Source organism: the organism of the source record quoted next, unplaced genomic scaffold (assembly GCF_019419815.1).
Source record: "Pyrus x bretschneideri cultivar Hongxiangsu unplaced genomic scaffold, Pyrus_bretschneideri_v1 Contig18, whole genome shotgun sequence".
In the NCBI taxonomy this organism is placed as follows: Eukaryota; Viridiplantae; Streptophyta; class Magnoliopsida; order Rosales; family Rosaceae; genus Pyrus; species Pyrus x bretschneideri.
The window spans coordinates 5620964-5693052 of NW_025999479.1; the positions used below are offsets into that span (position 1 = coordinate 5620964).

Genomic DNA, 72089 nt, shown 5'->3' on the forward strand with positions numbered 1-72089 from the left:
TTCCCCCAGTAACAAAGCCGAAAACGGCATACAATTGGAAGGTGGTGGTGTGTACAACCGAGCCGTAACTTTACACACCTTCCTAGCATATCGCGAAACGCGGGTGGAAGACATGGTTGCAGATCCGGATATTTGTGAAAACAATGGAGAACAGAAGCGATAGTTAGAAAATGGCTGGATCAGAGTCATGGAAGTGGAAAAACTGGAGAGAGAAGAAGAAAAATGAAGGTTGGAATTGGGGCTTTCTGATGAGGCCGATGAATGGTTAGATCAGAGGCAATGGGGGGTGAATTACCAAGAAATATGAAACATGGAAAAAAAAAAAAAACCAGGTACACATAAGAGAGAACAGAAGCAAAAGAAAAATTAAAAGGAATGCCACCGACCCTGGCCACTACTTGGGCGAGGGCTAAGCGAGTTGACAAAATTGGAAGCATTCACACACCGGTGAGAAAACCTCTCACTCAGAGAGAAGGTCTCCAACAACATAGGGAAGTCCAATCCTTTAGTAACCTAAACTAGGAAAATGGAGCTAAAATGTGCAAGAAATATGCATATGTTCTTGATCTCACTAAAATGATCAAATAACTTGTGGATTATTGGTAAAATTAAAAGACGTGAAACTTGAGCTCAAGATTTCAATGGGCTATAAAAAGCTAGTAAACTCACTAGCACCAAAGGTTAGTGGAGAATGTATGACACACTAAATATATACTCTGTATTTTTATTAAACTTCTAAATAAAAAATGACTTAAGCGTTAAAAATGTTTTCTTACAATTACTCATTCTCCCTCATTGGTGGCAAGTGGAGATACTGTCATACTTCTCAACAAGGTTGCAAGATCATTGTTAGAGGACTCGAAAATGTTTGCTCCACAGTTGGCACCATTTGTGAGTAACTGAACAAAAAGACACTTTTGGAATTCATTGTGATCATTAGAAAAAAAAAAAAAAACTAATGACCAATGTTTTACGTTTTTGTTTTGTTTTTTGTTTTTTTTTTTTCAATCTACTGAAGCCTTGAAGTAGCCTCAAGACTATATTGATTGTATCGTTACGTGTGCTGCAGAGCCATATGAGCACGCTTTCAAATTCGAGAAGCTCCGGTGCCAAAACCCAGAGATAAAGGAGTTGTCAAGGATAGTTCTACTTAGTATGAGCTTTGAAATGACGAGCACATGTTTATGGTCAACAAGGAAAGAGCTGTAGATTACTTGAATTCTTTGGACAAAGTTATACTTTTTTACTCATTTGTTAATTAATCTCATTATATTAGTATAATTAAGAAATGAGCAGCATATAATTACAATAATGTGTCATGAATTTTTGATTTGTAGGTTTTTGTAAATGATTAATTCTTTGGATGGTCAGGTAATATATAGTGTCAATTGATGATTGAGCATAAAGCGCACACTGAGATGCCAGTTGGTTAAGATAAATGTTTGTTTGCATGTTTTAAGCATTAGGTACCAAAAAGACAACTTTGTCTACGAATCACAATAGGTTCTTGATTGAAGATGTTAAACACTGCTGGAGTGAGTTTGGTGTGTCGAACATCGAAGGTGTTTGCTACGCCAAGTACATTGACCTCTCAAGGGAGAAGGAGACCATCAAGTTTGGGGCTGGTAATACATATATCATTTCAACTTCTAGTCTTTGTCCTTTAATTGATCTTGTGAGTTCAACTATCGATTGAATCTATTAGGAGTAAAGCACCAGATTAGTACCTAGCTTGTTAGATAAGTTTGTATGCAATATGTGTTAGTTATGTAAGTTACTTTGTAAGTATAGTGGGCATATTGTTATTTGTGTATAAATACTCCACATGTATATTCTTCAAGAGTTAATGAAATACAATCTTCAGAATCTTTCTCTATCTCTCTAACTTTCCCTTTCTCTCTCTCTAATTGATTCTCTCATATCTGGAGTCAATCAATCTGGCAATATTCTTGGTGCAGTCCATCACCATCTGGAGGCTATTCATCTGGCAGTTCCATTCCATGCCAATTGTGCAACCAATATGGACATCTTACTCCACAATGCAGTCATCTTTCTCAATTTGCTTCATCACTGTCATATGGTAATAAATCTCCTGCTCATTCACATATGGCTATGTCTGCAATGATTGCATCTCCTCCTAGCTATTGGTTCACAGATAGTGGTTCCTCGCATCATGTCACTCCTGATGTTGTTTCTCTCAATTATGATATTCCTTACAATGGCACTAAGCAACTTTTTGTTGGAGATGGCAAAGGTTTATGCATCTCTCACACTGGACATGCCTTAATTCATACTTCTAATGCCACTTTTCTACTTAATGATGTTTTACTTGTTCCTAAAACATCTCATAACTTGTTGTCTGTATACAAGTTTGTTCATGATAATTGGTGCTTTCTAACTTTTGATCCTTTTGGATTCTATATAAAGGATCTAAGAACTGGGAGGATGCTTTTCCAGGGCCTCAGTGAAGGTGGTTTGTATCTCTTCTACTCGAACGCTTCTAATGGTGTCTCTGGAATAGCTGTATCACCTCGTGCTTTGATGGTTGCAAATGCTGATATTCACATTTGGCACAGAAGGCTTAGCCATCCTTCTAATGGAATTTTACATAGTGTTCTAAATAAAAGCCATTTACCTATCATTGGTTCTATCAATAAGCTTTCTGTTTATCTAGCTTGTCAAATAGGAAAGGTGCATCTAGACTTCCATTTTCTACTTTACCTTGTACTTCCACTAGGTCATTTTCACTTGATTCATGTTGATGTTTGGGGTCCTTCTTCCACTCCTTCTTGTTCTGGTTACAAATATTATCTCATATTAGTGGATGATTTTACTAAATACTCTTGGCTATATCTATTGTCTCTAAAGTCTGATGTTTGCTCATTTCTCAAGCACTTTATTTTAAAGGTTCAAACATTTATTGAGTTCAAAATCCAATGTCTAAGATCAGATTCAGGGGGTGAATTTCTTGGTCATGCTCTTCAGAATTTTCTTAATGAACAAGGCATCATTCACCAACTTAGTTATCCTTATACACCCGAACAAAATGGGTGTGTAGAACGAAAGCACAAACATGTTGTTCAGATGGGTAGAACCTTGCTTTCTCAGAGTGGTGTACCACCAAAATTTTGGGTTGAAGTCTTCCAAACTGCCGTCTATCTCATTAATAGACTCTCATCTCAGGCTTCTTCAATTAGTCCTTGGGAAAGGTGATTTCATGCTAAGCCTCAGTATCACATCTTGAAGACATTTGGTTATGCTTGCTACCCATGGTTACAACCCTATTCTACAAGTAAATTGGACTCCAAAAGCAAACTATGTATTTTTCTAGGTTACAATTTGAATCATAGTGGTTACAGGTGCTATGATCCCCTCACCAATAGATTGTATGTGTCCAGACGTGTAGTCTTTGATGAGTCCCTTTTTCCTTTTCTCACCAACAATTTTTCCTCACCTTCACAGCCATCATTCTCTTCTCTTATAAGTACTCCACCTCCTATTTCACGGACCATACCTATTTCTCTACCTTTATCTCAACTTGAGTCTTCACAACCTGCACCTACTTTGGAGTCTTCTCCCATATCAATTGTTCATGATGTCCTTCAATCCCCATCACCCTCTCCTACCTCCATTCTATTAACACTCATCCTATGATTACTAGAGCCAAAGCTGGTATTCATAAACCCAAAGTGTTCACAGGCACTAAACATCAACTTCCTTCATCTATTGATCCTAATTACAACCTTGTAGGATGCAAGTGGGTTTTTAAAGTCAAACATAGACCTAATGCTTCTATAGAACGATATAAAGCAAAACTTGTTGCTAAGGGTTTTCATCAAAAGAAAGGGCTAAACTTCTCAGAAACATTTAGTCCAGTTGCCAAGCCTACTACTATCAGGATTCTTCTTTCCATTACTGTGAATTATGATTAGTTTGTGCATCAACTAGATGTAAGTAATGCGTTTCTACATGGCCATTTGAAGGAAAATGTGTATATGAGCCAACCTTCTGGCTTTGTGGATCCCTTCTAGGCCTCATCATATGTGTAAACTTAGAAAAAGTCTTTATGGTCTTAAACAGGCACCTTGAGCCTGGTATGAATCTTTTTATATTGCCATTCTCTCTTTGGAATTTTGTCCTTCCAACTTTGATATAAGTCTTTTCATCAAGACGGATTCTACCATCACATTTATTCTAGTATATGTTGACGATATAATCATCACTTGACAGTTCCTCTTCTATTTGTTAGCTTATTATGTCACAATTACAAGCAATATTTCCTGTGAAAGATCTGGGGGATAGTCATTATTTTTTGGGCATTGAGGTTCAAATGTTATCTAAGGGCCTATTTCTACATCAATCCAAGTATGTATTGGATTTACTTAAAATGACAGATATGTTTAGTGTCAAGCCCTGCACTACTCCTGTTAGTTCTTCTAAATTGGATCACTCAGGCACCTTATTATTTGATCCTACTTTCTACAGATCCACAGTGGGTGCTCTTCAATACCTTACTTGGACTAGGCTTAATCATGTCTTTTCTGTCAACCAAGTTTGTTAGTACATGTAATCCCCTCGGACTATTCATTTACAAGCTGTCAAACGGATCCTAAGGTATCTCATAGGCACAGTTGATTCAGGGATATGGTTCACTAAAGGTCCTTTACATCTCATTGTTTGGTCTGATGCTGATTGGGCAAGTTGCCCTGTTGATAGACGATCTACCAGTGGGTATTGTGTTTTCTTAGGTCCTAATCTTGTCTCATGGAGTGCTAAGAAATAGAATACAGTTGCACGGTCCTCAACTGAAGCAAAATATCACTCTTTGGCCAACACTATTGCAGAACTCACTTGGGTTTACAAAGTTCTTCAGGACATTTCGTTTCCTCTTCTTAGAACTCCCCTTATATTTTGTGATAACAAAAGTGCCATAGCCTTAGCCTTTAATCCTATGTTCCATGCCCAGACTAAACACGTGGAAAAAATTATCATTTTATTCGAGAAAAAGTACTTCTTGGTCACATTGGTATTCAACATGTTGCCTCTCTACTTCAAATTGCAGATATTTTTACTAAGTCACTACCTGCTAACAGATTTGCTGCATTATCTCACAAGCTCTCAGTTCGTTCCCCTTCCTTTAGCTTGAGGGGGTGTGTTAGGAGTAAAGCACCAGATTAGTACCTAGCTTGTTAGATAAGTTTGTATGCAATATGTGTTAGTTATGTAAGTTACTTGGTCAATAAGTATTGTGGGCATATTGTTATTTGTGTATAAACACTCCACATGTATATTCTTTCAGAGTTAATGAAATATAATCTTCAGAATCTCTCTCTCTAACTTTCCCTTTCTCTCTCTAATTGATTCTCTCATATCCGTCACACTTTCTACATAATCTACCCTCATTGGTAGTGATGGAAAACTTCGTGTTTGAAGAGCGTACCCAAGTGGTGGATTATTCAGACAAATCTCGTACAGGTAATGAGAGAGCCTGGAAATCATTTCCCATTTCCTTTCACAACTTGACTGATGCATGCATGCAATCTAACTTCATTTTGTGGATGCAAAGAACACTCGTGTAACCTACCCCATGGGATACATTCCCAATGCAATGATCCTACGTGTTGGCCCACACCCTAAGAATGTCATATATTTTGGGATCCGGACGTCTTTCATTTTTCCTCTCCTCCAGTCCCCTCTTAACTCAACGCTCACGATTAAACCACATCAACATCTTATGTTGACTTCTTTATAAAGAGAGAAAGACAAAGAAAAAAGTAAGAGTGGAGGGAGAAAATTCTACCTGTGCGGCTATAAGCAAGTTGAACCTTGACCATGTACTTCATCATTGGCTACACTACCATTTCAAAATTTTAAGCGTAAATTACACAAAACTACCTAAACTATGGATCGAACCACAATCTCATACCTCATTTTTTTAAAATTACAATGTCATAGCCTCATCTTACGAATTTGTTGCAATGTCAGACCTCCGTCAATTTGTCTGTTAATTTTTCTATTAAATGATTATGTGGCTTGGAGTGTGACCCACTCTTTGGCCCAACTAGATTAAAATATTAATAAATTAAAGATAAATTGTTTAAATATTTTTATAAAAAAAAATATATAGGACCCACCCCTATAATTCTCTCTTTTTCTCCTCTGTCTCCTGATCCGTTCCAATGGCGTCTTTCTCCTCGTCCATCTCCACCTCACGCCTACGAAGCTTCTCCTTTTCCCCCCAAATTCCTGCCTGCTAAACCCACCCCCTATAAACCCATAAGCCTTATCCATCTTCCCTAATCCAAAACCTCAAAACCACAAATCCCTCCCTGTTGACACCAAGATCCCAACTTTACTCTCCGAACACTCCCTCTATGTCACCATGCCACCCTCCGGCGTCCAATTTTGCTCAACAATGTCAAGATAACTTCCAGGTTGCCCATTTACGACGATGGGTTCCTCATCATTTTTGGAATTGATAACAGACCTCAATTTTTATCCCTTCATCGTCATCATCCTCGTCGCCCTCATCGGCGGCATCTTCTACCTCTACTTCGACCCCTCTGCATTCCGGCTTTCTACCTTCTCTATTCTAGATCCCCAAATTCGACCTGTCCCTAGGCCCGATGGACCCGCTGCAAAAAAAAAAAAAATATGGGTTTTTTTCGTCCAAAATTTAGTTATTTTTTCTGGGGGGAGAGGAGAATGGTGAAATTTGGAGGATGAAGGTGAATTTTTTCTGCAGAAAAAGAAGAGTGGTGAATTTTTTTTTTTTTTTCTTAGCCGATTTGAATTTATGAGAAAAAGACGAAATAGATTGTGAAATTTGGAGGATGAAGGTGAAGAATGGAGGAAGAAAGAATCTTAGGAAATCATATGTGAGAGAAAGATAAGAGAGAGAGAAAGAGGAGAGAGAAAGAGAGAGGAGGAAGAGATCAGATATGAGAGAGGGGGGAGAGAAGGGGTGAGTCCCACATGTTTTTACAAAAATATTTAAATAATTTTATCTTTAATTTATTAATATTTTTATCTAGTTGGGATAGGGAGTGCATCCTGCTCCAAGACACTGTCAACATTTAACAGAAAAATTAACAGACAAACTGACGGAGGTCTAACATTGCAACAAATTCGTAAGACGAAGATATTGTAATTTTTAAAACATGAGATTTGAGATTGTGGTTCAACCTATGACTGAGGTAGTTTTGTGCACTTTACCCATTTTTAATTACTTCTTAATTATTGGTTTAAGGTAATTATGTTGATAATTTTATGTAGTATTAAATAATTTAAGGTTGCTGAAACTGAAGAAGGTATTGAAGAGCCATAAGGGGGAACCTAAATTTTGAGCCCAAATCATCTCCAAAGAATGCATTTTGGGGTGGGAGAAATAGGATTTTTGGGTGAGTATTTGGGTCTGTAACTCCCCCAGGATAGATAAGGATAATAAGTGGGCTAAGGGCCCTAGCTTGGCAGTAGCATCATGCGAGGAGCAGAGAAGTGGTTGTCTATAAAGAACTTTGGAGAAGAACATAATATGTCAACAAAAAAGATTGATCATTTATAAAAATACCATACTTTGGAGGGGTGGTCGTCTATAAAGCACTTTGGAGAGTTGGTCTTTGTAAAGCACTTTGTAAAGGTGGTCTATCACGTGCCAAAGGGTCTTTTCCATCCAACTGTGATCTCGAATTAACTTCGAATGAGTTTGAGGCCCTCGGTGCCATTTTTGTAGGGCTGGTTCGGTATGGGATACTGAACCAAAACTAGTATCCCAAATCCCAAACCAAAATTTTCCGGGACGGGAATTTGAAGACTAATCCCAAACCAAATTTTCAGGAATCCCAAAATATTTTTGGGATTTCGGGACAAATCGGGAATCCCAAATTGAAATATGAATGTTCTTCAAATTTATTCTACTATCAAACTATTTAAATTCAACATTCCACATGCATGCAACAAAAATAAATTAAGTAACAAGCCCAAAAAATATACATCTGATGGAGCTAAATATACATCTGATAGAGCTAAACGCCTTCATTTAGACTTGTGCAGCTACATGTAATGGTTAAGCTCTGCAACTAGGGCTGCAATCTAGACTTGTGGTAATTTAGACTTGTGAAGTCATCTATTTTGGTTTATTATTGTGTCAAGTCATCTATTTCTTGAGGACCAATATCGGTACAAGTTAAAAGACAAAGAATAACATGAAAACAAGTTTGCCACTAATTGACTTGATCATGCAGACTAAGCCTTAAGGAAAAAAGTAGATTACCTTCCACTTTCAGACAAAGGTTTCTTTGAGCTTTCTAACTCAACTCTTGATTTCAAAACGTATCTCCCTAAAGCTTGATAATTAGCAATCTGATGTCAAAATTGAATGAGAAGATATAATATCACTTAATGTTATTCGAATAATAGCATCAAGGATTTTCGTCACTTACCTTCTTAATAATAGGCTCAATTTTCTTCATAGATTTAGGATATGAATCTGCAATAGCTTTCTCTAAATCCTATTAAAAAGCAAGATTAAGAGAGAGATAAGTAGCAGGAGAAGAAAACAAGACATTGTATGAATTTATAACACAGTTGGATACTGTAGAATTCCAGCTACATGTAATATTTTCCATATTACTCAAGAGCTCTGCTTCTTCTTCTTCCTCCTCTTCCTCTCTCTCTCTCTCTCTCTCTCTCTGGTATATCAGTTTAAGATTACACTTTTGACACGGGTAACGACTCAAGATATGTAACCCCACATCGTATGTAAGTTAGATTTCCATACGTACACAAAGATATTCTGGTTTTCATGTTTTTATATGGTTTTTTTGCATAAATTCTGAAAATTGTTTCGATGGTTTTTTCCCTTTATATTTGTTAATTATCTAGCAGTAGAATTATAGGGCATATCTGCAATGGAGGAATGAAGAAAAATCATATGGATGGCAACACTAGTGCAATTCTTAGGGTTTCCGGTCCTAATTCCTTACCACTGCATCTTATCATCCAAAAAGATCGCCCAACCTAATGGCAAACATAAATATAGAAATTAAATTAGGACTGGAATCATGAACATCCAATCCAAAACATGAACAAATTTCACAAACCCTAAATTAAATTTCAAATCCTAAATTAATTCCCAAATTTACCTGATTTGGGGGAGAATCGGTGCACAGTGCACTGGATGAAGAAGACTCTCAGAGAAGAGAGGGCTCGGTGGCTGAGGGAAGGAGGGTGCGGTGGTGGGCTGGTGACTGGGACTGGTCGGAGTTAAGCTTCAAATTCGAGACAGAAAGGAGAGAGCTCAGTGGCTAAGGGAGGGAGGGTGCGTGACTTCAATTGAAATGAATAGAGAGAACTCAAAGAAGGCTAAAACCCTAACAATGAATGGACATCACATATCAATTTGAAACAATCCAATGGTTGAAATTAACTCAAACTATAGTTAAAAAAATAATATATATGTATAAATATATATGTATATATAAATATAATTAATAATTAATAATATATATTTTCAGTTTGGTATAAGATTCCCAAAATATTGAGAAGCCAATCCTGAATCCCGTACCCAAATTTTGGGATCGGCTCGGCATAGCATCTCGAAAATTTCAGAATTTCAGTTTGGGATTGGGATTTTTTCGGTTCGGTTCTGGAATTTTTTCCACCCCTACTTTGTTCCATTCGAATTTGAAAATTTCTAAAAAAAAAATAAAACAAAAATTGGAGTGTTTAGAAATTTCGAGAATTTTAGAAGTATTTGAAACTTATTCCGATGACAAAAAAATTCCTATTCTGAAATTTATTTAATAAAATTATGTATTTTGTTAATTAATTTTTTTATTTATGTATTTTGTTTATTTTGGATACATTTTGTTCATTATTTTTAGGGTTAATCTCAATTTACTACCATAAAGTTTCTTGGTTCTCAACATTTGGTACATGAAGTTTTTTTCATCCCAAAGTGATACATAAAGTTATAATTTTGGGACACTTTCATACATTTGTTAAGGTTGATGTTAAGTTTACTGTTAACTAATGACGTGGCATCCACGTGGACAATGACTGGAAACCACGTGGATATTAAAAAATAAAAAATAAAAAAAATAAATTAGGGCTTATCGAGTAAATTGGACTCTCCGTTTCACAATAACTGGTCCAACCCAAAGGCGTACAAATTAGGGCTTGCAGATTCTCTCTTCGAGAATTCTGATCGCATTGTATCCATTTGTCTTCAATCGAACTTGTTTTTCGATACCTAGGGCTTGAAGGTAGAGGAATCGGAATCACACTTCTAGAGACTTCGCACATATTATTCTAGATTTCAGAGGCCTCACGATTTTTGATCGGCGTTCTGGTTGAAAGGAATTTTAAGTGAGTAGTTTCGTTCTGATTTTTTAGTTTAAGGAGATTTGGGATTGGAATTTCATAATGCAGAATGAAATTTATGCATCAGGAGTGTGGATTCAGCATTGGAATGGCCAATTTCAAAATTAGGGCACAAATGCAATGCTAAATCCATGGAATCGAACAGAGCCTATATGGGTTTTGGTTGTAATTGTTTGATTTGACGAAAATTGCAGATTTTGAGCTGTTGTTTCAGTTCAACATAATACCAATTGGGGTTTATTTATTTATTTTTTTTTTATTTTTTGATTTTATGATATTTCAGGTACTTTGCATTTGTAACTGTTCAATTCGAAAGGGAAATGCAGGGATATGATAGAGATGTAAGCAAATTTTCAATCTTCATTTATCTGTTTTTTATTGGATGTAAATTTTTGATATTGATAATCTATTATTTTTTGGAGAAAATTAGTTTGACAACTTTTTGGGATAGGATTATGGTCAGTCATGTGACAAATATGAGGATTACGAGGACAATGAGGATGGTGAAGAGTATGAAGAGGAAGAGGAAGATCCAAAGCCTACCATGGAGGCATTGGCATACCTTGAGTTGAGACAACACTTGACAGAACAATTACGAAAGAAGAAAAGTGGTTCTTCTTTGGCCGTCAAATTTACCCAAAATGGAATTCTAGTTCGGTCTCAGAGTTGCAGGGCTTATCGGGGCTGTCAGAGGCCATTGGAAATGGATGAATTGGATAGGGGGATTGGGGAGATTAGGGTTTATAGTTTGAATTAGGACGAAGCAGTGCACTGTGTGTCAGTGCACTGGGAGGGGGAGAGAGAGAGAAATGGAGTGGGTGGAGTCAAAGAGGGAGGGGGAAGGGTTAGTGTAGAGGAGAGAAAGGCGTCATAAGGGGTGAGGGAGAAGACACCCAAATTTTTTTTATTATTATTATTATTTAAAATTTTTTTAGTTTTTATTATTTTTTTTAATATCCATGTGGCGTCCAGTCATCATTCATGTGGATGCCACGTCATCAGTTAACGACAAATTTAACAGCAACCTTAAAGGATGTATGAAAGTGTCCAACAATGATAACTTTATGTACCACTCTGGGATGAAAAAAACTTCATGTACCAAATGTTGAAAACCAAGAAACTTTTGGGTAGTAAACTGAGATAAACCCTTATTTTTATAACAATCACACAATTATATATTAAAAAAATAGGCCCTTTAAGGGAAGGATTCTCATTTTTTTTTCGAAAAAATAGAGATTAGTTATGGGACCCATTTTACATTGAACTGCAACGATCCGAACCCTCTAATTTGCAAGTCTTGATTCATAAATTATCTATGCAAAAATTTAATTCAATATGAAAATATTTGTCCATTTAGTTGTCACGATGAAATTTCAATGTTTTTTTTTATAGTGTTCGTCAATTTTTTTTAAACTCCATTAGATGCGTCAAATATTTTCAATTTGGTTAATATTTTGTAAAGATGATTTATGAGATGAACTTCAAAAATAGACGGTTCAGATTGGTAAAGTTTGATGTGGTGTGGGGCCCACAACTAATTCCTGTCTTTTTTAAAAAAAAATGGAGATCCCTTCCCTTAAAGAATCTGCTAAAAAAAATAGCATATATATATTTGTTTGACCAAACGATATTATCTAGATTAGGGGGTGTGAAAATGAAAGATTTGTCTCAACTTAATTGATAGGATATCGAGAAAGGGAGAATCGATCATCGTAAGGAGGGTCAGGGTTAGGGTTTCTTGAGAGAAGAATAATGGCGGAATGGTATGCTAGGGTTTTGGTGGTGTTTTGGTCTGATCACGAGTGCAATCTGTATATTTTCTTTGCTGGGCATCGTGCGGACGGTGGGTTTCGGCTGTTATGGAGCGAGGTGGCAGACAGATTATGAAGGCTTTGACATGGAAATTGGGATCGAGTTTCTCCTTGACAAAGAATGAGAAGTGTGGGCTGAAAATTGAGAAGAATGATGCGGATGGGGCATTGTTGGGGTTTCACTACAGCCTTACGGCGGAAGTTTTTTCGAATAAGGCAATGAACGAGAATGGGTTTATTAACCAATTCACCAGTTTGTGGAGAGAAAATGAGGGTGTCTCGATTAGGGCTTTGGGTGGTAATCGATTTATGGCACGGTTTGTGGGGCGTAAGGATATGAGTAGAGTTCTTGATGCTGATAAACCATGGTTGTTCAAAGATGATTTAGCCCTACTTGCTGATGGGGCTAGGCATGGGTGTTGGGCTGAGGCTCTGTCTATTGTTACTATGTGGGTGCAACTACACAACGTACCATCGATGAACATGACGGAAGCAGTAGCTGTGCCAATAAGAGGGTTGATTGGCCGAGTGATCACAGTGGACAAGGATGATGGTAGGGATTGCATTGGTCGATTTTTACGTGTGAAAATCGACTTTGACGTCTGAGAATCTCTGATGAGGGGAGCTAATGTGGAGTTCCCAGATTATGGGGATATATAGATTGATTTTCGTTAAGAGGGGCTACCTAATTATTGTCTCATATGTGGAAAACTAGGGCATGTTACAAGATGTTGTAAGGATGAAATGCTTGGTGAGAGTGCTACGAGAGAGGAGACGGAGGCAATGTATGCATTTAGGGGTTTGGATGCGGAATATGATTTGCGGGGAATTGGCTTAGGGGAAGAGGACAACAGGTGAGATTGGGGTCTGGGGATATGCATAGGGGATCGAGGGGATGAAGTGGGTCCACTTATTCCTCCACTTGGAGAAGACAACCTAAAGGCGATGTTGATCAAATTAACCATTGAGATAAAGCGGTTGAGGAGAATGACTGGTAGAGGTTGGCACGTGCACAGGCTTTTGACGCTGGCCTTATTGGTCTGGGAGGAGTGGTTGCGCCGGAGGCTGGAACGATTACTTTGCTGGATCATCCTGATGAGAGAGTGGTTGTGGTTAGCTATGCATTTGATCTTAATGTTCCCGTTATGGTGGAACATGGGGGACTCACGGGTTCTTACCCGGTGACGGAAGGGGAGGAAGCAAACTTTAAGTGTAGGTCTTGTGTCCTAAGACTTCGATCCTTTTGATTTGTTACCCATCATTGAGGCGGTTACGAAAGAGGAACCAAGTGGAGTCGTGACGAGGTAGTTGAAAGTGCAGATTTATATGAGAATGGTTCGTGTCGGTTGAAGAAATACGCAAGGTTTGGAGTTGACTAAGTGGAGGTCACCTACGAAGGGTCTCCGAGATCGCAATGAATCTTTTATGCTGGAACTGTCAGGGTATTGGGGGAGACCTGACAGTTGACAATCTTTTGGAGCAGAATAGGCTCCATTCCCCCAAAGTAGTGGCTCTAATGGAAATGAAGAATCCTAGTAGACGATATCGGTATTTAAAAAGAAGGTTGAGTATGGCGTGCGTGCATGTTATTGAACCTAGGGGTAGTGTGGGAGGTATGTGCGTATTTTGGAGAGATGCAAAGGATGTTGTGTTGATAAAGTATGGTGAGTTTTTTATTGAAGTGTTGATTGATGATATGGCTAACCATTGCAAATGGTGACTTGTAGTTGTTTATGCCAGTACTGATGATCATAAGAGGGCACAACAATTGGGTGTCTTATCTTAACGTATTTCTAATTATACGGAGCCATTTCTAGTGATGGGATATTTTAATGATTTATTGTCGGACTCGGAAAAGGATGGTGGTAATAGGAAGACGGCTACTAGTATGCGTACATTCCGGAATTTTGTTACAACCACGTGCTTATTGGATTTAGGGTTCGAGGGTTATCCTTTCACGTGGCGTAATAGACGGGAAGAGGGTTTCATTCAGGAGCGCATTGATCCGGCTCTTGCTACAAATGATTGGGTGAGATGTTATCCAAATGCAGTGGTTAAACATTTAGTACTTGAGGGTTTTGACCATGCAATGTTGTTGCTTTCAACGGAGACGAGACAACTGAAGGATTATTTTGGAAAAACATGTTCATTTAAGCAACATCAATAGCATGCAATTAACAATTAAAGGCGGAATCATGCTTGTATGCACTTAAAACAAAACATTTACCCATGAAATTCAAAGCCTAGTAGATAGGTGAACCAAGACTCAACTCAAAACAAAGTGAGTTGAGAAATCAATACCTTTGTAGATTCCTCTTTGCATAAGCAAAGGCTAATCACCCAAAGAGAGGGCCTTCATTCCTTGCATCTTAGATCCATGGATTTGGATGGATGAAAAGGTTTCTCCAAGTTCCCAAAATTGAGAACCTCTAATGATTCATCACCAAGGCATAATGAAGAAGAAATGAGTGACCTTGGAGGAGTTTGATTGCTAGATGATCCCTCCAAGGTTGGCCGAAATTTTAGAGAGAAAGGAGAGCTTGTGTTCTCATCCTTTCCCCCAAAAATAACCCTCGGTAAATTTTAGGCTATAAAGTCCTTTATATAGTCCCTTCAAATAAGTGACCTAATGGACCAAAAGCCCTATTCTTTTACACATGGCCGGCCTATAGGTTTATTAGGCTTTCAAGCCCTTTGTTTTATTCAAGTTGTCATACAACTTGAGTTAATGGGCTTGACATTCAAATCCCATTGGGCCTTGCGGCCCAAAACTAACCCGAGGTCTTTAACGAACTTATTCGTTTGATTAATTAACATATTAATTAATCCTAGCCTTAGATAAATAATTAAACCATTTAATTATTCTTACTCATCTCCGTTGTTTCTTCAAACTCTACCTTACTCGGTGAACGATCCATTAGGTTCCTTTTAGCGAGGCAGTGGGCGATTAAAAAATCTTTCTAATCGATTGTGAATTGAAACTTACTTTCAATTCTCCCGTTAGTGATAATACACTTTTAGGGCTTCCACAAACCATGGTTAACGCCTAGCAGCATGTCATGGTTACCCAAGCTAATTAGAAGAGGTGGAGAACCTATTCAGTTTAGGATTACAAATGCAATACGGTCTTTCTCTAATACAATACTCTTGACCACATTGTTTGGTTTGATAGTTTATTCATGTCTACTATCCAATGTGAATCCTGTACTTATATGATTACCTTGAATGTGATCTAGAACGCATTCCAACATCTCATTCATACTCTGGCCAGAGATTCTAAATCATATCATAGAGTATTCTCCCTCAAACAGTTTGAAGGTTAGAGATCCCTTGTTGCGCATTCACTTGCCTCCATGGCTAAGTGGCTTAACCCCAACGATGCCATGGACACCCTCATGATGGAGTGACTTTGACATAATCAAAGATTAAGGACCTAACCACAAGACAACTGTGATGTCTCAGGTCAAAAGACTAATTTGCATTATCCCAACCATGAGTTCTCATGTGACATGAATATGAAAACTCTTCGTTGATCGTGTTCAGTGAACTCATTCTCTATTGAGCACCTACGTACTTGTCTTGATGTCACACACACCAATGACTCGAGACTAGTCACTCTCCCTGAGAGAAGACATAGCACGTACTGATCTTAACGGACTGTTAATGCCCAATTGACAATCCTATGATCAGGAACGTTTAGGATGTGTCAACGAAAGAATGGTCTCATGAATCTAACTTCTTTAGATCGCATTCTTCCAATCACATATTCCTTGGACTTATCGTTTAAGCATATAACATTTATATGAGACGGCTCAAACAATAATGTTTGCCCTTAATATTAAACTAGATTAGTTTAACATGTGAAATGTCCATAAAGTATCATCATATGATTGGTTTTAGGGCACATTTCCAACAACAACCTCGGTGGAAAAAGCAATTTATGTATAATCCACGGTGGAATCAGGATGACTAGTGCATTGAGGTGGTGAGGAATGGGTGGGCCATAGATCACGATGGGTCTCCAGGCCATATGTTGATGCATAAGTTGAAACAGGTCAAGTATTGACGCATTGGGTGGCGGAAATGTGCAGGATGAAATGAGCACAAGGCGATTGTTCGATTAAAAGAGGCGCTTAGACATACGTATCAACAACCAAATTTTGACGGACCTCGGATTAGGGAAATGGAAGTAGAGTTAAAAAAGAGCATTTTAGAATGAAGAAATTTATTGGAGGATGAAGTCTAGGATGCAGTGGTTGCGAGAAGGAGATAAAAATACTAGATTTTTTCATGCCCAGACTATGAAAAGGAGGATAAAGAATGCAATCCGTGGGTTAGAAGAGGAAGATGGCACACGGTTCACTGATCGACATCGTATCCAGGACGTTGTTGTTCAGTATTTTCATAACTTATTTACTACGAATACTGTTGGTATTGAAAAGTTTACTAACTCAATACCAAAATATGTGGGTGATAAGTTTACAAACTCTATCACACCTCTCACTTTCACTCTCAATAAAATTGGACAAAAAATTGAGAAATGAGGGAAGCTACAAGCTTTGGCAAACAAGGCACTTTGATATTAAAAACAGATTGCAAATACACTTCTAGAATTGAATGACAAATCAGATGGGATTAATACACTAAAGCCTTACGAGAGGCTTCCTTAAATACAACACAACCTACACCTTTACACCATCAATTGACAGCACACAGACAGCAGCATATCTGCTGTCTTTAACACATGGGAACGTGAAAATGAAGAGACCAAATGTATTCCACGTTGTCCACATTCGGCTAGCACACAGCAACTGTCTTTCCAGCTGCAAATAACACAGATTCGACTAGCACATGGCAGCACACTGCTGTCTTCCTGCTAGCACATCACATGGCAGCACACTTGCTGTCTTTCATCACCATTCGGCTGAATAATGAAGGAGCAATGATGATTATATTTTGCTGGAAACAATCTGTAAAGAAAGGTTAGCATCACATGGACAGATCACTTGACTTTTAATTTGAATTTCCAACATGCCTCCTCAAATTAAAACGCCTTCATGCCTAGCATTTCACGTAACAGCCGGAATGATTCAACTGGTAATGGCTTAGTGAAGATGTCTGCCACTTGTTCCTTCGTGTGACAATAGACAAGCTCAATTGTCTTTTGCTTCACATGGTCCCTTAGAAAATGGAACCTGGTATCAATGTGCTTGCTCCTTCCATGTTGAACAGGATTCTTTGCAAGCTTGATTGCAGACATGTTATCCACATGAATCACAGTCGATTCCATTTGTGGATGACACACTGACTTCAATAGATTTCTTAACCAAATTGCTTCACATACTATTGAGGCTACAGCAACATACTCGGCTTCACATGATGACAAAGCAACAATTAATTGCTTCTTTGAAGTCCATGAGAAAGCTGTTGATCCTAGAAAAAACACATAGCCAGTTGTGCTTTTCCTTTCATCTTGGTCACCTCCCCAATCACTATCTGAATAACCAAATAATTTTGCATTTTCACCAAAATTATAAAACAGACCATAGGTTAGAGTACCTTTTATGTACCTCAAAATTCTCTTAGCAGCCAGCTAATGAGACTCCCTTGGTGTTTCCATGTATCGACTCATGAGTCCAACACCATAAACTATATCAGGTCTTGTGATTGTAAGGTACCTTAGACTTCCAACCAAGCTTTTGTACACGGTTGAGTTTACAAACTCACCTTCTCCTTCCTTGGACAGCTTCAATCCAGTTGCAACTGGAGTGTTGACAATATTGCACTTATCCATATTGAATTTCTCCAATATATCTCTCCTGTACTTTTGTTGAGAGATGTAGATACCGTCACTTTCTTGCTTCACCTCTATGCCAAGAAAGTATGACATTAATCCATTGTCAGTCATCTCGAATTCACTGAACATGGATTGCTTGAACTCACAGAACATTGCTTCATTATTTCCTGTAAACAACAAGTCATCTACATAGAGACAAATAATTAAGAACTCCCATTTTGCACCATTCTTCATGTAAACTGAATGCTCGTATGGACATTTCTGAAATCCATTTTGGTGAAGGTAGTTATCAATCCTTGAGTTCCAAGCTCGTGGTGCTTGCTTGAGGCCATACAAAGCCTTCTTCAAACGATACACCTTTTCTTCTTCTCCTTGTACTTGGAAGCCTTCCGGTTGTTCCACGTACACTTCTTCCTCAAGAACTCCATTAAGGAAGGTTGACTTGACATCTAGTTGATAAATTTTCCATTTATGATGAGCGGCAAGAGAGATTAGCAATCTTACCGTGTCAAGTCTTGCAACTGGAGCATAGACTTCATCATAGTCCACTCCATACTTCTGTTTGTAGCCCTTTGCTACAAGCCTTGATTTGTACCGATCTACACTCCCATCTGCAGTGCATTTTATCTTGTACACCCACTTGACACCAATAGCCTTCTGATTTGGTGGAAGCTTTGTCAACTTCCAAGTGTCATTCTTCTCGATAGCATGGATTTCTTCCTCCATGGCTATTCTCCAACGATCTTCTTCCACAGCTTCATTGAATGAGAGAGGCTCGTGGTCTGCATACAAGCAGAAAAGGTTGGTTTCTTCTTCTTCTTCTTGTCCATATATCTCGGTGAGACTTCTTAGCCTTACTGGAGTTGAGGAGCCGCTTTCTTCACTAGATGTTGGACCACTCCTTGCAGTTCTGTGCAATGGAGTTGTTGTGGTTGTTTGAGCAGGTTGTTGCTCAACAGGTGGTACAACTTCTGGTTCTTCAAAATCAGTGGAAACGATCTTCTCTTTACTGACTTCTTTGTTGTTCCACTTCCATGCCTCTTCCTCACTGAAGATGACATCTCTACTAACCACTAATTTGCCAGTTAGTGGGTTGTAGAACTTGTATGCCTTGGACTCTTCACTATATCCCACAAACACACACTTTTCACCTCGATCATCGAGCTTTCTCCTCTTGGCTTCTGGAACCTGAGCATATGCAACACACCCAAAAACTCTTAGGTGTGCAACATTCGGCTTGTACCCACTCCAAGCCTCTTGTGGTGTCATCCTCTTGACACTCTTTGTTGGACATCGATTCAACAAATAAATCGAACAAGCTACAGCTTCTGCCCACAATTCTTTTGGCAAATTCTACTCCTTAAGCATGGACCTTGTCATGTCAAGGATGGTTCGATTCTTTCTTTCGGCTATCCCATTTTGCTGTGGTGTATAGGCAGCAGTCAGTTGATGCCTAATTCCTTGCTCCTTGCAGTATGCTTGGAAAGCATTGGAGGTGTACTCTCCACCTCTATCTGATCTCACAGCCACAAGCTTGTGGTTGCTTTCAGCCTCTGTGAGTGCCTTGAACTCCTTGAAGATTTTTAGGGCAGCCGACTTCTCCTTGAGAAAATAAACCCAAGACTTCCTACTAAAATCATCAATGAAAGTAATAAAATACCTATTACCTCCATAAGACATGGGATCCAATGGACCACATATATCTGTGTGCACCAACTGCAGTGGTGCCCTTGCTCTCCATGTATCACCAACAGGGAATGATAGTCGTGCTTGCTTGCCAAGCACACAACCTTCACATACTTGGCGTGTGGCTTCAATCTGGGGTAGACCACGAACCATTCCTTCATTTGACAACAACTTTAGGCCATTGAAATGAAGATGGCCATACCGAAGATGCCATTTCCATGACCCATCTTCCATTACACCGATGTTGCAATTCCCAATCTTTGTGTTCAACTTCAACGGGAACATTCGGTTTTTTGACATTTGAACACGTGCAATAAGCTTTCTTCTTGCATTCTTGAGAGTGAGAAACATATCCTCCATATGTATAACATACCCTTTCTGGAGCAGTTGACCAATGCTCAAAATGTTGCTCTTCATACCTGGTATGTAGTAGGTATCGGAGATGTATTCTTCTTTACCATCCTTCTGGATGATTTTGATCTTTCCTTTGCCTTCAACTGGCAACTTTGAGGAGTCACCAAGACTCACAGATCCATAAGGCCCATCTTTGAGTTCGGCAAAAAACTCTTTATTTCCACACATGTGGTTGCTTGCACCAGAGTCTAAATACCAGACATCTTGTTGGCTACTGATATCATGGTGTGCTAGTAAGACTGTAAGTTCTTCACCAGCATTTCCACTTGATTCTGCGATGTTGACATGCTCACCATTTTTATATGAACATTCATTTGCATAATGTCCATACTGCTTGCAACTGTGACACTGGATATGCGCCTTTCCTCGAGTAGATCTCCACTCCTGAGACTGACCTAGATTTTGTGCATAGCCTCGACCTCTTCCTCGGGCTCGTCCTCGGCTACGGTTGGATGAACTCCCACGACGTGAGTTCCACTGCCCACGACCTTTATTTGGTTTGTCAATATTCAACTTTGACTCCAAAGCTTGCTCTAGCGTTGTGGGGCTTGCATTCTTCTGAATGCGTTACTCGTGAACTATGAGGGATCCTAGTAGCTCCTCTGCGCTCATCGCCTCCAAATCCTTGGATTCCTCAATGGCAGTCACCACATGCTCAAACTTAGATGTGAGTGACCGGAGTATCTTCTCCACAACTCGTACTTCATCGAGTCTCTCGTCATTTCTCCTCATCTGATTTACTATCACAATGAGCCTTGAGTGATAGTCGGAGATGCTCTCTCCTTCATTCATGTGAGCAGTTTCAAAATCTGCTCGAAGTGACTGTAATCTCACTTTCTTGACCCGATCTACTCCTTTGTAGATTGTACTGAGTGTGTCTCATACTTGCTTGCTCGTTGTTGCTTCTGCAACCTTCTCGAACGTTGAATCTTCTAATCCTTGATAAAGAAGATACAACGCCTTCTGGTCCTTCTTTCGTAAATCCTTGAGAGTGTTCCTTTGATCTGCAGTATATGTGGCTTCTTGCTCGGTAGTGGGTACAACATACCCATTACTGACAACTTCCCATAGCTCTTATGATCCAAACAATGCTTTGAATTGGATGCACCATCTTTCATAATTTTCTTTCTTCAATGTGGGAACTTGGAGCTGCACTAAGTTGGATGCCATAACTGCTGCACCTGCCAGAATGGTATTCTGGCTCTGATACCAATTGTTGGTATTGAAAAGTTTACTAACTCAATACCAAAATATGTGGGTGATAAGTTTACAAACTCTATCACACCTCTCACTTTCACTCTCAATAAAATTGGACAAAAAATTGAGAAATGAGGGAAGCTACAAGCTTTGGCAAACAAGGCACTTTGATATTAAAAACAGATTGCAAATACACTTCTAGAATTGAATGAAAAATCAGATGGGATTAATACACTAAAGCCTTACGAGAGGCTTCCTTAAATACAACACAACCTACACCTTTACACCATCAATTGACAGCACACAGACAGCAGCATATCTGTTGTCTTTAACACATGGGAACGTGAAAATGAAGAGACCAAATGTATTCCAGGTTGTCTACATTCGGCTAGCACACAGCAGCTGTCTTTCCAGCTGCAAATAACACAGATTCGACTAGCACATGGCAGCACACTGCTGTCTTCCTGCTAGCACATCACATGGCAGCACACTTGCTGTCTTTCATTACCATTCGGCTGAATAATGAAGGAGCAATGATGATTATATTTTGCTGGAAACAATCTGTAAAGAAAGGTTAGCATCACATGGACAGATCACATGACTTTTAATTTGAATTTCCAACAAATACAACCACGGGTTTTCAAGAGATCATTGATTGTGTGCCATGTAGGGTTGATCAGTTAGATAATAATTCTTTGACTGCTCTGATGACTGATATGGAAATTGAGAATGCATCACATCAGATGCATCCAACTAAATCACCTGGTCCGGATGGGTTTAATGTAGGTTTTTTCCAATTTCATTGGGAGACGGTGGGTGGTGTGGTCTTAGGTATGGTTAAATCTTTCTTTCAATCTGGACGGTTGCTACGGGAGTTAAACCATACAAATATTGTCCTTATTCCAAAAGGGGATAAACCAAGGAAAATAACACAGTTTCGGCCGATCTCTTTGTGTAATGTGGTGTATAAGATCATTTCCAAGGTTCTGACAAACCGGCTAAAGAAAGTTGTGTGAACACGAAAAATTCCTCACTGAAATTTCGATGTCTACAAGTTGTTTCAAAAGTTATTAGCCCAAATCAGTCAGCGTTTGTTGTGGGGCGACAAATTTCGGATAATATTTTGGTGGTTCATGAATTGTTACATTCTATGAAGCAAGGGAATGATGAAGGTCTCAATTTTATAGCATTAAAATTGGACATGGCTAAAGCTTATGATCGTGTTGAATGGTCTTTTTTGAATGGTATGATGCATAAATTGGGGTTTGATGATATCTTCTATCAGTGGGTCATGAAGTGTGTGTAGACTGTCTCTTACAATGTGATTATCAACGGTGATGGAGGCTTTACATGGTAATGATTTACTTCACAAATATGCTGATGGTTCTGGGCAATGTGTTAATTTGGAGAAGAGCTCGGCATTTTTTAGCTCAAGTTGTCCGCAAACAATGTGGATTCGTTTGTCGGCAATTTTGGGGATTAAGTACCTAGATAATTTTGGGTAGTATTTGGGTATTGAAGCTGATTTTGGGGGTTCAAAGAAGAAAGTGTTCGAAGATATACGGAATAAGTTGGTCGATAGAATTAATGGTTGGGCGGAACAGTTCCCATCGATGGCTGGGAAAGAGATACTCCTTAAAAGTGTTGCTACTGCGTTGCCTAACTACACAATGTCTTGCTTCCAGCTTCCCATTCAATTGGCTAAGGAGATTGAGCAGGTGATTGCTCGATTTTGGTGGAGGGATCCAAAAATGCAGAAGGGAGTTCACTAGTTGGCTTGGAATAAAATGTCGAAAAGAAAGGCTTCTGGTGGTCTTGGGTTTAAAGAAATTATTTCGTTCAACTTAGCTATGCTAGCAAAGGTTGGATGGAGGATTATTTGTAATCTGACCTCTCTTCTGGCTATAATTCTTCGAGTAAAATATTATCCCAATTCGTCTTTTTTGTAGGCTCCAATGGGTATTGGCACTTCATGGGGATGGAAAGGCATATTGCAGGGATGAAAAGTCTTGAAAAGGGGGATCCGGTGGAGGGTGGGAGATGGACGGAGTATTCGTATTCTAAAGGATCCATGGTTGCCTACATTGCGCACGTTCCTACCCATTTCACGGTTGGAATACATGCCATTGGTGGTGGGGGATTTGGTGGGGGGGGGGGGGGGGGGGGGGAGGGCGTGTGGGGCGGGGCTTGGGTGGGGTTGTGGAATTGGTCCATGGTTGAACTTTGTTTTAATGAAGAGGAAGCACATATCATTCTAAGTATGCCAGTTAGTAAGTTTGGGTGTCCTGATCGATTGATTTGGCATTATACGCGGAATGGGAATTACTCTGTTTAGTCTGGTTATATGGTGGCTCAGGAAATGAATAAAAATGGAGAGCTGGGGAGGAAGGGTGGGGGATAAACAAGTAAGGATCATGTTATTGATCCTATTTGGAGGATATATGGCGGTTGAATGTTCCTCCTAAGATTCGTCACTTTATTTGGAAGGGGTGTAAAAATGTTCTTGCTGTGAGATCTAATTTACAACGACGGGGTGTCCATTTGGCGAATGAATGTCCACATTGTGGGGAGGATATTGAGACACAGGTTCATATATTTTTCAAATGTCCTTTTTCTCGTGTGTTTTGGTTTGGGTCTCCTTTGCAGTTGGATGTGATGTTAGTGGACGGGGATGATTTCTTGGCATGCTGAAAATGGATGTTGGCAAAATATGGTGCGGTGGAGGAGGGTGATAGGTTGATGAGGTGGGTGATATGCGGTTTATGGAGGATTTGGAAGTGTAGGAATATTATGGTTTTTGAGAAATCTACGGTGAAGCCGAGTATGGCGCTGGAGTTGTTGAAAAAGCAATGAGGGGAGATTGATGAGTGTGATTAGGATAAAGAGCTGTCTACCTGCAGCAGAAAACAAGGGGGGACGCTGCCTGCTTGTAGCGAACAAGGAAGGGATGAGGGGGATCATGATCAGTGGAAAAAGCCTCATTTTCAAACCATTAAACTTAAATGTGATGGCTTGGCTTAATCAAATGCGTAAGGGAAGTTTTGGTTGGGTGGCTAGAGATTTTGCGGGGGCGTTTAAAGCAGCTGGGGGTGTGGGGAATGTTTACTGTGAATCAAGTTTGATGGCGAAAGCGGAGGCGGTGCGAGCTGCTTTGGTTGGCATGCTTGGAGAGGGGATTTGGGTGTGTTCAAATTGAAACAGATTCAAAGGTTCTAGTGGACATGCTCACTGGTGGTATATAATTGGCGGCTAATGTGGAGGGTATTTTATGGGATATTTATCATCTCAAACAACAATTAAGTTGAGTTTCTTTTTACCCCGCATGTTTGCAATAGGGCTGCACATTTAGTGGCGGCTTATGTTATGCGAGTGGGGGATGTCATCTATGAGATTACCTTGAACCGGAGTGGTTATTTAATACTCTGGCTTATGATGTAAACATTTCAATTCGTCTCTAATAAAGTTCTACTCTTTGGAAAAAAAAAAAAAAGATTAAAGGGGTGTGGGAGTGGGATAAGTATCACATTGGGTTAGTAATAATGTGATTTTTTAAATTGGCATTTAGTGAGAGTCGAGCCTAAGACCTGTTATTTAAAAGTGAAGAGGAATACCACTAGACTATAGTTCTAAGTGACAAAAGATTAGCATATTAGTATACCACAAAATAAATAGATCTTTACATAAGTAACATATCAAATATTAAGAAAGATCAACAAATTGCATGTACAAAAAAATTTAAAAATATTCAAAAACTTGTAAAATATATAAATTTTCAAAGTTATTCCAATTTAAAAAATATCAAATATTCTCATCTGTCTGATAATCTAAACTATCTATTAATAAAACTATTTTTGTCAACCAAAATACAATGAAAATACTATTTAGTCTTCTATCACGCAAAACAATTGATGGACAATAATGTAACTTCAAATATCTAAATTTTAATTTTTTTTTTATTGAATCCTCATCTACAGGTGATGTTAAGATATATCTAATATTTATAAATAAATAAATAAAAGCCCTCCTATTCCCACCACATTATCTCTCTCCCTTCCTTCTTTTCATTTTAAAAACAAAAATAAAAAAGTATTCATACACAAAGTGTGTAAGCATATGCTAGTTACATATTTAAAAAAAAAACTCTCATTGTTAACCAAAACACTATTGAATTACCATTCTAAACCTCTAATCAAAACTGAATTTTGTCGAGCCAAACCTCTAAATTAATTTTACACAACCAAAATTTTTCTGTTTTTTAAAGTCTCACCTACATATTATTTTAACATATCTTTAATTAAAAAATTAAATAAAAAAAACCTGTCTCCCTCTCCTCCCCACTCCCACATCATCTCTGTTTCTCTCTCATTCCATTTTAAAAACAAAAATTAAAAATATTCACACGGTGTGTGGGCATGTGTTAGTCAAATTCTATGGCCACACATATTTTCTTGCAAAACAGTAGATTTTGCCAAAGACAAAAAACTTGACTTGAAAATATAAAATTGAGAAGGAAAAAATGAAAATAAATGAAAGAAAAAAAAAAAAAAAAAAAAAAAAGGGGTGAAATTGGGTAACCATTTGGAAGGAACTAGAATGATCGATATAGCATCTAAATTTCCATTTTCGAATAATATATACTTACTGATGAAATGTATTTAACCAAAAATGCGACTCTCCCTTTACAGTAACCGGTCGAACCCCCCATAGCTATACAAATTAGGGCTTTGCAGGTTCTCTCTTCTGGAATTCTGATCGCATCTTATCCATTTGTCCTCCATTGAACTTGGTTTTCGATATTTAGGGCTTGAAGCAGAGGAATCGGAATCGCACTTTTAGCGGCTTCGCACAGATCATCTTCGATTTCAGAGTTCTCAAGATTTGCGATCGGCGTTTTGGTTGAAGGGAATTTCAGGTGAGTAGTTTGGTTCTTATTTTTCAGTTTATAGAAATTTGGGATTCGAATAGTTTACGGAATGAAATTTATGCATTCAGACTGTGGAATCGGCATTTGATTGGCCAATTTGAAAATTAGGGCACAAATGCAATGCCAAATCCATGGAATCGAGCTGAGCCTAGAGGGGTTTTGTTTGTAATTGTTTGATTTGAGGAAAATTGCAGATTTTGCGCAGTTCTTTCAGTCCAGGATAATAAAAATTAGGGATTTTTTTTTGGTGTGATTTTATCTATTCGTAATTGTTCAGCATAATCAAAATTAGGGTTTTTTTGTGTGTGGTGATTTTCAGGTACGTAATTGTTTATTTCGAAAGGGAAATGCGCGGATATGATAGAGATGTAAGCAAATACCCAATCTTCATCGGTCTACTTATTATTTGTATGTAAATTTTTTATCTTGATACTCTAATATTTTTTTTGTAGAAATTAGTTTGACAATTTTTCGACTGTTGTTTTTGCATAGGAATATGGTCAGTCAGGCAATGAATATGAGGACTATGAGGATGAAGAGGATGGTGAAGAGTCTGAAGAGGAAGATCCAAAGCCTACCAAGGAAGCATTGAAATACCTTGAGTTTAGAGAACGCATCAAAGAACAAGTACGAAAGAAGCTGAAGAAGGAGGAAACTGGTTCTTCTTTGGCCAACTCCAGTGATAAAAAGAAGAAGCTCCCCAATGACAAGTGAGTAACTACTGTATAACTGCCATTTTTTCTTCGTGGAAAATCCATGCTCAGTGTAAGATAAAGGACGCGGTTCTGTTTGTTTCTAGTACTATGTTCAATACTTCCTTATTGTAAGTAACCAATGTCTATTTTATGAACACTATTTGGCCTTATTATCTGAAGTTGTAGGGAAGCAGTAACTGATGCAACTAAAATAGTTTTGTAATGTATTGATGGGCTTACATTCTACCAGAACCTGTAACGATATGTGTTTTATAGCTGCAATTTCTAGGACAGGCCATTTTTTTTCCCAGGGATATCACACCTTGAAAGTAATGTAGAGACAATGAGGATACATTCTGAAGAGTTGCTACCCTTGCTTTATTTGCAGTTCCTTGTATTCTTTTTTTGTGACGAGGTTGTCAGGCAGATGATTTATTTCATAGTTTTTCTGTGGACATTATACTGCTAACTGGTAAGCTGAAGTTTTAAAATTAATTTTAAATTGTTTCCCTGCTTATTCTGCAGTTTTGGATCTTTCTTTGGCCCATCTCAACCAGTTATTGCTGAGAGAGTGATTCAAGAAAGAAAGTCGTTAGAAATCCAGCACCTGACGTCTAGCGCAACCAACTCTGTCCATGTGTGTATTATTACTCCCCCTTTTTGATAGAGCTCATAAGATTCATAACATTACTTGCTCACATTGACTTTTTGGCTAGCTGTCATATACATTTGGTCTACGCTTTACACATATATGAGCCCAGTTATGCTGTCCCAATCCCAAAATAATTATGAGATAGTTTTGGCCCTGTAATCTTTGTGTTTGTTGTATCTTGTTATTTGTGGAAAGTTGGGGGAACTTTTAGTTTGTTCAAAGACATGGATTTGACATGTATTTATTCAGCTTTGCATGTGGTGTAATTTACAACATTGTGCTCGAACCATTTTGGAGTTGCTTCTACTTTCCTCCTCTTTTCCTTGGTTCTACTTTTAAATTTGATGAAAGGGTTACTGATGACTCGCTTCTTGGTGAGGGTCAGGGATCCTGTTTCCAGATACACTATATGGGTTTATATCTTAAAACTTTGTGACTTATTTGGCATGCCTGATTTGTTCTTGCTGCTTATCTTGTTTAATCTTCAACCTTGCTTGTAGCTGCTCCTTTTTATGCACCACAAAAATATTTTCTTGGAACTCTATTTTATGATCATGCAAATGTTTACAAATATTTTATACATGCCTAAAATCTTGATGCAGATAAATATTTTGTTGCTTTTTTTTTTTTTTTTTTAAACACAAAAACATGTCTATAAGTTTGTTCATGCAATATTACTGTTTATGCATTGAGAAATTTGAAGCATTCTTCCTGTGTTGTAGTGCATTAGTTTGATGATCTCACTTGCCTCTGCAGAAAAAGAAGAGCTCTGGTTCAACCTCTGCTGGATCGAAATCTGGATCATATGATCAGAATCCCAAAGTCATTAATGAGGTACTTGGAGCAAATTGTTTTTGTTGGTGTTTTACCTCTGAATTAGTCTTCTAGCTGCCTTATTTTGTGCTAATGGAATTTCTGGAAGGTGCAGGCTAAGACTAAAGTACAAAAGATTAAGGATACGAGAGATTACTCTTTTTTATATTCTGACAATGCAGAGCCCCCTGCTTCTGCAAAGGATCGCCCCCCTCAAAATGCCTCTGTTCCAAATTCTGGTGTGTTGCTATCTACTACCTCTTATCTGGGTCTTAATTTATGGGTCATTGAACATTCTATTTTCATTGAGGAACTTATACAGGTTTTTTGCTGATGTTAAAGGGGTGCGGTCTAGTCAAATGGCGACAAGTAGTAAATTGCCTTCAGCAAATAATGGTAGACATGTACCTTCGGCAAATAATGGTAGACATGTGCCTTCGGCAAATAATGGTAGACATGTGCCTTCGGCAAATAATGGTAGAGATGTACCTGGCCGTCGTGATGAAAGGAAACCAGTATCTATGAACGGACAGATGCATTCTAAAGTGGGGCCCAATAAGTTGAGTTCTTCCAGTAGACGACCTGATGCAACATCAATGGGCTCTAGAAAACAGCTTGGTAGTAACAGTGGAAATGGCCCTGGCCGGCCTCTAGAGACAAAAAGATTGCCGTCTAAGATGCCTGCTTCAACGACTGAGAGGAAAGCTTCTACACCAGGTCTGAAGAATCCCATGTCTGGTGTGCCCAGACCACCTCCTTCGAAGTTGCAGTCATCCATTCCAAGGCAGCAGTTGCAACAAAAAAAAGAAGTACGAGAACCTAATAAGCCCAAAGTGTTACTGAAAGAGTCATCAGGATTGTCAAGACCTCAGGTATAAATCCCACCATCTGCTACATATTTTCTTTCCTTTGAATGGTAATTTTCCAGAGACCTACTTCTCTATTTTTTCTGTAAGTGCATAATATATGTTTCCTTTCATGGAATTTAGCACGTAAACAAGCCACAAATGCAAAGGCAAATCTCATCACATTCTGTGTCTCAAGAGCGTCCTCCCAAAAAGAAGCCTATGAGACGGCACCCTGATGATGATGACCCGGATCTGGATTTTAGAAGTGAGATCAGAAAATTATTTCGGTGAGTAAATTTTTTTTTTTTTAATTCATTTTCTTTTAATTTTTACATGGTTCTATTGAGGTTGATTTCAAAATTGAGTCTTGCTGAAATGACATTAGTTTGCTGGATGCAGTTTAGCTCTTTTTGATGAATTCATGATTAACGATGTACAAGCTAAATGCCCACCAAAAATGTTTGTTTATATTTCATTTGTTACGTTGAATATATTCAAAATTGAAGCTTGAGGGTTTTTAGCTTGGTGACATGCCTGACGCTAAGAAATTGGAAATTATGGATTGAATTTGTAATATCAGTGATTGAAAGTTGCCTGGTGTTGGCCATTACAAGAATTATCATCTTTGTTTGGAGTTTTGGTGGTTAACTGTGATTTATTGTACTAATTATTAATCTGCAAATTATAATGATCAATCTGAAATGCTTGCAGTCAACCAGAAAGATATGCTAGTGACGACGATGATAGTGATATGGAGGCAAACTTTGAGGATATTATGAGGGAGGAGAGACGAAGGTAAGTAGGGTGTTTCCCTTAATTTCATGATACTTAATTTTCCATTTTCATTTCCGTAAAATATCATATGCATTATGTGGTTCCTTAACACTAATTGTACTTGTCATTTAGTACTAGGTCTAGTGGTATTTTTCTTCACTTGTAAGTAAGAAGTTTTAGGTTCGATTCTCGTCAAAGGTGAACTTGAATCACATTATTGCTAGTCCATTGTGAGGTTAAGCCCACCCTCTCTTCCTTGGTGTAGATAATATCGTTTGTTAAAAAAAAAAAAAAAAAAACTCTAATTGTACTTTTGTCAAATATACAATGTACATGGTCGTGTATGAGCCTTTCTGTTTTGTTGCGATGTTGCAGTGCACTAATCGCAAGAAAGGAGGACGAAGAGGAGGCTAGGAAGATAGAAGAAGAAGAAAGGAGGGAACGGATAGCGAAATTAAATCGCAAGCGTAAGCTCGGTCATTAGAGTGACTGTAGGAAGGGAAGTGGAATTCTTTTCGCCTCACTTGAAAAAAAAAAAAGTGAATGAGAAAAATTCTTTGGTCAATTCAAGTCTCACCGCCGTTGAATTTTGCTCGTTCTGAAGTGAAATTGATGTTATGCGACTAAATTATGCTGAAGCTATAGGGGATTTTTCGTTGCTCATTCAAATGTATTTCTTAGAATGTAGAATATGTTGTGATATCAATTCAACCACACGTGGGATTGCGTAAATTCTTCGTAGGTTTGATTTACTTTTTATATTAGTGATTTTATTTTATTAGGATTTGTATTACTTTGAGAGTAAGTGTTTTTATCTCATAGTTTTTTTATAAATAAAGGTACGGGTGCAAAGGAGAATACATATCTATGAAATTCCATACTTCTCTCTCTATGCAACTTGTAGAAAAAATAGGTCATAATATGTTATCAACACGCTCTTGATGTTGTTATAAGAAATTTTACAACAAAACAATTTGCTAGATCGCAATCCAAGATCTAAAATAGTCTCGTCAATATTTTTTCAGCATGATTGAGCAAACTATTCACCATTAAGCATGAACTGTAATTTTCGATTAGCGAATTATATATTTTACGCAATTAATTGCTCGCAATTATATTATTATTACTGTATAAGCGGTGAACTGTAATTTTCGATTAGCGAATTATATATTTTACGCAATTAATTGCTCGCAATTATATTATTATTACTGTATAAGCGGTGAATTGTATATGTGTGAATAAGAAACGAAAAAGCAGAAAAAATTGTGAAAATCGTGTTACAGTCAGCACACGCCGAGTTGAGCTACCGCTCCACAACCATAGGCCTGAAGTCGTGTCAGTTAAGTCGCCTCGTGTAGAGCCGTTGAGATTGTTCTAAACCATAGGTCCGAAAACGACGTCGTTTTCTGGAGTCTCCTTCGTCCAGACGTCAGGCTGCCCCCTGGTTTGGCTTGCAGCGCACCTCGCTGCTGCCACTCATCAGAAACTGGTGAAACCATTCTCCCTTGACAATCATCAAGCGTCTTGTGGTTGTCTTCGACGACTGGAAGTCGTCCCGGCAAGATACCTCGAGGTTTCCTACGAAATCTCACTGCAGTTTGAGTGTTTTCTCATTCCTCAATGGTTTGGAATCCCGTCCTGTTGAAACCCCGACCAAGTTTGATCGGAAACCACCGCACCACTGTGCTGCTCTTTGTTTTCTCGACGGAAACACACATTTATTGGGACTTCGCTTTCACTTTTCCTTTCTTAACCCAATAATTGGGCCTGGGTTTTGTTAATCCATTGAATTTAATCTAATTTATTTACAATTGCTTTATACATATATTGCCTTCTGTATATGCGTTTGTTTGCATGAATTAGGAACCCGAGATGAATAACCTGGTTGGCAAAGCTAAAAAAATTGTTTGTTTTCCTGAAGTGGGTTTAAGACATGAACTCCACCTCATTACAAAGAGTCTTAGGGCTACCAAGAAAGCAGGGATAACCCGGTTAGCACAGCTAAAAAAGTCACTACCATGATCTTCATCTAAAGACATATGCATGACGCGATGCAGACTGAGTATCTCGGTGAGAAGGATCCAATAGCTTTATGGCTCGTTCTAGAAGAGCATTTTGATCATCAAAAAGATATATTTTTTCCTAAATCAAGACACAACTGGCAGCATTTATGCTTCCAAGACTTTAAATCTGTGAATAAATACAATTATGAAGTTTTTCGAATGACATAACTCCTCAAGTTCTTAAAGAGGACTTGACATAACAAGATCTCTTGAAGAAGACTTATTCAACCTTCTATGCCACCAATATTGTCTGCAGCAACAATATAAGGCATAATGTCTTACTCCTTGCTGAGAAACAAAACCAACTGTTGATGAAGAATCATCAAGCTAGACTTACTAACTCAAGCGCCATGCTCGAAACACATGGCAACACATCTCGAGGCCCACAAGGACGCAACAAGCATCGAGGCCTTGGGAAGGGTTCCAACCCCAAGCCCCAGGCCGAAGGTTGACATAACAAAAGTCAACCCAAGGGAGGAAATTCGGCCACAAAACGCGATTCAATGGCTCCAAAGGCTTCAAACTTCAAGAATAAAAGCAAAGCACGTGCTACTATATAAGCAAATATATGTCACTGTTGTGGTTTAAAGGACTATTGGTTTGTAGTTCATCGAGCTCGACTTGTTGCAGAGTATCATTCAAGTCATAAAGCCATGGAGACTAACTTTGTTCAAGTGGATAATCCCGAATATACCACTTTGGATATTTCTGACTTTCAAGAGGCATTTGAATTGATGGAAGATTAGAACTTTTAGATATGGCCAACATGTGGATGAGTTCCCCTAATGGTTGAACTCCCCTTGATTTTTTTTTTTTTTTTTTTATTTTTGTTTGTTTTGTTTAACTTTCCGAACAATTTTCTATGTATTTGGATTATTTGTTGGTGTTTTGTTTTGTATTATTTTGGATAATTACTATATGGATATTTCTCGAATGATTAATTGAATGAGTGGAACTCGAAATTTAAATTTCCTTATACATGTGGCCAATTCAATTAATTTATTTCTAGGTAAGTGATTGTGGGGTAGTTAGTTGTCTAGTAGATAGTACAACCACGCACACCATCTCACACAAGTGTCACTATTTTACTAACTTCATACCTAAAAGTTCACCTCTGACAACCCTTTCAAGCCCATCCATGTATAATGTTGTTCGATGGTCTGAATTAACCATTAAAGAGGCACTTTACTCACCTCTTTCCAAAAGAATGCTTTTGAGCTTTAAAGATATTCAGGATAATAATTATCACGCTGAAACCACTGAAAATAATGGAGGTGAATTCCTTTGCATCACTTCATATGAATATGCCAAGAAGCATATATATGAGAAGATGGAGCACATTTGGAATGAGTTGTATGTCACAACCATTCATGCCTCTGAGGGCCAGTCACATAGGCTTGCATTGGAAAACATGCTTTGGCATGATCATTTTGGACATCTAGGAACCATGATGATGTGTCCGTATCCTCAATGCTACACACTGGCGTCCGCTTAGGCAAAGTAAGCACATCATCCCTGGCAATGCCTATTGCAAAGCTTGTTCTTTGGGTAAGTTTATTACTTGCCCATCTTTAGACAAAGTTCGAAAGGACCCTAACTTTTCTTCAGTGGATTTAAGGGGACATTTGTGGACCTATCCAACCACCATGTGGACCATTTCGTTACTTTTTTATGTTGGTTAATGCATCGACATGATGATCACATGTTTATCTACTGCCTACACTGCATTTGCAGAACTTCTGGCACAAATTATTAAGCTTAGAGCTCACCACCATGATTATTTGATTAAGTCGATTTGACTGGATAATGCTGGAGTGTTTACGTCGTAAATTTTCGATGATTACTGCATGTTAGTTGGAATTGAAGTTGAACCTCATGTATCCTATGTTCACATCCAAAATGGCTTATCAGAAGCGTTCATAAAGCACTTTCAATTCATCGCTCAATTTTTGGTCATGCACACTAAGCTTCCGGAATCTACTTAGGGCTATGCAATTTTGCACGGAGCTATCTTGGTTCATCTAAGACCTATTACTGCATAACCTTATTCACTGGAACCGTTTGTTAATGGTATCTGCCTGACATCTCGCACTTACTTGTATTTGGGTGCATAGTTTATGAGCTAATAGCGTCGCCACTGCACACCAAAATAGGTCATCAGAGAAGAATGGAAATCTATGTCAGTTATGATTACCATCAATTATTCACTATTTAGAGCCCTTGATAGATCTCTTCACCCCATATTTTGCGAATTGTCACTTCGATGAGACAATCTTCCCGTCATTAGGGGGAGATAAGAACATTAAAGTTCCTGAAGAACACCATGAATTGTCTCAGAGTAACCCTACTATGTCTCATTTAGATCCCTGCATTACCCAGTCTAAAATTGAAGTACAACATATTTTAGATCTACAGAGCGTTTCTTAGAGCATGCCAAATGCTTTTAATAATCTAGCAAAAGTGACTAGATCACATATACCAGCTGCAAATGAAATGAGTCTGGAAAGATAGATGTATATCATGTACATTGAAACATCGCCCTTGAAGGATGAGCTGTCACTGAAGGATGGTTGACCTCATATCCTAGTATACTATGGCTAGCCAATCATCTGCTTCGACCCCATAACCCCAAAAGAGGAAGCACACAACCCAAACTAATGAAACTAGTGTAAATAAGACCATCGCCTGCTCAACCATTCAACACATGAGGTTATTTTAGATTATAGTGTTCTAGAAAAGATGAATCCGCCTCTCGAGAATCGTGGGATTTCAATCCATTATGCTAGCTTGGATGAGTTTTCAATTTTAATGAGATGATAGTCGATGATATATTTGATACACAGTAGCTACATATATAATGTTGAGCAATGACATTGAACCATGTTCGGTTGATGAATATTGACATAGAAAAACTTGGTCAAACTGGAAACACAAGGTGTTTGGAACATAGTTCCTACACCTCTACATGTGAAGCAAGTTGGCTACAAGTGGGTTTTCATAAGAAGCGTAATAAGAAGAATGAAATAGTGCGATATAAGATACACCTTGTGGGGTACGGCTTCTTTCAACGCCCTAGGATTGATTATGAGGAGACATATTCTCCTGTAATGGACGTTATAACATTTTACTACTTTATCAGTTTGGTAGTTTCCAAAAAACTAAATATGCAGTTATTTGGTCCTGAAACAATAGTTTGGGTCGAGATGGGTTAACCCAAGGACCATGGTTCTCTACGTAGTAAATATCCTTCAGGCTAATGGGCTTTTAGCCTATGAAGATCAGTTTAACCGAGTCCTCGTGATGGTAGGACCATGAAAATATTAAGTATGGGGGTTGGTTGGTTGAGTCCTATACGAACTGAAATTGCCAAGGATCAAAATAAGCCTTGGATAAATATGAATTATCCCAGGGATCAGAATGCCTACGTGATCAAATAAAGATGGATGAATCTCATAATAGAACTAGATTCAGAGTCCTAGTTAGAGTCAAAGAGGCCGAGGCTAGATGTAAGATGAAGTTTCTGCTGAGAGGGGATAAAAGGAATGTTTAGGCAAATGCCGAGCAAACACAGTCTTATGAGGACTTTACCTTGACATGCTTATTTATCAAGGAAGCCTTACCTATAAATAGAAGAGGCTCTGCAACATTGAAGCCTCTTTTAACTCAACAAACAACTCAAATGCTCTACGCGAAACCCTTATCACGTTTTTGAGACAAACATTAACTATCCTAATCAATCCTGACAACGCATCTTCTGTTTGAACTAACAACATTGTATCGATAACCGACGACATCTTCAGTTTGAACTAACATCACTGGAGCCGTGGAATCAAGTGTTCAATGAGCATTTATAATTTAAATTAACAACACTGCTTCTGGTTGGTTGTGTTGTGATATACGACTCAAAATTAGAATGATGCAGAAATTAGGTTTGTGTTAACTATTGCGTTTGGTGTCCTATTTGGGTTTGGATTTGACTTCTGGGTTGGATTCCTTGCTTGGTGGAGAGATTTTGTGAATTACCTATTTGATTAGGATTTAGGTTTACATCCAATTAGGATTAGGATTCTCGTTGTAACCTATGTCATATACACTATAAATAGGACCTTAGGATTAGTTTATTTTGTGGGCCAACATCATTAGGAGTAATGAGTGTGTGGCAAATTCATGGCTTATTAGTTTGGAAATTTGGTCAGAGTCAATTTGAGAGTTAGAAAGCAATTTGAGAGAGGCTACTCCATTTGTTTTGGGTTCTTTACATGTTTGGTTTAGGGTTTATAATTTGTGGAATTTGGGTTGTGAGAGTTAAACACTATGTTGTAATCTCCATTTGTTTAGTGAAATCCTTGATGTTCTTCACCCGTGAATGTAGGCTACGCCGAACCATGTTAATCTCTTATGTTTTTATTTGAGATATTTGTTTCTTCACTTTTGATTATGACTTTCATATTTGGTACTTTGTTAAAATTCGCTTCCACTTACGCATAAAAGTACAATAGGTTGCCTATCTATCTAAGTCTCAATCGGTGAATAGTTTATAACTTTTTCATTGAAAGAGGTTACTTCATTAGCTTCCCAATGAGTTGAAGTCTTTTATGATTGGTTACTCTCAAGTGCATTTGCACTTCAGAATTCTGACAGCTAACCACATTCACCATAAAAATGCTAATCTCCACTGAATACTTGTATCCCTACAGCTGATACTGATTCAGCACATCTATATTCTCACGAATATAGTCGAGGTAACTAAACTAGTGTAGGATATCCTGAACTTTTCAGTAATCTAGGCAACATTCTCTTCAGGTTCTAGAACCCAAGGCCAAGGCATGTTCCTTTCTCGGCCATAATCGTTCAAGTTCTGAAGTCAACAGCGCATTCAACATTACTATCACCACATGTATTCTACTCGGTCACGAGTTGGCATGCCTGCATTCACAAGAATGACGTAGTTGGTTCATAATTACTCAGCCTACGCCCCACATAGGCTTTGTCATTTTTAGGAACAAAATTTTGGCACTTCTAGTAGGACCAGTGATAGGATAACTATAACTATGTTAAGAAAAAAAAAACAATGATAAGGAAATCATCTAAAAATCAGGCATCTGTAAATTAGATATTTGCAAATCAGGTAATTGTGCCTACTGGCGTAGAATTGGCACATGACCATCATGTTTTCACTGCACCAAACACCATAACACGCCAAGAGGTAGAAATAACTCTCGGTAGCCAGAAGTTATCGGTGATGTCTAGAGAACTTAATGTTTAGGCCCAATAATTTAGGTGATTCCCATTTTGAATGGCCGATAAAGGTTATCTACATTTGAAGGTCTTTGAGCTGGCCTAAAATGTAAATAACAATGCTCAGCCATCTCGACGAGTGTTGGTATGATTGCCTCTGTCCTTCATTTGTTAGATTTATGCTTTAGCCTATAGACTTTTTGAAGAAAATAGTGCTTAGAGATAAGGGAGTTTAAGATTACAAGCTGGGAGGTAACCTCTTAGTCTCAAATGTCGGTCTCAACATGTTACAAATGAGGTATTGGCTCCTCGGCCATGATTGGTTCGTCAGAACAACTAGGAGAGGGACAACATCAATTTTGTGCTTCTTTTTGTCTTGCAACAAAGGGAATTTTGGGACGAGCATCTTCCCTATCCGACCTGGCCTAGTTCAGCCCGATCCGACCCGTCCCATTTCCTTTTTAAGCGGGTCATGTCCGATCATTCCAAATTTGGGCCCAGCCTAGCTCGGCCGTGCCCACCCCTAGTTCACACCCTTGTGTGTTCTACTTGCATCTCAAAGATGTTTAGTTTTCACTTGATGCAAGTTCTCATTTTCTCCTTAGACAATGGGTTTTGCCTACTTTGGATTTTTACCACAACGAGGTTTTGTGAGTTTTACCTTGAATGCATTCCTTTGGTTTGTTTTGATACTTGTACTCACACAATGTGCTGACTAGACGAGATGACTTCATCAACTACTTCTATATCATCCATGAAATCTGATGTGACAACTACTTGAGTATTTACACACTCAAGATGGGGTGTTATAATATAAATTATAGCACATGTATGATTGTATAAATCCTGGGTACATTTGGTTTACTTTTTATGCTAGTGATTCTTTCCTATTAGGGTTTGTACTACTTGGAGAGTAAGTTTCTCTCCTTATGGTTTACTATAAATAAAGGAAAATGCAAAGGGAAATACATATCCTGAAATTCCTCAATTCTCTCTCTTCTTTGACGTACCCTTCAGAGAAAATAGGTCACAATAGAAGATATTTTTCAAGAGCTGGAAAGTAGAGATGAGATTCGTTTTGTGGTTTTATTATTGGTTTTGCAAAAAAACCTACTAATAAACAAAATGAAACTCAAGCTACCACGAGAAATGCTTCCAGATGTATAAGATTCAGTTTCACATAAAATTTTGTTGGGTTTAAATTTTAGAGTTACACTTGAGTTATTTAGAATCCATATGTTGTTGTGAACATAGACCCACTCGCCTCCTTTTGCTTCACAATCGTATCTCGAGCTAAAGTGGAAGCTTCAATTTAAACTTTAGAATAGTTGAACTTAATTCGTTGCATCAAAAGTTTGACAGACTGCTGTTATTTTTTGGGAAGTTGCAAAAAGTGACCCATTTTATTAATCTTAGAATTGAAATAGAACAAACCGACCATGCACACCATGCATAAAAGTGAAATGACGAAAATACCCACATATAAAATGTGCAAACTCACAGGTGATGATGTCATTTTTCTGATTTTGAAGAGAGAGCTGTGAGCTCTAGGTTTTTGGGTTGGCTCAGATCTGTGAGTATACCATGTGCATATCGTGTGCATGTGACTAGAAAGATATGATTTTTAATAGGATTTCCAGAATCTAGGTTTAGGTCAAAGATTTGTAAACTACAAATCTTTATGGGATTCCATAATCTAGGCCCCTATATATCCCCAACACCGTTAATTGTACGGTACACGTCTACAACAAAACTGATACACGTTCCAAATAACCCTAATTTCTCACATTAAAAACAAAAATCCCAAATTAAAAAATTGAAAGCTTCAATTTTTGCCGCAACACTCAAATTGCAGAAAATGACTCATTGCATCAATAAGACAAGTACTAAGAAACTCGAATTTTAGAAAATGACCCAATGCATCTATAGGACAAGTCCTAAGAAAAATAATAAGAGAGGAGAGAGAGAGAGAGAGAGAGAGAGAGATGAGAGATGTGACTGTGGAGGGCGCCCTTTTAAAAACCCAACTACCATCCTACCATCACCTTCATGGAGGAAGCCCATGTGCTCGGCTTCCAACGTTAACACAAAGGAGCTGCATGCCCAGCTCGGTCAGTATCAAATAATATTGAAGCCCATAAAGATATTTGTGGGTGTAGAAGTACTGGATGTTTCTCTCTCTACAAAATGAGAAATGAGGGTTAGAATTTTTGGGTAACCCATTTAAATGGGAGGGCAATTAGGTCTTTCAAGGTGTAGGAAAAACCCTATTTATGTCCAATTGTTGTGCATGTCGTGTGCATATTTGGTTTGTCCTATTTCAATCAGAAGATTAAGAAAATATGTTATTTTTAGCAATTTCTTTATTTTTTTAATAAAAAATTTGACGGGTGAAATATTTGAGTTTACTGGTTGGAATTGTTGGATAGGATACTCACTTTTTCGGAAGGGAGAAGATTCTCTTCTTCTTCTTGAGTTTACTAGTCTCAAATGTTTAACTAGAAAGTTGATGAAAACGCAAATATTTATCAAAAGTTCGGGCAACTAAGTTTCCTTTTAAACCATCGGATAGAATTTCAGGGTCTAGTTTTTGTCAAAGAGTAGCGTTAGATAAATTATTTTTTCAAACCACATTTTATAAATAATATGATGTGGTTGTTGAGATTGGTCTTCTTTTATAAACATCATGTGATTTACAAAATTTGATTTAAAAGATAATCTTCTTAGCATATTCCTTTTCAGAAATCTGTCATGACGTTCTATTTTTCTTATATTACTCCATAGTCTGACCGATGTATCGATATAACCTTAACACTATGTTTGGGTGAAGAAATTTAAGATTACTAGGGAATTTAAAAATGACGGAAATTGAAATGATGAGATTTTATTTTCTAGAATTTGTAAATTTTCTTGTTTGGTTAACCTAAATGAACAATGGAATTGAATACAGAATTTGTTATTTTTAAACTCTCAATCATAGAAATTGAGAAATGACACCTATTTACATGGAATTTGAACTTGGGATTTGGAGGTCCCAAATTCCAAGTTTTTTTTCTATGCGGAAATTCTAAATTTCTATGCTTATGTATCCAAACAAGAGAATTGGTGCCTGTTAATTTATAAATTCTGACTTTTACCAAAATTCCATGTTTATTTCCCTCATCCAAACATAGTGTAATTGTACGTAATTTACAAACTGCAATACTACTAGTAGTGGTGGACACGGTTTGGTTTACTCTTAAAACCGGAACCGAAATTGAAGTTTATTAGCGGGTTGGTTTGATTTGATTTTTATTAAAATTATTTATAAAACCGTTATTTTTAACGGTTCCGATTTTACCGGTTCCCGGTACAAACCCAATTGTTATATTATTTTTTCTCAAATCCTTCTAGTTCAACATAAACCCATATATTTTAACCACAGAAAAAAAAAAAAAGCCACAAATGTAACCAAATTTACAAGATTTGTTGTAGATTTGTAACATGCAAAACAATAGAGTGGCGGATTAAGAAGATATGAAAAAGAAAAAGCACAACCAGTGGAGTAATTAGGATTTTCAAATAATGGGTCATAATATTAAAAAAAATTTATCGAGCCATTTCGTCAAGTATCTGGTAGGCACCTGCCAATTCCTATCAATATATACAGAAAGTTTATGCCAACATACGTCAATAACTACTATTATTTATAGAAGCTTGTCGAGGTTGAATGCAAGATACTATGAAGTAATGTTAAAGACTGTAAAGGACTTTTCAACTAAAGTATTTCATACAATAAGAGAGAAAAGGAAGACAAATATTGTAGAAGAAACTAGAAGAAGTAGGAGAAGGATATTGTAATTTAGTGAGCCTTATATACAAATAAATATACATAGAGTTTTTGAAGCTGTTGGAATCAAGAAAATCAATCGACCCCATGTTGGCTCTGCCATTGAGCAGAACAGAGAGAATAAAGAGAATGAAAAATGACATGTGCAAAGGAAGAGAAACAGAGAGGCTTAAAGTAGATCAAAGTAATCAATGAGATTACAAAGGAAACGAGACCACTGTAATAAAGCAAAAGTGAAATGCCTTCATATAATTCTCAATCCACTAGTGTAAGAAAATGTGTGGAATTGACAGTGGCACTGCCCCATTCCATTATTGCTGTCTGGAATGTTCGTACATCTCCAGGACTAAAGTTGGCCACAATTATGGAACCACCGCATAAACTGAGTGAACTGACACTCAATAACCAAACTCCAGAGATTCAGAGCTGAACTGGCCAAACCCATAATCTTCCAGAAATTAAGTGCTTGAATGGAGAAAATACAGAGATCATCAGGCTGCAAAGTTCACTTCTTGGTCTCCACATTAATCCCGTGCTTCATTTCTCCAAGCATTTACATCGCAAAGGAGTCAAAGTCACTCTCGTCACTACCCTTTTTGCCGGACAAGGATCGTCTGCCCTCTTATTTTCGGTACTCTCCTATTTTATGTGAGTCATGATTAAGTCACGTCAACATTTTATATTGTTTTTTTTTTATAGAGATAACAAGATAAAAATGAATAGTAATATAAAATGTTGACGTGGTTTAATCCGTAACTACACAAACAGGAGGGCACCAGAAGTGGGAGGGCAGACACTCCTTGTCCCTTTTCGCCTACAACAAATTAATGCACAAATCGTCATCATCGGAGTCTAGTTTCTTTGCCTTGGAGACCATTTCTGATGGTTATGATCAAGGCGGGAGTGCCCACACACAAAGTGTAGAGGCCTATCTGGATCGCTTTTGGCAAGTTGGTTCACAAACCCTAACCTGCTCGAGAGGCTTTCAACTACAGACTGCCCAGTTGATTGTATTGTCTATGATTCGTTCATGCCTTGGCCTTTGGATGTTGCCAAAAAATTGGAATAGTTGGGGCTGTTTTCTTCACTCACTCTTGTGCTGTTGGGAACATTTACTACCGTGTCCACAGAGGACTGCTCAAACTTCCTCTCAGTGATCAGTCTCAAATTTTGGTTCCTGGGTTGCCGCCACTAGAGCCTTGGGACATGCCATCATTTTTCTATGATATTGGGTCTTACCCGGCTGTCAATAACATGGTTGTGAGTCAGTTCTCCAATGTTGATAAAGCTGATTGGGTGCTCCGCAACACGTTTTTCGAGTTGGAAGAACAAGTAAGTTTATACATGCATGGGTAAACTGTGTTTTAGTCCTTTCCTTTTCCTTTGATCTGATATCTTTGAAAAACTCATTTTCCCTTTCCTTTTCCTTTTCATTTTTCTTTTCCTTTTCCTTTCATGAAAGCTCCCTATTATAAATAGTAAAGAGGGCTGGTAATAATCTTCTTATTTGACTTTTTAAAGTCTTTCTTATCTTGCAATATTATATGATAATTCGAACGGTTTATTTTCCAGGTTGCCTTAAAAGACCATCTTTACAAAAAATTAACTAAATCTAAAATCATTTGGTCATCCGGTTATTCAATAAATGAACGATGTTTCTTACTAAAACACTAAACATGGACAACTTTAATCGAATGGTTAAACGGTTTTTTATTTGGTTAATTTTTAGCTTAGTGTGGATCTTTAAAAGGTGGTCTAGAAAGTAAATTACTCGCATCATCAAACAACGTTGCAAGATGAGAAAAATCAAAAAGGTAAAACCAGAAGATAGTGAGAAGGTTGATAATATATCTTAAATAGTATACAAACAATACTGAAAGAGAGTGAATATTCAAATATAAGACCTCAATAGTGAGTACAATGTAAATGCTTTAACACACGAATTACAAGAGCTTTGCCTAGGTTACCGTTGTAGATAACATTAGTGATTCACATTATGATAGGTGGAGTATATATGTTTATTAGATTAATTATTAATTATTTCATTAGGATCAGATAGTAATTCAAGTCAGCACTTGTCAGTCAATGATTATTTATTTCATTAGGATCAGATAGTAATCCAACTCAGCACTTGTCACTCAATAATTATTAATTATTTCATTAGTGATTCACATTATGATAGGTGGAGTATATATGTTTATTAGATTAATTATTAATTATTTCATTAGGATCAGATAGTAATTCCAAAAGTACCAAGCTAAAAGGAGCTTGGTTGAAATACAGAGAAAAGAAAATTTGTTCCACCCATAAGTATTAGCTAGAATAACTAGATCGAAATGTAGAAAATTCTAAGGGTAATGCTTGTGTTTCCTTCATGGAAAATCCACTTGTCCTCTTATTTTTTATTACCGAATATTTACTGTTTGAACATTATAATCAAAATCATTCATTCTCTTTATCATCTAAAGATTATACATGCAAAAGACCATTCGATCCAGAGATCTTTTAGTTATCCATATGTGTTAAACTAATCAACAGTTTTGATAACAAGTAGCATACTTGATAAACCGTCCATTTGTTTTATGCATATGAATGACTAAAAGATTTCCAAATTAAATCATTTTTTGCATACATGATCATTAGACGATGATAAAAGAATGAACATTTCCGATTATAATTTTTGAATGGTAAATATTCTTTAATCGTTTATATCTTAATATATTTCACAATCAATTAAACTTTATATATATATATATATGTGTGTGTGTGTGTGTGTGTGTGTGTGTGTTAAAGATGACTATGAATAATTGGTAGAAATTTGGATCTGTATTTACCTTGTTAACACAAATCTCAAGACAAATATTATTCATTGTATTGAAAATAATGAAAGCAAAATAATTAGGGTTAATTGCGCTAACATCTCTTAAGATTTATTGAGTTTTTACAAAACTCTTTCACGTTTGAGACATTACACAAACACTCTTTCAGGTTTTAATCCCTTTCGTATAACCCCTTAAGTCAAAATTTTGCTTATAAATTTACTAATTCACCCTTATTAATTACTTGAAACTAATAAAAAAAACTTTATAATTATAGAAAAAATTTATCAATCATTTAACACTTAAAGAAGGATACGAAGAAGACTATGTGGACAAAAAACAAATTAAGAAAAGAAATTTTAATTATTACTTTAAAATAATATTTTGTTAAAAAAAGAAGGTGTTCATCTTCTTTTTCCCGTCCCACCCCATCTTCTCCTTTCTCCATCACCACCATCCATTCAAACTTTGAACAAACCAAAAAAAGGATCTCTCCATCTCTAACCATGTGTAAAATAAGTATAATTTTACACAAACAAAATCGAGATTAGCAATAATAATTTAGAAAAAAATTAGTCCCTCATATGTGGGTGACACATCGGCATTCCTGGTAATGGGTAATGTCTCTTAAAACCACTCCAAACTTCTTGCTTCTTCCAAACAAAAAACTCTAATGAACCAATCCAATTCCCACAGTGCGATAGAAATGGAACACGATTGAATAGATTGTCGTCTATTTCTCAGTAAAATATTATTTTCAAAGTAATAATTAAATTCTTCGAAGAGGAAGATCATCTCTTTCTTATTCCTCAGTTGCAAATTTTCAACACCCAAATTCTGGTCCATGGTTTTTTTTTTTTCTGCCGCCGATAACTCAATTTGCTTTTTTTTTTTTTTTTTTTTTTCGCTCAATTTGCTGGAGTTTTTGGTCCATTGGGATCAGGCAATCCCAAATCCTCTTTCTAAACCCTAATAATGAAAAAAAAAAAAAACATTATCTCCTCCAGAATTAAGTTGCATTGTTCACTGCTTTGTCATCATCTTTATTTTAAAGAAGCATTATTTTCAAAGTAATAGTTAATTTTTTTTCTTAATCTATGTTCGTCCAATGGTCTTCTTCTTGTCTTTTTTTAAGTGTTTAATGATTTTTAAATTTTTATATAATTATAAGCAAAATTTTGACTGAAGGGGTTATATAAAATAGAATTAAAACTGAGGGGTATGTTTGTATAATGTCTCAAATGTGAGGGGATTTGGTGAAAACTCGATAAACCTCATGAGGTCTTACTGACAGTAGAATTTGTAATTTACTTTGAAAAACTTATAGACAACTGATATAGATTACTAAAATGTGAAGCTGGAAACATCCTTCTGACTTGTAGAAATAAAATGTGTTTACAAAATTCTCCGGATATAAGAGGAACTTAGAGAAATACTTAAACTGAGAAAGTAAACTTGGAATTAACCTGCTGACTTAGGCTTCAGAGCCTTCCTTTTATAAACTAGAGAAAGAGGCATGAAAGATTGCCAAAAGACTGTAGGAGCACGGGCTGGATGACTGTTTAACCATATGTGCACAGTGATCGTTAGAGTTCCATTGTTCACATCACATGCAAAGTGATTATTGGTACGTCGACACTGTGGATGAATAGTGTCTTGTTGGTGTACTGTTAAGCTTGCATGCGAGTGATCATTGACACAACGGCGAACTGTTCATGAATAGTTTTTTGTCGAATTTACTGTTAAAATTTTGTCTTGGATGAATCGTGAGCTGGTGAATGATGGCACTTGTTTTTTAGTGGCTTAACCTAAATGTTTCACATGGCTTTGATCATGCAAATGGATATTGCGCATCTTAGTAGTCTGCCCACCTAGTGCTTTGATTGTTTGGTTTTGATTTTATTAAAAGCTAAGATAATGCATTCGAAGACTCAGACTTAGAGTCATCATCGCCTTCTATTTTTTACTGACTGAGCTACTTCAACAAGCAACTATTGAGCTAAATCTTCAAGTTGTGCTGCTTCGTCTTTTCAGGCAGATGACTTTGATGACTTGGTAATTCCTTTGAGTGAGGAGGATGGTGAGATATTTGAAAGTGACTGTGTTGGGATTACTACTTGTAGCTAAATCGGAAATTTAGCGAGAACTTAATCAATGATTATTTGTTGGTTGAATTTATCCTACCATTTAACTGACCTTACTACTGTAAACTTCTCTGTTGTTGACTTCATAACCCCATATCAAAATCCATGGAACTTTATACTTAGCCATGAAAATTATAAGCAAAGGGATCTTGATATTGATTTTGCCTCTATTATAGCTTGACTGAAAATGGCTGACTTTCTGCATTAGCGTCTCTGGAAGAAGACTAGTTGGTGAACCATGAATGAACCACCATTTAGGAAACCAAGTTGAAAATATTCGTTTGAATTTTTTGCCAAAATTGATGAACCACAAGTGATTGATATCCTCTGTTTCATGGAGGAAGATGTTGGACCAAACATCAATATAATCATAATAATTATATTGGATGTTTGGCAATTGAGTATGAAGTGGTTTATACTTATACACAAGGATTCCTCATTCTAACTCTGTGATGATTTTTCCGATATAGAGTGAATGAAAAGGATTTTATCCTCGTTTGTATAGCTTGTGATTACTTTGATGGTTATTGATTATGTTTCAGATAGAATACTCTTGTAAAGCCCTATAGTTTTGAATGAATCTTTGGGTTGGTAATGGAGTTTGGAGGAAACTAATGTTTGGTTAGTTTTTTAGGTAATGGTTCTTACTGAGGTTAGACGAGATACTTGAAAGATCTTCACTGGGAGATTTTCTTGTATATGAAGATTTTTGGGCATAATTTACCTACTGGGATGATGAAGCTTTTACTAGAGTTGTAAAAGGATCATACTGGTTTACTAAAGCTGACTAGTAATTTGGTCTGGAACTTCTTAAGGTGGAAATTTAGGGAGTGAACCTATTTACTTTGGTACTCGCTGAATAAGAAACAAGGTTTGATTCTTGTTTTACTGGTTGGATGAACTTTATCTAGGTTAAGTGAGGCTGAGAGTCTCCTTTGATCAGTTTTTTCCTTGTACATTCTTTTCCTATAGAAATTCTCTGGCTAAGAAAACAGGAATGCAATTTTGACTTCCTTTCAAATTTTCGATTTTGAAATAAAAAATGCTTAATATGGCTTGCCATCTTGCAAAAATCTGTTTTGATGCAATGTTTTAAACATCTTTTTCTAACACATACTTTGCGCTTTTGCAATCGACTCTTACTAAAAGAAATTGGTTTAATAAATCATCTTGGAATTTGGATATGCATAATAGTACTATTAAAAGCACAAAGCATGTTTTAGAAAAAGATATTCAAAACAATGCATCAAGACAAATTTTTGCAAGGTGGCGAGACATATTAAGCATTTTTTTTTATATTTTGAAATCGAATATTTAAAAGGAAGTCAAATTGCATTCCTAATTTCTTAACTAGAGAATTTAAGCAGGGAAATCATGTTAGGGAAAAACCTAATTAGAAGAGGCTCCCAGCTTCACTCAACCTAGTAAAACAAGAATCAAACATTGTTCCTTATTCACCTAGTACCACAGTAAATAGTTTCACTCCCTTATGTTCCACCTTAGGAAGTTTCAGACCAAATTATCAGTCAGCTTTAGTCAGCCAATATCATCCTTTTACAACTCCAGTAAAAGAGTCATCATCCCAACCAATAAATTATGCCCAAACATCTCCATATATATATATATATATAAATCTCCCAGTAAATATCTTTTTAGTATCCCGTCCAATCTCAATAAAGAACCATCACCTGAAAAACTAGCCTAACATTGGTTTCCTCCAAACTTCTATTACCAACCCAAAGATTCATTAAGAACTCTAGGGTTTTACAAGAATATTCAATTTGAAACAAAAGCAATAACCCTCAAACCAATCATAAGCCAAACATACTAGAATAAAATCCTTTATCATTCACTCTATATCGAAAAAATCATCACACAGTCAGAATGGAGGATCCCCATGTATAAGTATAAACCACTTCATACTCAATTAACAACATCAAATATAATTCTTATGATTACATTGATACTTGGTCCAACATCTTCCTCCATCAAACAGAGGATTTCAATCACTCATGGTTCTTCATATTTGGACAAAAAATTCAAGCTAATATTCCTAGCTTGGTTTCCTAAATGGTGGTCGATTCATGGTCCAACAGCTAGTACCCTTCCAAAGATGCCAACGCAGAAAGTCAACCATTTTTAATCAAGTTATAACAGAGACAAAATTGATATCAAGCTCCCTCTACTTTAATTTTCAAGGCCAAGTATAAATTTCCATGGATTTTGCAATAGGGCATGAAATCAATGATAGAGAAGTTTACAAGGTAAGGTCAATTAAATGGTGGGATAAATTCAACCAACAAAGAATCATTGATAAAGTTCTCTCTGAATTTCCCATTTAGCCATAAATAGTAATCTTAACATAGTCACCTTCAAATATCTCTCCATCATCCTCACTCAAAGGAATTACTAAGTCTTCAAAGTCATCTACCTCAAATAAAGCAGCACAGCTTGAAGATTTAGCTTAATAGTTGTCTGCTAAAGCAGCTCAGTTACAGTAAAAATACAAGACGATGATGACTCTAACTTTGAGTCTTTGAATACAACATCTCAACATCCAATAAAATCAGAACCAAACAGTCAAAGCACCAGGTGGGTAAACTACCAATATGCGTAAGATCCATTTGCAAGACCAAAGACATGTGAAACATTCTGTAAAAGCCACTGAAAAACAAGTGGCCATCATACACTTAGCAAAGTAAATCATTTACCAGCTCACTATTCACCCAAGACAAAATTGCAAATAGCAAAATTCGACAAAGTACTAACCACGAGCAGTTTCACTGTTGTGTCAGTGATCACTTGCATGCAAGCTTAATAATACACCAACAAGTCACTATTCAACCATAGTGTCGACGTACCAATAATCACTCTGCATATGATGTGAATAGTAGGACCTTGACGATCATTGTGCACACATGGTTCAATAGTCATCCAACACGTGCTCCTAAGTCTTTTGGCTATCATCCATGCCTCTTTCTCCAGTCTATAAAAGGAAGGCTCCGAAGCCTAAGTCAGCAAGTTAATTCCAAGTTTATTTTCTCAATTTAGGTATTTCTCTTAAACTCCCAATTCTCTTAAACTATGGTAATAGTTTTGAACCATCTCCTCTCCTTTTAATAATAACTAAATTTAAAAACTAATAATTTAGTGAATACAGGACATTCAAAGAAAACAAAGATATGGTAATAAAACAAAGTGATTGTCACTTTAATTAAGATGTGCATTAGTCAATGCCAACGTGCTTGTGTAAGGCAATGCGTGGAAGTGACAGAGGTATAGTTCTTAGCTAACAAGTAGTAGTAAAGCATATACAATCTAACACCCTTCAACCAATCTCAAGATCCAGATCTAATTTGGCCAAAACCAATCTTCCAAACAGGTCATGAATGGAGGAAAGACAGAGAGACCCAAAAGCTCACTGTTTGGTCTTCCCCTATCCTAACCTACAAGGCCACATTAATCCCATGCTCTAATTCTAAGCTTTTACATCATAAGGGAGTCAAAGTCACACTCGTCACTACGCTTTTTGTAACATCCCACATCGCCCAGGGGAGTGGATCCTGTAAGCCTTATATGTATATTCTCATCTCTACCTAGCATAAGGCCTTTTGGGAGCTCATTGGCTTCGGATTTCGTAGGAACTTCGAAGTTAAGCGAGTTCACGCGAGAGCAATTCTAGGATGGGTGACCCACTGGGAAGTTCTCGTGTGAGTTTCTAGAAACAAAATCGTGAGGGTGTGGTAGGGGCCCAAAACGAACAATATCGTGCTATGGTGGAGTCGAGCCCGGGATGTGGTGGGGGCCTGGATTGGGATATGACACTTTTCGCCTACAACATAATACTACACAAACCATCTAGTAGCTATTATGACCAAGGTGGCATTGAAGAAGCTGAAAGTGTAGGGGCCTACTTGGAGGGCTTTTGTATGATTTATCTTATGGGATAAATAAATATCAAAGGATATTCCACCCACATAAGGATATTAACTTCCAAATTATCTATGTGATAATTAGATGAAAATCAAGAGATAGTCATATTAGAATATATTTGGGATTTTTATGGGCTTTTCGGTTTTTGTATGCTTTTCCCAACCACTATATAAGGAGGCTTTGAGGAAGAGAGAAAACACAAGAAGCACAAGCTTTTCCACAGTTCAAATATTCTAGCTAGGTCTTTAGGGCTATCACTTTCGGCCCTAGGTCTTCGGAGGTGAAAACTAAGGGGCAACTTAACATACCGTAGCTAACCCGACGACTTATGAGGTTCTAGACGTGCACGAAGGGTCAAAGCAGCTATTCGTGTTTGTAGGGGCATGTCAAGATTCAAGCTTATGTATAAAAGGTACAAACGTCCTTCTGAATTCATTAATAGTCTTTCAACAGCTTTAAGCAAGTTGATTCACAAACTTTGGCCAAATTCCTTGACAAGCTTTCAAGCTCAGGCTGCCCAGTTGATTGTGTTGTTTATGATGTATTCATTCCTATTGGCCTTTAGACGTTGCCAAAAAGTTTGGAATAGCTGGGGCTATTTTCTTCACTAAGTCTTATGCTGCTGACAACATTTACTACCATTCTCACGAAGGATTCCTTAAGCTCTCTCTTGTAGAATATGATCAGTCTAAGATTTTGGTTCCTACATAGGGTTGCCACCACTTGAACCTTGGGATATGCAGTCCATGTTATATGATTTGGGATCTTACCTTGCTGTCTATGATATAGTTGTGAGTCAGTTCTCCAATGTTGACAAAGCTAATTGGGTCTTATGCAACTCATTTTATGAGTTGGAAGAACAAGTACATTTGGAAGATGTTTTAATCGTTAATTAGTTTCATTCCTTTGGTAATGATATGCTTTTAGTGTTAATTAAAGCTTTGATTTAAGTTTCAAAACTGATGATATATATGGTTTTAGTATATAGTGTTAGAAAGTAAATAACTCTTTAAGCAGGGTTAGTCTAGTTGTGAGAGTATGGAGATGGATAAAGGTAGGTTAGGTCCAAGATTCGAAACTCTCTATTAATTGTAACTGAAAATAATAATTATGTAGTTCTTTTATCATATTAGTGGACCCCCAGTGCGTGACAAGTGAAACTTACATAGTTTACTTCACCTTGTATATTTGACATATGAGTGCATATTACGTAATTTTATGTTGCACGTCACATTATGCAATTCACTCATCTCATGCATATGGTTTATAAAAGAAATTAGAGGAGCAAATTTTGATGGTTTAATAATTATTTTTCTTTTGTTAAGTGGTGGATTAGATCGCCAAGTTTTTACCATTGAGAACCATTGGACAAAATATACCATCCTACTACTTGGATAAGCGACTTGAAAACAACAAAGAATATGGTGTCAACCTTTTTAAGTCCAACAATGATGTATGTATGAAATGGCTAGATGAACAGTTAAAAGGATTCGTCGCATATATGGCTTTTGGCAGTGCATAATAACTCGAAGCTGAGCAAATGGAGGAATTGGCATGGGGGTTGAGGAGGAGCAAAAGCAAATTCTCATGGGTGGTTAGGGAATCAAAAGCAGCTAAGCTCCAAAAGGGTTTGCAAATGAGACGTTTAGTGGTTTCATGGTGTCGCCAACTGGAGGTTTTGGCTCATGAAGTTGTCGAATGTTTCGTTATGCATTGTGGATGGAACTCAACAGTGGAGGCTTTGAGTTTGGGGGTTCCGATAGTGGCGTTGCTGCAATGGACTAATCAAAGCACCAATGCCATGTACATTATGGATGTGTGGAAAATTGGGATAAAGGCTGTGGCAGATGAAAAGGGGGTAGTAAGGCAGGAGGTAGTAGAACATTGTATAAGAGAAATAATCGCAGGAGAGAGAGGGAGATAAATAAAGAGGAAAACGCTTGAGTGGAAAGAATTGGTTAGAAAAGCAGTGGATGAAGGTGGAAGTTCTAGCAAAATTGTTGATGAGTTCATTAAAAATGTTGTTCAACAAAGGAAAATTGTTTTAGCTGAGATATAAAATGAGGTTTTGTAATAAAGCCTAATTTGGTTTATGTTCTATAGGCGTCGCAACTTTTTATTTATCAATTTATGGTGAGGTTTATTAGAAGGGTGATTGTCACGTCTCAACCTGCGAATAAAAACTATTCACGAGTTAGGGTGTGAGTCATATATTAGCTTTAGAAATAAATTCTACAACCAAGATATGGTGGAAAATAAAATAAAATTACAACAATTACACCATGTATCATATAACAAAATCTAACATAAAATTTATCGAATACGCAACGAAATAACTATAGTGCACAAATTAATTCAAAACTAAAAGTGTCATATCTTGATCCAAGCTCCACCACATCCCGGGCTTGACTCTGCCATAACACAATATTGTCCACTTTGGGCCCTAACCACGCCCTCATGGTTTTGTTTCTGGGAACTCACGAGCAACTTCGCAATGGGTCACCCATCCTACGATTGCTCCAGCCCAATCTCGCTGAACTTCGGAGTTTTTATGGAATCTGAAGCCAGTGAACTCCCAAAAGGCCTCGTGCTAGGTAGAGATGGGAATATAAATATAAGGCACAGAGGATCCACTCCCTTGGGCGATGTGGGATGTTACAATTCACCCCCCTTATAGCCTGACGTCCTCGTCGGCACACTTCTGGCCAGGGATTGGCTCACGAGCAACTTCCCAATGGGTCACCCCATGGGATTGCTCTAGCCCAATCTCACTTAACTTTAGAGTTCTTATGGAATCCAAAGCTAGTGAACTCCCAAAATGCCTCGTGCTAGGTAGAGATGAGAATATACATATAAGGCATAAACAATCCACTCCCCTGGGCGATATGGGATGTTACAATCCACCCCCCTTTATGGGCCCGACGTCATTGTCAACACACTTCCGGCCAGAGATTGGATCTGATACCAAATTGTCACATCCCGACCCGGGCTCCACCACATCTCGGGCTCGACTCTGCCGTAGCACGATATTGTCCACTTTAGGCCCCGACCACGCCTTCATGGTTTTGTTTCTGGGAACTCATAAGCAACTTCCCAATGGGTCACCCATCATGGGATTGCTCCAGCCTAATCTCACTTAACTTCAAAGTTTCTAGGGAATCCGAAGCCAGTGAGCTCCAAAATGCCTCGTGCTAAGTAGAGATGGGAATATACATATAAGACATAGAAGATCCACTCCCCTGGGCGATGTGGGGTGTTACAAAAAGTACCAACAAAATAATAATTAAATTGTAACAATTCTTTCAAATGAATGAAATAGAGCAAATGAGATGGATGAATGTACTCACTCCCTTCTAACCCTGCTAACACATACCTAAGGCATCCAAGCATGCACATCCCATACCATGCTTATACCACTTGGCTCCAAATACCTTAAAATATGAGATAACTCCCGTTCATCCCTTAAGCCCAATTTTTAGAATTAAATTCTCAATTTCCACTTTATTTATGTCGGCACTTCCCCCAACATCCAATTGTATATTCAAGTCCTTCCCACGATGCCTGACATATACAAGGTTCATTATTTTATTTTTAAGGCATTCTCTAGCCCTTGAATATCTTCACAACTCAAACACTTTACACAAGTGAGCACTTGACACAACACAACTCAACTCTCTTTCTTGCTTTGCATGCTTATGTATATGCCATGTAACATGGATATCAATAATCACATGCTCTAAAATATCTGCAACAGTAATCAAATTGTTAGTAGCCAAAATTGTATTATATTATCAATAATATAGTATTGATAACACACAACAATCTAATTGAGAAATATTACTTTACCATTTTACTCCATCTTTCTCTAGGTGATATTGATGCATAACCCCATTTGAGTTCCATAGAGCAATTATGTTGGGTAAGCTCTCATGCATTTTATGGGATTTGTCTGCCTTATTTTATGGCATTCTCAAGGGAAGTAAATGGAGATTTTTGATGGTTTGGTGGGAGTGATTCTCATGACAACAATCTCAAAATATAAATGCATAAACAACACAAGATTTAAGTGGTTCACCAAATCGACTACACCCACTAGGGCTTGCTTTCATTGTATTTCACTATATATGAGAGACTTACAAATACAATGAAAGATGGCTTAAAGCCTTAACAATATGTAAAAGAAAGATAAGAGGTAATATGAAGGGGAAAATGGCTTTTTGTTGGAGTTGTTCTTTTTCTTTTTTCTTCTTCTTCCTCTCTCCTTTCTCCATGTCCTCCGTTGGTTCTTGCTCCTTCCTTTATAAAGATTGCATGACATCCTCCTCTCCAAAAAAATCTACCAAGTGTGCCAATCAGGCCTGGCCCAGGCCCAGTGCCACAGGGGTAGGTGTCCAGGGCCCCAAAATGAAGGGGGCACCAAAATAAAATAAAAAAAAAAATGTTTATAGCCCAAATAGGGGCTGGAGGGCAAGAGCCCAAGAGGCAACAAAAGGCCCAGCCGCAGATTATTAAAAAAAAAAAAAAAAATACACAACAAACATAACAGGGACCACTTGATCCCAATTGACCCTAATACTTCCAACCTTTCCCGATTCCCCACACCTCCTTTGTTCCCTACTTCCCCCACTTCCCTGTTGTCGTCTCCTGACTCTCCCTTTTCTTTCTCTCAATTCATTGGCTGTTGCAAGCTTTATTGTTTTGGTGTTTCCTCTTGAGTTGGCAACTCAAGTCAATTCTCAACTGCAAGTGCAAGCTGCTGCACGCAGCTAGATAGGCAGGGCCGCAGGGCAATCCTCCACACTCCTCAGCTTAGCGCCAAGTCATTTGAGTTAAGGTAAACTAATTTTTAAAATTTGAATTATCAATTTATAATTTAATATAAAATTTTGCAATGCAAGTGACATAGAATTATATGATAAATTGATAATTGATGTATAGAATTGTTGTTGTTGATGAATTGAATTCTTGACTAATTGAATTATTTGATTTCATTTTAAACCCAATTTTTATAATATGTTAGACTATGTGTTAGTGTTTTTATAATATATTAATATATAATGTGTTGGAATGATAATTTTGATAGGAAATTTTTGTTATATCATGTGTAAGTAATTTTTGCAAAAAAATTATCGAAGCCATGTCTTTTAGGAAACAACTCTTTGGTAATATGAAAAGGAAAAAAAAGGCAAAGGATAACGAAATTGCCGAAAGTTTAAGAGGATCTCTTAATAAATTTTTCTCTACAAAGAATGAGTCAGTTGAAAATTTGAGAGAAAATGATGTTGGTGAAGAACCACAAAATGTTGTTGGGGAGTCTCATGATCATGAAAATGGTAGTGATTTAGAAGAAAATGTTGGTGATGTGGATTTAAATGTTGATGATGTCATATTGGTGTAGAGAAAAATATTGAATCTTCTGAACCTATTTTCCATTTAAACATTTATGATTCAAGAGTTTGGGATGGTCTTAATGCAGAAATGAGAGACTTACTTGTAGAAAAGGGGCCAATTTGAGAAACTAATCTCACTTATCCTAAGGACAAACTCTCTAGAAAATTTTCCTCACACTACTATGATCGAAAATTACCAACGGGTGAAATTTATGATAGAAATTGGCTCGTGTACTCAAAAGAGTTGGATAAAGTCTTTTGCTTTTGTTGTAAATTGTTTTAAACAATTATCTCAAAAAGTGAGTTAGCAAAAGATGGAATTAGTGATTGGAGACATCTTGGTGTGAAGATTGACCAACATGAAAAGAGTAAAGAGCATCTCACTAATTCGAGAACTTGGGTTGAGTTGAAAAGTAGATTGACAACAAATCAGACAATTGATAAAGAATTTCAAATGCAAATCAAGAAAAAGACAAATCACTGGAAACAAGTAATGCTTAGAATTATTGCCTGTTGTGAAATGTCTTGCCATACGTAATTTAGCATTTTGTGGAACAAATGAAAGACCTTATGAAGACTCTAATGGCAACTTCTTAGGTTTACTTGAAATGATTGTGGAGTTTGATCCAATAATGCAAAAGCATTTTCGACTCATTGAGAATAAAGAGATTCATCACCACTATTTGAGCCATAAAATCCAAAATGAGTTGATAGCTACTTTAGCTTCAAAAGTCAAAACCACAATCATTAAAAAAGTAAAAGAAGCCAAATTTTTTTTCTGTCATTCTTGATTGTACTCCTGATGCAAGTCATGTGGAACAAATGACTTTAATTTTGAGATATGTTGACTTGTCAAGTAGGTCAATAAATATAAGGGAGTATTTCATGGAGTTTTTAAGTGTGGAAGATACATCAGGACAAAGACTTTTTAATGAGTTGCAAGATGTCCTAAAGTCTTTTGATTTTGATATTGATAATGTGAGAGGACAAAGTTATAATAATGGATCTAACAAGAGAGGGAAACACCAAGGTGTCCAGAAAAGATTGCTAGACATAAATCCCAGAGCCTTTTACATGTCATGTGGTTCTCTTTGTCTTAATTTAATAGTTTGTGATATGGCAAGTTCATGTCTTAAAGCAAAATCTTTTTTAGGAGCATGTCAATGCATATATGCGGTGTTTTCCAACTTTACAAAGCGTTGAAATATTTTGCTTGAACATATTGATGGTTTAACTTTGAAGTCATTGTCAACTACTCGATGGGAAAATCACATTGAAAGTGTTAAAGCAATTAAATCCCAAGTAGCCTAAGTTAGAAATGCTTTGTTTACATTGGTGGAAATTACTGAGAATCCCCAATGTAGGGATGCAGAATGTTTAGCATCAGGAGAACTTTCCAGTTTTGATTTTGTATTAAGTTTGGTTATTTGGTATGACATTTTGTTGAAGATTAACATGGTGATAAAAAAATTACAATCTGAAGACATGTGTCTTGATGTTGCTATAAAGGCATTGGAAGCACTTGTTACTTTTTTTGAAAACTACAAAGAAATTGGTTTTGCTTCTGCCATGCGTGATGCTAAAGAAATTGCACTTGATTTGGAAATTGACCCTGTTTTTCAAACTAAACGTCATAGACCTAGAAAAAGACATCATGATGAAGTTAATGGTAATGAGAGGGAACAACAGTATGCTGAAGAATCATTTAGAAAAAATTATTTTCTTGTTATAGTGGATATTGCTCTTTCTCAACTGAAACATAGGTTTGAACAGTTAAAGGCTTTTGAATCTATTTTTGGCTTCTTGTTTGATGCACCAAAGTTAATTTTATTGGATGATCAACAACTAAAAGAAAATTGTATGAATCTTGAAGCACATTTGAAACATGGAAATACCATGGATGTAGATGGAGCCGACTTATGTTCTGAATTACAAGTGTTGCAAATGATGTTACCTGAAGAAGCATTTCTCTCTAATAACCTTTGGACATCCATGGAAATAGCAAACTTTGTAAAAGAAACTGACATGTGTCCTAATGTCTTGATTGCTTATCGTGTATTGTTGACTGTACCTGTGACCGTGGCATCTGCAGAAAGAAGTTTTTCAAAATTGAAATTATTAAAATCTTACTTGCAGACCACTATGACTCAAGATAGGCTAAATGGATTAGCAATATTATGCATTGAAAAGGATGAGAATGAAGACTTGAAGTATGATGATATAATTGATGATTTTGCTTCAAAAAATACCAGAAGACAATTTCTTAGAGGTTGAAATTTCAAAGAGCTTTGCTAGGAATGGTTGTGTATGATTGTATTTTTGATTGTCGGGATTTAGGTACTATGTCCCTCCCGTTGTATATTTTCTCAAGTAATATAATTTGGGCGTGAGGGCCTAGCCCCCCAGCTTCGACTGGATTCCAGCCCTCGTTAAAATTTTTTTTTTTAACATATGTTTCCGTATTAAAAAAAGGGCACATTTTGAGCTTTCGCACTAGGCACCCAAAAACTCAGGACCGACCCTACTGCCAATCATTAGACATAAAATGTGTTCCAATAATAAGGCAACAAGTGTTGTCCTAATCATTAACAATGATAAGTGTTTCAATGACAAAGTAACAAGTGTCAATTTAATCATGAACAAATGAATATCATGCAAGATGGATGCAAACATCAAAGGCCACATAAAGGTTTATCTCAAGGTAAGCTTGATAGAGTTGTATTGGAGTGAGAATGTTGCCCAAATGATTACGATTCCTTTAGATTGATGAGTAAGCACTTCTAATACCACAAACATTGCCTCATGCATGCTAATAGACGAACATACGCATGCTATAGACTCCACCTGTTCACCCAAATTATTAGCTTCTATTAACTACCAAATTCCACCTCTTATTTTAGAGTGATGAATAATAGCTACTCTTTAATCCCTAATGATTGTCAAAATGACACATTGCCTTTGTGAGAAAAAAAAATCAAGCCAAACTCATCATAATCTACTTACGTTAAGACTAGTTTACATATCAAAAGTATACACATAGCATATAAAAAAACCCAATAAAATCAGAATTTCGCACATACACACACACACACACATATATATATATATATATAATCTTTTTATTTTTTTAAATACGGGGTATTATAGTGATGTAGCAGTGTAGAGTATTTTTCTTGGCCAGATTTGAATCCCTCTCCTCATATGGCATATATGTGATCAGAGACAATAGTGGAACCTATATAGCCCTTGCTAATCTGTATTCAGCTTGTGGAAGATGGGTAGATGCTGCACAAGTTTGAAGGTCAATGAAGCATAAGGGAGTGAAGAAAGAACAAGGATTTAGTTCGATTCCTATTCAAAATAAAGTTCATGTGTTTGGGGTTGACGATGGAGTTCACACGCAGAAAGATGCAATCTACAATACGATGGCAAAGATATGGAAAGAGATTAAAAAAATGTGTTTTGTTCCTGACACTGAATTAGTATTGCATCATGTTGGCGAAGAAGTGAAGGAGAAGATGCTTAAACATCACAGTGAAAAATTTACTTTTGCATTTGGGCTAATAAATACTCCAGAGAAGACGACAATGAGGATCACAAAGAATTTTTGGGTGCGTTTGTTGCACTGGATTATTTCGGATTGGACTAGCTTCAGAGATTAAGCTGGGCGAGCTTGGTTTGGACTAAGTAGGATAAGAATAGTGAAATATTTGGTACAATGTTGGACTAAGTCTCGGACTAAAATATTTTAGACCCATATTTTTGTTCATAAGACAACAGGAAATTAAGAAACAAATGTAACGCCCGATTGTCCGACCATCCAACAAAACCATTTCTATATAAAACTAAGCAATTAAAATATTTCTTCCCTCACAACGAAGCAAGTCAGTCAGTCCATTCCATGAGCACTACTGCTAATCCAATGAAGGGAAAAACAAATGAGAGAGGGAAAGGTCACTAATTTAATCAAACTGTTGGATGTTCCAACTAGAACAAATGGAACACCCCAATACTACATTAACGCAGTACCCAGCAGAGCAAGGTAAACTGCTTAATTGTACATTCTACAATTTTTTACAATAAACTCTGAAAAATTGCTAGCTGCCTCCATCATCCGAGCTATATTCACTCAATTCAAGAAGAACTGCAACAGAAGCGCAGCGAAACAACTATTTATCCTTCAAGAGGAGACAACTTCCATCCGAATTCCATTTCAGATCAAGTATGCTAAATTGTGGTTGTGGCGGGATGCTCACACTGTAGGCATCACCAGGAGTCCACATGTACAGATGAGAACTTCTTGAGCAAACAACAAGACGAGTGCACATAGGATCCCAAACTGCTGCACGAATAGGATCTTTCTGCACCGTTCAAGATGGCCTATGTGACATGTATGTCCCATATCCAGGGATGCTTGGCATGCTATCAGAACCTTATCAACTACAACAGCCAAAATCATAGCTAAGATAGCTTTCCTACTACAAAAAAGAATGCAAAGCAGCAGCACTGCAATTCATCAATTTTCTTTTGAAATAAGAATCTTCATGGTCTGAGTTACTCCACAAAATTGATCCCAAAATACTTGGCCATTGAAACCCCAATGCCATAACACACCAATTTCCTCCACATATGGAGACCAACATCGAAACCCCAAACATTCCATCTTGGCTAAATTCAGTAGAATTTCCTGATTCATTCGTACAACGAAAACAAATAAAGATCAAAAATTTAAGACAAGAAGCAGATTGATGCCATAAATTTGTAATGTTTCCATATGACAAAAACCTGAAGAAGTATGATTGCATAATACTCAAACAACTTATTTAAGGACCTTCGATTGACCAGTGATACATTGTGGTCTAAGTAACTAAACCCAACATCATTGAGGATGCATGGGGACTTAAAGGTAGTATGCTGCTAAGTGGACAGAAATTGTTAACTCCATACTGCTACTCGTGTATCGGACTAGAAACAAATGATTGATAGAGGACACGCCAGAGAAGGGTTTGGTGGTTTCAGGGTGCCCCCAACTGGAGGTTTTGGCTCATCAACTTGTCCGATGCTTCGTCAATGGACTGATCAAAGCATAAACACCAACTACATTAATTTATGCCACAGTTGAGAGTTAAAAGGATTTTAATTGGTTTTTTTTTTTTTTTATCAAACGATATTATCTATACTAAGGGAAAGTGAGAGTGGACTTAATTAGCCTCACAATGGGCTAGCTATAATGTGGTTCAAATTTGCCTTTGGGGAAAATCGAATCTAAGACCTCTCAAATAAAGAGAATATCATTAGACTGTATTACTAACTGGTGGATTTTAAATTAATTTATTTGAAAGAAAAATGTTAATAGAGTTGGAGTTAAATAGTTATACGAAGATTAATTGAGTCTCTTTATTAGTAGCCAGTTTTGCACTTACCATTTATTTGTATCATTTCTCTATTAGAGGTAGTGCCTACCAACACAAGTGGTTTCATCTTCATTGAAGAGATTGTGCAAATGATGGTATAAATAAAATTATTTTTTTTTTAAATAGAAACATTAGAGGTTGGTACTTTTTTGGAACAAACCTTGAGTACAGAAGATTTGAAGCCCAAATTAGAGTTTAGGTGAGAAAAATCACGGGTTTTTGTACTGATGGTTTATTAAGCTGCATTAAATATCTATTTAGCAAGGTGAATTAGGCGGGTGGGTGATCTAGCCATGTTAATTGTTTTTCGAGTTCGAATGTCTCTTCTTATGCGTGTGGACATCTCTTTGGTTACCATAACTAAAATGAAAAAAAAAATTACACTGCTGTTATATGCATATTCTTCTCGTTGATTTATGGCTTATTTGAAAATACTTTTAAAACGATTGAAAGAGTTTTTGGTAAAAATATTTTTTAAACTGATCCTTAATAAAAATCCAAGTAGATAATAAAAAAACACTTTTAAGTGTTTCATATAAAAAGCACATATCCAGTGTTTCTTCTAAAAAAACTTAAAGTGTTTTTGGATCCAAACTCAATTTTACTAAAAGTGCTTTCAATCAATTTAAAAGCACTTCTAAACGAGTCCTTAAAAAAAAAAATTTAATACATACGATATTATCTACACTAAGTAACGGAAGAGTGGATAAGCCTTAAAATGGACTAGTCAAATAATTTAATTCAAAAGTTAACTAAATAATAATAATAATTTGATTCAAATTCGTCTTGTGACAAAAATCAAACCAACCACCTTAAACAAAAGAATACAATAGGACTGTACCATAATGTGACACTTTAAAATTAAGTTCTTAAATAAAAACAAAGGAGAAAAATAGAATATGAAGCTTCTTAATACGTCCAGCTGGGCTTGTCCTGGACACATTTGGACATCAGTTTTTAATTTAATTGATTCCTAACATGTACACGCCAAATGAGACATATCCTCAACATTCTTTCGCATGTAGAAGAAGAAAAAAACGTTCAAAGGGGATGTTAGAAATATAGAATGGACTGCTGAGATGATGACACTCTTATGACGTGTTTACAAACTCGTAACTGAATTAAGATATGTTCGATTATAAAGTATATCTTCATTTATTAAATTCAGGAGAATAAAAAGAAAGTTGAACCCATACAAAAACTAAACAATCTATTAGTCTTGGTCAACAATGATACGCCTAAAACAATCACTTTCACAAAAGAACCTAAGAGTCTACTCAAGGCTTGACTAAGGTACTTTTAAATTAACAAGAGTTCCTCACCTATTTTCTGGGGAGGTTCTGTGCAGATCCTGCGTCCAACAGAGAGGGTGCAAATTTTGGTTTTTTTATTTTTATTTTTTTAATTTCTTTGTTTTGTACTTATTATTTTATCTATGTAGACAAGATAAATGCTAAGTGAGCTATCTCAAAAGTGAAACTTTTTTTAGATTCTTTACCACCTTATAGTTTAATGTCAATTTTTGTGACAACATTATAAAACATTGTGCCAAAAACAAGGTGGTAAAGAATCATAGAGAGTCCCACTTTGAGATAGTCCCCTTAACATTCTCGTATAGACAAATTTGATTGTCACGCCACCAAAGCTTATAAGCCTTATATTTGTCACGTCATCATTGAACGGTCAACTTAACATATATTTTAATGCTTGTACAAAATTGATACGAAAATCATGAGTCGTTATATAATTTTAAAAGATGCATGAATATGAAATTGGACGAAAACTTAAAAGAGACAAATTGTAATTTACGCTATATTTTGAGTTATTATTCAGTCATATGCTTGTCATCATTGAACGGTCAACTTAACATATATTTTAATGCTTGTACAAAATTGATACGAAAATCATGAGTCGTTATATAATTTTAAAAGATGCATGAATATGAAATTGGACGAAAACTTAAAAGAGACAAATTGTAATTTACGCTATATTTTGAGTTATTATTCAGTCATATGCTTGGAAGGACACAATTCTACCAACAGTAATTATTTTCTCAATTTTGAAACTAGACCTAAATTAGTAAAAGAAAATATTTCGACTAAATCTACTAGCTTAAGGTTTTGGACCCACACCTTGTTAATAGACCATAGTCACCATATGTTAAATTACTCTATATATTGAAGAGATATATACCAGCTTAAGGTTTTTGACTAATTGGCGTAATTTACATTTAATATCCGCTTTGATACCATATGAAGAGACATGGCACCAGTGACCCAACGAATGTTTTAGGAAGAGTTCGAACTCGAGTTAGAAGTTTCAAATCTTTGTTTACTTTCCACTAAGCCAACTCTTTGAGATTAATTTTTTAGGTCATTATAAAGTATATAATTTAGAATTCAAATAGTTAAACGAGGAGGCTAAGATTTTTTTTTTTTTTTTTTTTGAGTAACGATGGTTCAAATTCATTTTTTAGGAGAATCAAATCCAAGATATCTCACTTACATATAAAAATAAATATCATTAGATCGTAATATTAAGTGGCCAGAATTATTGTTTGAAAAGAAAAAAAAAACTCCCAATAATGTTAAGACTTAAAAAGAAACATTCAAAACCAAATTAATTTTTGAAAAAGTTCCATACGTGGATTCACAAACTTTCCCAAACACACGTGCATGCAACTTAAGCCAAGATTACCATCTCCTTCACATGGCCTTCCTTTTCCCTTTTCAGTTTTGTCCACACCACCAAAAAGTTTTAAAACCCACCTTTCCCAATCATAAGTTGAATATCATGACGCCAACCAAACTCATCAACTACACCCACTCCCCTTTCCAACATTTCAATCTTTTACTATTTTGTATTTTCATGCAATGATATATCTACACGGATGATCAAAATTCGAGTTAAGTTGCATCATGAATTAATCAGGATAAATTGATATCGAGCACGCTATCAAAAAAAGTTGAACTTAAGACCTCCAAATGTGAGAATTGAGAAGGAATACCATGAGGAGGAGACCCCAAAAAAATCCTAAAACTCCCATTCTAAACACTCTCCAAACAATCACTTAGTACTACGGTGTAGTGGTATTCTTCTTCACTACAAATGAGAGATCATATGTTCGATTCTTAATAAAAGACAAATTTAAACCATATCGTTACCAACTCATTATGAAGCTTAGTCCACTATTCTACATATAATATTGTTTGTTTAAAAAAACAAAAACAAAAAAAACTCTCCAAACAAACCAACGGTCGAAATCATTCCACGACCCTCCACCTCACTGTTTCATCCTTTTCTTCTTCTTGTTGAACGGGCCCCGCGGCCCCCCACCGCGCGCCCCCCCCTCTCCTCGAGTCCAATCTCATTTTACCCGCGTTAATTGCCGTGAGCAGTAACCAGCCGGTCCCATTTATTACAAATACGTTATCTTACTACGATACGCCGGAGAGCACCGAGTATTTTCCCCTCTTAGCTGACAGAGATTTTGTCCTTTTCTCTCCCGCAACGCGCCCTTGAATCGTTCGTCCCACGTCTTCTCGCTCTTCGATGTCCGAACAAATTGTCATTTCCTGAAATCTAGAGGAATTTTGAAGGAATCCGGAGCAAATGCGATTTCAAAAGCTTAGAGAATTTTAAATTTGCTTGAATTTTGGAAAACGAAGACTCTGAAATTCAGCTGCTTTGATCTGCTTCGATCCAAGGGTTTTAGTGGTGGTGCTGCTGGGGGCGGAAGCTGTGGTGGTATGGGAAACCGATGTTGATCGAACATGCCGAGCATTAGAGCTCCGGCGACGAAGAAAACTACAACACTTACGGTTAGTATTTGCTGCTGTGTAAATTTCATGGGCATTGCATTGCCTTGGTTCAGGTAATTGATTTCGAGCTCGCATTGCTGTAGGTTGCTGTGAAATGCAGGCCGTTTAGGCAGAGAGAGCGCGGCCGCGACATTGTTCGAGTGATTGACAATAAGGTTTGTGCTGGCTTAGACTTAGAACTTGTCTAATTTGAATGATATTATTATATATATAGATATATATATATGTGTGTGTGTGTGTGTGTGTGTACAAATATATGTATGTATTGATTTGGAATTTGAAATTTTTACTTGTAGGAGGTGCTTGTGTTAGATCCTGATCTGTCAAAGGACTACCTTGAACGAATACAGAATCGAACAAAGGAAAAGAAGTATTGTTTTGATCATGCGTTTGATCCGGTTTCTTCTAATTTGGTACATGAGTACTGAATCTTATGCTTTTTTATTTCTCATGATTAGTTATGGTGTATATATCTGCTTGAAGCACTTTGATTTAGTATAGTTTCTATATTTTTTGGTTGCTTCTAGGTAAAGTATATGTCTTGACAATGTTTAATATATCCAGGATGTCTACACGAAATGTATATCTTCCGTGATCTCTGGGGTTGTTCATGGTCTCAATGCAACTGTGTTTGCATACGGTTCTACCGGGAGGTACTAAAGCGATATATTCTTGTTTTTTATTTTTCACCTCTCATGGTCTCAAGGTTTTGCTTGACTTTACCAGTTGAAGCAATTTGCATTTTTTGCAACTCATCCCTTCACCATCACTCAAAAATCTAGACATTGCGTATTTGACAAAGGTTATTAATTAGGTCAACGTCTAGATGTGCGAGTTCAAAAGAACCATATAAGTAAAATCGGGATGCTTTCTTTCGGCGTATGGTCTCACCATTCATGATTTGCATTATCCATTCCTGGATATCCTCCAGAATGTCTTAAAATTTCTCTGTACATTTCCAGTGGTAAAACTTATACGATGGTCGGGACACAAGATGATCCAGGACTCATGGTTCTCAGTCTGCATACAATTTTTGATCTAATAAAGAAGGACAAGAGCTCTGATGAATTTGAAGTTACCTGTTCCTATCTTGAAGTCTACAATGAGGTGGGACATGCAACTTATGAAGAAATTTAATTTATTAACAACGCCTGTGTTCTTTTTTAAAAAGATGTTTCATATTTTATTTATTTAGGTCATCTATGATTTGCTTGAAAAGTCATCTGGCCATTTGGAACTCAGAGAGGACCCAGAGCAAGGAGTAATTGTTGCTGGGCTGAGGTGTATCAAGGTTGACACTTAGCCATCTATTTGCATCTGGTTTGACTATCTGTGAATAATTGTCAATCTTTTCCGTATTTTTATTTTTCCATTTGTTAAATGTAATTTGTTAGTTCTTTTGGGTCTCTTTCTAGTACTACTATGAAAACGGTTCTTGAATTGGACTAACCAATTATGTACTATGGGAAGGATTCTTACCCATCCATTGTGAATTGTCTTACTTATTCAGGTACAATCAGCCGATAAGATTCTTGAACTCTTAAACTTGGGGAATAGCCGACGGAAAACTGAAAGTACAGAGGCTAATACAACATCTTCTAGGTAGGCTGAATTCATTTGTGTGCTGTGGACATACCATTATCATTGTTGTCCATTTGAGTTTTATCATGCTTTGGACAGTAGGCTGTACTTGGAAACCACTGTTCTTCCGATTTCATTGCTCTAAACCTTCTATACAGATTCTACCATACCTTAGGTACCAACAACTGGATAGCTTTGTTAGGTTTAGGTGCGTGTTCAATAGGTTCTATGAACCCTTCTGTGGTCAGGTGTTTTGGTTATACTTGCATATGATTTGTTTCAAACAGTGAATCACATTTTCAACTATTTAAAATGTACTGCATCAAATATAATAGAATATTCTATGTGGAGTTCATTTTCAGAAGTTAAGGATATTTTAAAATCTAATGCAGATCATAGAAGTTACAATACTAGTAACAACCGGTTTAAAGTAATGCGTGCTATCATTTTTAATATTTCCACCAAAATCAGCAAAACCACTCTAAATTTTGAAAATAAAGTGTAACCTTATTATTCATACAAAGTTTTTCCCATTAACCAGATCACATGCAGTGCTGGAAATAAAAGTAAAAAGGAAACAGAGAAACAAGTACCGTAATCAAGTAATGCGAGGAAAACTCGCACTTGTGGATCTTGCTGGTAGCGAACGAGCTTCGGAAACAAACAGTGGAGGCCAAAAGTTAAGGGATGGAGCAAATATTAACCGTTCACTTCTTGCCTTAGCAAACTGCATAAATGCACTTGGGAAACAGCAAAAGAAGGGTCTTGCTTATGTTCCTTACCGTAATAGGTATATGATTGTAATTTTTAATCCTGAAGTCCTCCCTGCTGCCGTAGTTAGCTTCCTACTACTGTAGTTAATGTAATTAGTTTTGCAGCAAATTGACACGAATACTCAAGGATGGATTGAGTGGCAATTCTCAAACGATCATGGTTGCAACTGTATCCCCTGTGGACAGTCAGTATCATCACACTGTGAATACCATGAAATATGCTGATCGAGCAAAGGAAATAAAGACACACATCCAGGTGAGAACCAAATATGCATGAAGACATATTCATTTTGGATCATCAAAACATGATTAAGTGATAGTCCAATTCCACATTGAAGACAATTAATGTTCAGTTTTCATTCTATGATAGATTAATCAATCTGCTAATCTGTCATGGTCTCATTTATAGTAAGCTGTTAAGAAATTAAGTTTTTAAAATTGGTATTGTGCTTTAGCTTTCCACTTAGGTTGCATACTTGCTTGTGGTTCTTTGTTGATTGATTTGTCTATGCTGCATATTGCCTTAGTTTAACTGCCAATTTTGTCTTTCATATGGGTTTCTATGCACTAATTTGTTGGATTTGCAGAAAATTCCTTTTCTTGTACTTGTGTATCACTGGCTAGACTGGTACTTTTAAATATGCACTGAATTTCTAAGAACAATCATGTACGTTTACTTCACAGAAAAACATTGGCACTATTGATACCCATGTATCAGACTACCAACAAATGATTGACAGTCTTCAGGTGAGTGGTTGAATTGGTTTGATCTATTGGATTTTATTTATAATTTTTATTTTCTTGGAAGATAACCTATTTCGGATTGCAGATTGAGGTTTGTCAATTGAGAAAGGAACTAGCTGAAAAGGAATCACAGCTAAGTGTCAAACCTGTTGAAAATGCTGCAGACGATGAAGTTTCTTGGTTGAATATTTTGAGCCATGAAACCAGTGAAAATGTTCAGGAAAGGATAAACTTACAGAAGGCATCATTTGAGCTTGAGGAAACCAACCTTTGTAACCGGATTGAACTCCAACATCTTGACGATGCTATAGCAAAACAACAGGTTAGAGTGTCCCACTTACAATGCAGCTTTACGAAAAAAAGTTTGTATTCTGCACATTATGTCTTTTTGCACCTACAATTCATCTCAATCAGTTCAGTGTTTCTGCTCCGAAGAAAAGCCATGACATTCCTGAGAAACAACTTTGTTATGGACTATTAAGTTCTTTTTATTCCCACTCTCCTTGTTTTGTAAAGAGTTTGTAGGTTCAAGCAGATCTGGAGATGAAGTTATGTTAACTTTCTTGCATTTATTTACTTTATTGGGGAACTGAATATGATATGATTATTGATAATTCTGAGATAATTTTTTTTTTACTGATAATATAAACTAATTCATGAGTACCTCTTCTGTGTTACAGGCTATTGGAAACGATAGTGAAATTTTAGAGGCCATGAGAATGAGGCGGCAAGTTATTTTGGATAACATCCGTGACAATGATGAAGCTGGTGTTAATTACCATATGGTAATATCTCAGCTGTAGACTGTAGTCAAACTCGCAAAAAAAATACAACTTTATCAGCTTTTGATTTTATTGCCAAGTTACCAACTCTACTTTTTGTAGGAAATCGAAGCAAATGAGAAGCATCGATGCCATCTTCAAAATATGATTGAGGAGGCCATTAGTAACAATGGAAATAAAACGTACTTGCGTATTCTTAGTCAATACAGGCTCTTGGTGAGTTGATATTAAACCCAGACTGAATATACATATACTGGACCTTGACAAAATAAATTAGTAAATGACTGTTTTGAGTTGAATATGCATTTATTTGAAACTCGTTGCTAAAAAAACTTGAGCAAGATCATTGGTGTAGATTTTATTTCTCTCAAGATAAATGTTTATCTAATGCCAATGACACAATTTTTCTTAAGAAATTCTTAAGAGTTGCATTAGCATACTGCTAACTGTTATGAGTTGCATCAGTAATACCAATTGTAATATATTCTAAAGCTCGATTTCTCAGATTTACATATTGGCGGTAAACTTTCTGTTAGGCGTAACAGTTTTACTTCAATTAATATAGGGAATGGCAAATACTGAGCTTCAATTTGAAATGGCAATGAGGGATCAAGTGATTAACAGCCAGCGGGAAGCACTGAGAAACATGTGGGACTTGCTTATGGGGTTAGGACTTGATGAGAGACAGATCATGGACCTTGCATCTAAGAAGGGAATAACAATAGAAGAAGACTCTACAACGACACCCCATCTGGGCCTTTCTGTTAGGGAGCAGTCACCAGATTTGGATTCCGGAAAATATGCTTCTTTTGGTCCTTGTCGTGCCATGGGGCGTTCGTATTCTAGATCATCTTCCACCTTTCAGCAGTCTCAAGAGTTAGGTCTGAGGTCATTTCCCCAGGGGCATTTGGATTTGACTCCGTCCTTTTGCAGAGAGGAACACCACAGTTCATATTATTTACTGTCACATGACCATTCTCCTCCAGCCTGTATGTGTACAAGGACAAGTAGTGAGCACTGGGTTGGTGGAAGGTCAAGTTCGTGGTTTGGAACTATGGATAAACATCCTCAAGATTTGCGAAAATCATATCCAGTGAGACAGAACTGAAGCTTCAGCAGATTGTGAAATCTGTATACCAGCGGCATCTCAGTATTGATTTTACCAAGCAGAACAAGGTATTTGCACATGATTATCCTGGTGGAGTGCTTGTTAGCCAAGTAGATTTATATGTAGGCCATGTGGTACAATTCAAGGTACACGTATAGCCCATTCAAACAAGGTCAAAATACTGAAAGTCTAAACCTTCCAACTGCTCAGATTTATCCCACGTTCTTTTGGTTCCAATAACCCTAACACCCAGGCCTCCCTTCTAATCTTCGGTAGCCTCGTTCTCCTTGTATTTAAGTTTTACCCCTTATCTTCCCTTATCGTTTTTGTCTGCCATCTTCTTCCCTGCATGTACACGTGTGTAGTAGATTTACGGTCTCTGTAAGGTTAACTTGGCAGGTGATTTTACTGACTTAATGTTAAGAGATGGGGGTTTTGGATAGGAGGAAGAAGAGAAATGAAAGGGGCCAGTTAAAATGGGTATGTCTGAGTCTTCTGACACTCCGACTCGCGGAATGTGGTTCTGGTGCTGTGTACATATGTTATGAACATGCCCGGCTGATTATCAAACTTATTACTACTTTGCTGTGTACTAATTAGTTCGTTTGTTCAAAATTGGAAGTACTTTTGTGTGAGTGAAAAAGTGCACAGCTTACTTTTAAGTGAATCCTTTTCTTTTTGGGAGATGATTTTTGCACGCCCATTTGCCCGTTCTACACATCCATATTCTTCCCCACAATTAAACATGGGTGTGCAGGGGAGGAAATTAGGTATTTAGGAAACTTACGCAATTGTTGACTGGTTTAGGTGTTGATGTTAAAAATTCCCATGTTGATTTTCTTTCCATTCTATTCCCTTCTCAACTTTACTTTACATTAATTGTTAAGTGGAAGGGGAATTTGTGGGCATCGAAAGCTCATTAAAATGCAAGGCATGATTGTTTTCTGTTACTGGGGTAAAACTTCATATGCTAAATTACGTGTAGAAGAATCCACCTTGGGATTTTTCAAACGATTTGGATTTGGGGATATGAAATTTTTCGTGAGATTTGGTTTTTGGATTAAATCTTAATTGTTGAACATCAAAGTAAAGATTGACAATATAGTGATAAAAATTTGACATATAACGATCAAACAACGAACAACTCAAAAATGACGATATTATCATCATGATCAATATTAGTAAAAATAAATGTGTAAAATTGTAAAACAAAGGATTTCGAGTCTCTGCATTTACTTGCATTTAATATTCTTAAGGAGCTGTACGCGATGAGTGAGTTAGCCAATAAAATTGAGGAACTTGGACTTGGAATCGTTGAGAGGGGGAAGTGAGCGGATTCTGTGTTGGAGAATTGGAAGACGGAAGCTGCGGGGAAGAAGAGGAAGGAGGAAGAGTAATTCTGTGTTGGACTTGGAACTGTGCTGCAACTTGGGTTTTTTGTTTGTTATTTATTTATTTATTTATTTGGTTTTTTAATCCACATGGCGATACATGAATAGTATTGACCCCACATCATGCTATATCAACCAACTAAAGGAAATTTTAACGGAATTGGACGACAAAGACTAAATTGATGTGTTAGGTCAATTTCAAGGATGAAATTGATCCATTTTCAATTTCAATGACTAAATTGATTGATTTTCAATTTCAATGACCAAAATGATGAATTAGGTTAATTTTAGGGACCAATAATGATGGAAGAAAAAAAGTGTTTTATGATTGTTACCTTTTCAGTTCTCCCTAAAATTTATACACATTTTTCATAGAGGTTAATATTTGCATTCCCTTCTATCCTTACCTTGCATTCGGGCGAATAAATTTAAGATTACTAAATAATTATAAAATAACATTGAAATGATGGAATTTAGTTTCTAGAATTTATATATTTTATTGTTTGGTTAACCTAAAAGAAGAGTCAAATTTAAGTACAAGATATAATTAGGAAATGTGTTAGTAGTGGCAGTGGAGAGGCTGCGATGATGACGATGGGTAGTGGTGGCGGCAGGGACGAGGGAGCCAATAATATGTGATGGTGACGACAACTATGATTGTGGGTGATGACGGTCACTCATGATTGAGTTTTTTTTGTATTTTACTTTTTAAACTCTAATTTATGAAAATTCTAAACTGACAATTATTTATATTAAATTTAACTTGGGAATTGAAAGGCTTCAAATTCTAAGTTTTTTTTCTATGTAAAAATTTTATGTTTACGAATCTAATCAAAAATTCGAATTCATAAACATAAAAATTAGTACAGAATTAATTTATACTAATTTGTGTCCAAATTTCAAATTTATCGGCACAAAATCATTTTTCATTCAGCCAAATGAAGGTGCATTCCCACGCATTGGCCATCTCACTCACTCACTCACTCACTCACTCACTCTCCCTCCGAAAATCCTAAAGCCCGGGAAACCCCAAAACCCCCAAAATAAACCAAATCAAATCGCCAA

At 36.9% G+C, this 72089-nt stretch overlaps 3 protein-coding genes and 2 pseudogenes across 4 annotated transcripts; all 5 read left to right on the forward strand.

The window, feature by feature from the left end:
* The first annotated feature begins 26056 nt into the window (after positions 1-26056).
* LOC103947641 (protein SPT2 homolog) lies at positions 26057-30852 on the forward strand. 2 transcript variants are annotated; one of them, XM_048582007.1, is made up of 10 exons: positions 26057-26200; positions 26532-26580; positions 26705-26922; positions 27433-27544; positions 28316-28393; positions 28482-28611; positions 28715-29244; positions 29362-29507; positions 29932-30015; positions 30370-30852. In XM_048582007.1, exons 2-10 carry the CDS (start codon positions 26560-26562, stop codon positions 30476-30478), a joined length of 1428 nt encoding a protein of 475 aa, XP_048437964.1. In that variant the 5' UTR covers positions 26057-26200; positions 26532-26559; the 3' UTR covers positions 30479-30852. The 2 variants fall into 2 exon arrangements, with proteins under 2 accessions (XP_048437964.1, XP_048437965.1); XM_048582008.1 differs by having other exon boundaries at positions 28488-28611.
* An 11007-nt stretch (positions 30853-41859) lies between these two features.
* On the forward strand, positions 41860-47373 carry LOC125476223 (annotated as a pseudogene).
* A 9522-nt stretch (positions 47374-56895) lies between these two features.
* LOC125476228 lies at positions 56896-57684 on the forward strand. The gene has a single exon (XM_048582089.1). The coding sequence runs from the start codon at positions 56896-56898 to the stop codon at positions 57682-57684; it is 789 nt and encodes a 262-aa protein (XP_048438046.1).
* A 6515-nt stretch (positions 57685-64199) lies between these two features.
* Positions 64200-70317, forward strand: LOC125476191 (kinesin-like protein KIN-8B). The gene is made up of 14 exons (XM_048582009.1): positions 64200-64645; positions 64729-64800; positions 64942-65058; positions 65210-65298; positions 65608-65752; positions 65841-65936; positions 66156-66247; positions 66768-67016; positions 67105-67255; positions 67684-67746; positions 67829-68065; positions 68424-68528; positions 68628-68741; positions 69091-70317. The coding sequence occupies exons 1-14, from the start codon at positions 64598-64600 to the stop codon at positions 69631-69633; spliced, it is 2121 nt and encodes a 706-aa protein (XP_048437966.1). The 5' UTR covers positions 64200-64597; the 3' UTR covers positions 69634-70317.
* A 1684-nt stretch (positions 70318-72001) lies between these two features.
* LOC125476221 overlaps positions 72002-72089 on the forward strand; it is a 2974-nt pseudogene continuing 2886 nt past the window's right edge.

What these genes read in the sequence shown, in the direction of transcription:
- LOC125476191 (XM_048582009.1), top strand. Translation starts at nt 64,598, where the DNA reads ATGCCGAGCATTAGAGCTCCGGCGACGAAGAAAACTACAACACTTACG. An exon ending in ATCTTGAAGTCTACAATGAG is followed by an intron (nt 65,753 to 65,840) that starts GTGGGACATGCA and finishes TTATTTATTTAG; the next exon opens with GTCATCTATGATTTGCTTGA. An exon ending in CTGGGCTGAGGTGTATCAAG is followed by an intron (nt 65,937 to 66,155) that starts GTTGACACTTAG and finishes TTACTTATTCAG; the next exon opens with GTACAATCAGCCGATAAGAT.
- LOC125476228 (XM_048582089.1), top strand. Translation starts at nt 56,896, where the DNA reads ATGTGTCTTGATGTTGCTATAAAGGCATTGGAAGCACTTGTTACTTTT.
- LOC103947641 (XM_048582007.1), top strand. Translation starts at nt 26,560, where the DNA reads ATGCGCGGATATGATAGAGAT. An exon ending in ATCCCAAAGTCATTAATGAG is followed by an intron (nt 28,394 to 28,481) that starts GTACTTGGAGCA and finishes AATTTCTGGAAG; the next exon opens with GTGCAGGCTAAGACTAAAGT. An exon ending in TGCCTCTGTTCCAAATTCTG is followed by an intron (nt 28,612 to 28,714) that starts GTGTGTTGCTAT and finishes CTGATGTTAAAG; the next exon opens with GGGTGCGGTCTAGTCAAATG.